General features: G+C 43.7%; 2 protein-coding genes across 3 annotated transcripts; one reads left to right on the top strand and one right to left on the bottom strand.

Moving 5' to 3' along the window:
* Positions 1-10,965: 10,965 nt before the first annotated feature.
* Positions 10,966-12,100, top strand: LOC309327370 (uncharacterized protein C11orf96 homolog). The gene has a single exon (XM_081836591.1). It carries the CDS (start codon positions 11,078-11,080, stop codon positions 11,459-11,461), a length of 384 nt encoding a protein of 127 aa, XP_081692717.1. The 5' UTR covers positions 10,966-11,077; the 3' UTR covers positions 11,462-12,100.
* A 30,677-nt stretch (positions 12,101-42,777) lies between these two features.
* Positions 42,778-69,423, bottom strand: LOC309327387 (uncharacterized protein). 2 transcript variants are annotated; one of them, XR_014150529.1, is made up of 4 exons: positions 69,315-69,423; positions 65,849-66,249; positions 55,950-56,154; positions 42,778-43,200 (listed from the first exon to the last, which is right to left on the bottom strand). XR_014150529.1 is itself a non-coding variant. In XM_081836633.1 (4 exons), the coding sequence occupies exons 1-4, from the start codon at positions 69,318-69,320 to the stop codon at positions 43,172-43,174; spliced, it is 363 nt and encodes a 120-aa protein (XP_081692759.1). In that variant the 5' UTR covers positions 69,321-69,423; the 3' UTR covers positions 42,778-43,171. The 2 variants fall into 2 exon arrangements, 1 of the variants encoding a protein (XP_081692759.1); XM_081836633.1 differs by having other exon boundaries at positions 65,849-65,971.
* Between the last annotated feature and the right edge of the window lie 2,666 nt (positions 69,424-72,089).

Genomic DNA, 72,089 nt, shown 5'->3' with positions numbered 1-72,089 from the left:
CTGAAATCCAGTATCAGAATGACTGCTACTGCTAATACCATCAAAGAGAGAGAGAGAGAGAGAGAGAGAGAGAAATGCTGTGCAGGTAAGGTGCACAGCACAGTCCTATGCAAAAAAAAAAAATGTTATTTTTTGACTAATTCTAAAATTGCCATAAAGTTAAATTTGGATTCTAACTTCAGTTATGAACAAGGATGAAACATTTCCCTATAACTCTAATGGGCTTGCATGTCAGTTTCTGCCTATTTCACACTGTTGACTAGAGGATTCTGCTACAATCAAGACCAGAATTTTGAGGGGAAAGACATCCCTGGTTGCTTCTGGAGTTCCTTTTCACCATTTCCCCCCTTCATACACTTTACTGGGGTAAAAGAAATGTCTTGCCATGCTTGACTGTTACAGAACAGTCTTGAAGCTAGTTGCATAGTAGGAAACTATGTGGACTAATAGAATGATTTGATTACAAATGGTGCTGTTCTGCTGAAATTAAGCACATTTGGTTCTGGGAGTTTCCTAGGTGGGAGTTTACTTGAAAACTATATGTTAAGCTCCTTCAAGCCTTTGGAAGTGGGTGGTGATTGTTAAGTGTTACAAATGAATGAGTAGTGCTGATCAGAATGAAAATGACTGCTTTGCTCCATGGCTGCAAGGGAATCCAGATTCAGCAGGCACAATTTTATGTAGCTGTTACCTTTTAATTTTTATTTTAAAATCATGTTCAGATACAACATGATTGGTTTTTTTTAAAAAAACGTTCCAATTGCTTCTGTTTGCTGGAAGTACACTTGTACCATGTGCCCTGAATTATTGAGAATGCAGCATGCCATTGATGGTTTAGCAGAAGAGCTGCTATTCACTCTGACATCTGTCAGCAAAATGAACTGAAATATATCAGTAATTTGCTGTGGCAGGGTCTGTACTGAAACATTTCATTTTCATTGTTCAGAAACAAACATCTCAGCTTTGTCTCTGTACAGGAAACATTCGTCCTATGATGCTGCCACTTGCATAATCATGTACTGCTTTTTAATACTGGTTTTAATAGGTGTTTTTTAAAAATATGAATAGAGTGTTTTTAAAAAATATGAATAGAGACTTCACTGCCATATATATTAAGCACACAAATGCCATTTAGTGCCCATCTTCTGCCTCCCCCCCCCTTTCAGTGGAAGGAGTTTCATATAGATTAGAATCATAGTTGGAAGGAAACTAAAGCCCTCTCCACTGTACCATATCTCACGACTGCCCCTCATTGAAGATTTCTATACAGATTATTCCAGTTTTGAAATTCACCCAAAATACAAATGGTGCTACAAGTGGCAGGCTACCATGAGTGAGAGTCAGCATTCCAGAAGTGTCCACAATGAAAGACATAGAATAGATCATGGGTAGGCAAACTAAGGCCTGGGGGCCGAATCCGGCCCAATTGCCTTCTAAATCAGGCCCGCGGACGGTCTGGGAATCAGCATGTTTTTACATGAGTAGAATGTGTCCTTTTATTTAAAATGCATCTCTGTGTTATTTGTGGGGCCTGCCTGGTGTTTTTACATGAGTCGAATGTGTCCTTTTATTTAAAATGCATCTCTGGGTTATTTGTAGGGCATAGGAATTAGTTCATTTCCCCCCAAAAAATATAGTCCGGCCCCCCACAGGGTGTGAGGGACAGTGGACTGGCCCCCTGCTGAAAATGTTTGCTGACCCCTGACATAGATTATTATTTATATGGTGCATTTGTTTCTCACCAATTTTTCAAAACACTCGAACATGCACAGTGATTTTATAGAATCATAGAATCATAGAGTTGGAAGAGACCACAAGGGCCATCGAGTCCAACCCCCTGCCAAGCAGGAAACACCATCAGAGCACTCCTGACATATGGTTGTCAAGCCTCTGCTTAAAGACCTCCAAAGAAGGAGACTCCACCACACTCCTTGGCAGCAAATTCCACTGTCGAACAGCTCTTACTGTCAGGAAGTTCTTCCTAATGTTTAGGTGGAATCTTCTTTCTTGTAGTTTGGATCCATTGCTCCGTGTCCGCTTCTTTGGAGCAGCAGAAAACAACCTTTCTCCCTCCTCTATGTGACATCCCTTTATATATTTGAACATGATTTCTTTTTCATTCTCATATATCAATTTTTTGTGGAGAGAAAGGTAGGCTCAAAACGTAACTATATAACCCTATATCCTAAGATGTTTTCTGAAAGGAGGACTATGAGTATGTTCCATCATATTGAACTTTGGGGGGTTTTTTTAGCTTCTCTCTTTGCCACTAGATTCAATTAATTTTCCCTAGGGACGATTGGTAAAATAGATGCAGTAGATAGTTTGACACAACTATCTCCCAACTGCCACAAAATATTTATTCCATAAAAGTGTGCCTGTTATTGAAACACGATTGATCTGGAGGTTTGAAGGAGACAACATTTTACTAGAGTGAAGTGTTTTGTAGCCTGGAAACACAACATTATTTCTGTCTGATGGAACATTTTTGAACGGCTTTGCTGCAGTATTAACAGTATTGGATGGAAAGCTTTCTGAACTGAGTGCATTTTAATGCCAACCTGTCAGAGTTGGGTTGTTGGCATTGATCAGTTTTTATGTAAAAATGAAAGAAGGCTGGAATAACTAAAAATGATGGAAAGGAGAGTGTACAAAAACCTGTTACCTCTGGGGCAGATTAACCTTGAATTTTTTTATTGCAAGCAGATAGCAACTGAAGTAAACAGGACACATTCTCCCCCAGAATAAATCCATTAATTGGTGCTGAAGTACGTAAAAGGATTGGACTGGCATGCTGAGATACTAAAATGGAATCACTGCTAATTATGCTCCATTTCAGAAAAAAATGATATATTAGCTTATGAAAAATAGAACTAATTAGAGGAGGCTGTTTGTGCTGCTGGAACCAAATTGAAATAGATCTGTATTACAACTAATTCACCCATCGACAGGGATAGAGAGAGTACACCTATCTCTGAATTTTTATGCTATGGACCACAGTATCCTCCTGGAATCGCTCTGTGAGTTGGGGTTACAGTGGTGCCTCGCAAGACAAAATTAATCCGTTCCGTGAGGCTCTTCGTATAGCGGTTTTTTCGTCTTGCGAAGCAAGCCCATTGACAGCGGATTAGCGCTATTAGCAGCTTTTAGCGGATCAGCTGATAAACAGCTTATCAACGGATCAGCTGATAAGCGGCTTAGCGGCTTAGGAAAAGGGGGGGGAGGGGGAAAAACCCGCAGGAACTCACAAGACATTTCGTCTTGCGAAGCAAGCCCATAGGGAAATTCGTTTTGCGAAGCGCCTCCAAAACGGAAAACCCTTTTGTCTAGCGGGTTTTCCGTCTTGCGAGGCGTTTGTCTTGCAGGGCACCACTGTACTGTGTCACAGTGGTTATGCTCCTACCTACTATGTTGCTACCAGAGTAGCATTAGGAGACTCATTTTGCACCCATGGCAATTTCCAAGTTCCATCTTAGTTCCCATACTATTTAATTTATATATGAAACAGATCATTGGAGTCACATACTGATTTGGAATACAATGTTATCAGCATGTTCTAGCTCTCCATTCTTTCTGAATCGTGAATCTCGTGTTTGGAGGCAATGGCAAACTGAATTAGGGTCAATAAACTGCAACTGAATCCAGCTGAAATTTGGATAGGCTTTGGATAGGCTGTTCGTATGAGCAGAAATCTGGGAGACAGCCTGTTCTGGATGGGATAGCATTCCCTCTGAAGGAACGTTCAGGTGTCCTTGATGGCAAGGCATGCCTATTTCCAGCTACAACAGCTATGGCCATTTCTGGAATGGGATATCATTAAACCATGGTGTAGTGACCTCATGTTTGGACTACTGCAGTTTGGGCTATTGATGTGGAACCATCCTTAAAAACAGCCCAGAAGTTTCAGCTCTTGCAGAATGCTGCTGCCCAGTTATTAACTGGGGCAGTGGGATGGGTCTACTGGCCTGATCCAAGGTTTTGATAGTGGCTTATAAAGCTCTAAACAGATTAGAATCCAAGTATCTGCAGGAGTGCCTCCTCCAATATCAGCTTATTCAAACCCTATGATCGATGGGAGTGGGGTTTTCCATATCTTCCCCACTAGGATTCATGGTTTTGGCATGCAAAGCAGGGTCTTATCTGTGGTGGCATCCTGACTATTTGATGCCCTTCCACTGGAATTTGTCCTTCCTGCTGTTTACAACATAGAAACATAGAGTTGGAAGGAACCCCAAGGGTCATTTAGTCCAACCCCCTGCAATGCAGGAATCTCAGCTAAAGCATCCATGACAGATGGCCATCCAACCTCTGTTTAAAAACCTCCAAGGAAGGAGAGTTGTCCACCTCTAATGAGAGTCTGTTCCACTGCTGAATGGCTCTTACTGTCAGAAAGTTTTTTTCCAAATGTTTAGTCTGAATATCCTTTCTTGCAACTTGAAGCCATTGGTTCGAGTCCTACCCTTCAGAGTAGGAGAAAACCAGCATGCTCCCTCCTCCATGTGACAGCCCTTAAGATATTTGAAGATGGCTATCATATCTCCTCTCAGTCTCCTCTTTTCCAAGCTAAACATACCCAGTTCCTTCAAGTGCTCCTCATAAGGCTTAGTTTCCAGACCCTTGATCATCCTGGTTGTCTTCCTCTACACACGTTCCAGTTTGTCAACATCCTTAAATTGTGGTGCTCAGAATTGGACACAGTATTCCAAGTGTGGTCTAAGGCAGAATAGAGTGGTACTATTGCTTCTCTTGATCTGGACATTATACTTCTGTTGATACAGCCTCATGGTCCACCAAGAGCCCTAGATCCTTTTCACATGTACTGCTAGTAAGCCAGGTGTCCCTCATCCTATATATGCATCTGGTTCTTCCAGCCTAAGTGCAGAACCTTACCTTTGTCCCTACTGAAATTAATTTTGTTAGCTTCCGCCCAGTTCTCCAATCTGTTAAGGTCATTTTGAATTCTGATTCTGTCTTCTGCGGCATTAACTACCCCTCCCAGTTTGGCGTCATCTGCAAATTTGATGAGCATCCCCTCAATTCCTTCATCCAAGTCATTTATAAAGACTTTGTTATTTTAGAGATACTTTTGGTACTTTGTATGTGTTTATCTATTGATGTGCATTGTTTGTGTTATCTTTTGTTGTACATCAGCCTAGGCTCCTTTTGGAGGAAGTGTGATGTAGAAATACAGCAAATAAATATTTTTTTAAAAAAACATGTTGCGCTAAAGCATTGCTCTCAATCTGACGAACAAAAAGAATTGAGAACATTTGACGCATCCCTAGTTACCTACCATTAACTGCTTCTCAATAGCCTCAAATAAAGTTCTCTGTTTGAATAAAATTGCTTTGCAGATGTGTTCTCTAGTGCCATTTCATTAAAATGTTGACAACTCTTCTGCATACAAAATTATGGAGTTTACTGTTAAGAATCTTAAACACACAAGGCAACAAGCCTTACAATTAAGATTGATAATATAGCTCTTCAGCCCAATAACACCATTGCAGACTCTTGGGAGAGTGCAGAATTCACAGAGATTATGTTTGCTCATTGAACCTGTCTTTCCGTACTTTTAAAAACTCCTTCAAAATCTGCATAGCTAAGCTAACAAACTAGACATTTGCTTAGCTCTAAACTGCAAAGCAGCCAGAAACCCTAACACCAGTTATCAATTTTATTTAACATGCAGCACTTCAGACATTACCAGATATAGACAAGGGGCGAATGCTTGTCTCCTGCAATCCTGGCCAGGCATGGTCTGTATGTATATGCTATATTGAATTTGTTCTATGCAAGGAATATACTTGCTTGGAGCAACCACATGGCATGAAATATCAGTCATCTATATGTCAGGTGTCACATTTCCAGATACCAGAATGGATCTAGATTAAAGCAATGACTTAAGCCACAGGAACAAATATAGACACTAGTGCACTTTGCAAGCTCAAGTTGGAAGATTGCATCATTGCATATTTCAACTGAATTGTCTCATCAAACATGTAGGCTTCCTTGGGCAAAACCCACTGGCCCCAACTGCTGTGTGCTTCTGTTGCAAAGGGGCCCGGAGGGGATTTCCACATGGGCAAAACTGACATAAATAGAGACTATGTAGTCCCATTGCTTGGTGAATTGCATCTCTCTTATTTTCACACAGGTGATGGTACCCTTACTCAACAGAAAATTATCCAAAGTCATTTATTATCACAATGGTAAGGGTCAACCCAGATGGAGGAAAACAGGGAAGGATAGAAGGGGAAGAATGAACATGATTAGTATTTAATTATGGGTTAGAAATTAAATGTGCTTTGTGCAGAGCATTTAATTCTTTTTTGATAAGTCTGTTGCTAAGGCAGGTCAAACATCTGTTTATATAAGAGGAAAATTGCTCTCGTCGAGCCCTTTCTCTGTAGCAGCTCCAGTCCAACATGACAGAAATGCTCAGCAGTGTTAAATAATAGGGTTTGCTCTAAGAAAGCAGACATTGGTAAATCTGTGCATTTGCTTAGTAATGCTTCATTCTTGTCTTCAAAGGAAAGGATGTAACTTTCATAAGCTTCAGAAAGCTACTAGCCGTGATTTAAAAAAAACCCATAAACTCTGTTCAAAGATGCTTTAAACTGCTAGATGCTGGAAGTAAACAACAGGAAATGGATAATGTTCATGAGCATCTTCTGCTGGTGAATTTGCTTGAGAAACCTGGCTAGTCACTTGACTAGTGCCATGTACCCAAAGTGGGGTTTGGCTGCTTATCTCTGAACAGCAGTTCCCCTTCTTTGCATAGCATATGTCTTCTGAAACTGAAAGGAGTTTCAAAGTACCGTAGTTTGTGATGTTCCTTGCGAAAGCCTGCAGTTAAAAGGGAAAGGTCAAAAAATCCCATTGGGCATTCCTATAATAGTTACTCGGATCAGTTCCTATATCTTGAATTCCAAAATGAATTAAGGCTTTCCATTAAAATCTAGAGTAAGGACCATTGTGGAATATTTATTTTCACGTGTATGAGCTGCAAATTTTCTTACATGTCAACAAAAGTGTATGCTGTATTTCAGATCAAAGCTGAAGATGTTTTTCTCATGGACTTTCATCTGAGGGATTAATAGTGCAATCACAATCATATAAAGTATATGTCTATTCAGAAGTAATCCCATTGAGCTCAATGGAACATACTCCCAATTAAGTATGTATAGGATTGCAGCCTAAGTTTCTGCATCTATATTCCTAAATCCCATGGACATTGACAGAATTTATTCATGAGGAAATGCATTTAAGCCATAAATAATTATTCCGTTTTGGGGAAAAACAATGCTATCATTGCTTCATTAACTTAAATGTATTTCCAACAAAAATAGCTTGCCATTGATCCTGAACCTAAGATGCTTTTAAAAGCCAAGGAGCTGAGAGGCTGCAGCAAAGAACTTTAATCATTAATTTCTTCTCCTGTTGGCAGCTAATATATCTTCCCACCCACCACCACAGAAGTTAATTGTAGCTCGACAGGCTGCCAAAAGGCCTTGTTGCTACTTTTGCAAGGCCATAATGATTCCAGTAGATGCCACCCCTTCTTGAATCTGAAAGTCTTTTCTTATCCTGCTTATTTCTTGTCTGCTCTCAGTCCAGGTATCTTCTAAGCAAACATTCACTTTGTCTTCCCAAACTCTGTGATTTTGCATAAGAAGGGACAAAATGGTGCCATTTGTTCCTGCTTTAATGGAACAATCTTTGGAATCCTTGAAGTTAACTTTGGACTCGAAGACTGTACATTCAAGTCTTCTATTTCATGCTGCCTCTTCCACTCTTGTCCCTGCCAGCCCACCCCCCTGCACCCTCAAAATTACCTCCAGAGAGTTAGGGTAGGAACAGATTTTTGGAACCATGAGAGTAGGAGAGATTAAAATCCCATTGTGCCAGTAGAAACCTGATGGCACAAGACTGGATAGAGCCCTTTGTTCTGAACATGCACGTTCAGAGCTTAAGGTGAGCAAATGAGCTCAAGCATACTTGCTCAAGTTCTCTGATGCCTGATTCACTTGAGTTTAAAGATTAATTGATTAAATAAATACATGCCACTGAACATTCCCTCGGGGTTCCAAGGTGATGGGGCTGGAGCCGCCAACAAAGCTTACAGCCCACAGCTTCTACTTTTCTTTTATACTGTATCAACTTCTGTGCAGCTTTTGAGACCTGCTGACCACAATATCCTTCTAAATGAGCTTCATGGCTGGACTGAGGTGGTTTTTATCTCCAGCTGCTGTTGGACTACAACTCCCATCATCCCTAGGTAGAAGGACCAGTGGTCAGAGATGATGGGAATTGTAGTCCAAAAACAGTTGGAGACCCAAGTTTGGAAAACCCTGCTAGAGTGATGATGTTGGTAGCCCTGCACATCTCACCATTCTACACTGAGACTAGTGCCTTGACAGGAATGTCAACCCTATCCATGAGAAAATTTCCTCAGACCATTCAGGAATAATTCTGATTCTATTGCTCTTGGAAAGGGGGGAGATCATCTTAATAGGTCCTCCACCCCTACAGGGGACACTGTCATGGCCAATCAAATCATACCAGAAAATGTGCATAATAACAAATTCACTTCAAGCTCCCCTATCAACAGAATCGAGCTGCCCCACACTGTTAAAGGGTATGTCCTACCTCACGGGCTGCAGGCTAATTGCTAATTTCAATATATTTTCAACTACACCGATACTTGTGTATATACACAAAAAAATCTAGAAAAATCAATGCTATTTTAGTGTTGTTCTAATATTCAAGGCTTCCCTGTCCCTATCTTAGTATATGCCATACCAGCCTCGCTCTTCGGAAACCAGGCAAGTCTCACTGATGTTAGTCAGTACAGATGTAACACAGACATCCAAAGGTTAGCCCTGTCAAGTTAGCATCCTTCTCCACCCCCACCCGCAATTTGATGCCATATACTGTGCTCACAAAGGAGCCAGGAATTAAGTCTGGTGATGCAATAGCTTCAGTCACAGTTTAATGCAGTCTTTGGGTTGCGGTAAAGCTTTCCAGGGGAGAGGTGCCTGGAGCAAGTTTTTGAAGGTTGTGGACAAGATATGTGATCCTTTCCTATGTTGTTGTGTGTGTTTTTTGTAGCTGATTAAAACAACAATTTAAGTTTTAGAAGATATCATTGAGGATGTCAAATATAGTGTTTTTAAAAATCCAATCTTTTTGACATGATTTTTAAAAAATGTCGTCTTGATGTTACATGTTTAGCCAAAAAATATTTCTTCGGCTACTGTTATTCTCAAGTAGCTTTCCTATTACATTGGGTGGCGGGGTTTGAATACATAGCAAATAAGGTGCCAGTGTGATTTTGAGAGGCAAGCATAGCCTGAAGTCTGAAAACATGTTTGCTTGATCATGTTATGTGCCCCTCTCACATCATTTGCAAATGTGGGATGGAAAGATGCAGCAACTCTCTTTTACAGGTGATGTATGTTATATGAACATGTCAAACTGTCTTATAATGAGCCAGACCCCTGTCAGAGGCTGTCCAAAATCTCAAACAGAAGTCTTTCCCAACTCTATGTCTATTTTACCACTGCAGGCAACTGAAATTCCATGACTGTTTTATGTAATTGTAAGAGATCTGTATATTGTATAGGAGTATATTATATTATGTCCTGGATGAAGGACAGATTAGCAATATTCTTACTAAAAACCAATAAAGTACGTTGTCAGAAGCCAAACAACTTGGGAGAGAGCTGTGGCCCCAAACTCCCCGCCCCCCATAGAAATTTGCCTTCTTTGGAATTGCCCTATTGATACCAACCCGTGTCTTAGAGTAACACGTGTTATCCATACATACACGGCAGTCCGTCCAAATGCGACCCTTCGTCATTTGTGGGGATCCGTTTTGCAGCACAAGGCAAGGGTTGGGGGGGCTGAAGCGACGGAGCCCCAGACCAACCATCCCAAAGCCCTCTTCCTTCCAAATCGGGTTGACAAAACCAAGCGTTGCTTTGCAAGCGACACGATGTATGTCTGCGCTGATCTTTTTGGCCGTCTTAAGTCGTGTTTGTGTGTGAAAATCGTCCCCAGTGCAAGTGGGGTAACAGCAGCCAGAATTGGGGGCTGCAAAGAGGAAGGAAACGGACCATGTGGGGAGCGGGATTTAAATCCACACTCACGCGCTTAAACCTTCCCCCCCCCTAAACGCTGCTAATAAAATCCCCTAGCATTGCAGTGGGTTGGACTAGATGACCCTTGGGACCCCTTCCAACTCCACAATTCTATGATCCAAGTCGGACTTCTCTGATTCTATGCAGCTGCTTCAAAGTTAAAAAAAAGAAAGTCGGAAGATCCCATCGCGCCTATTCCGCGTCTGCTTTCCCGGCTGCCTCCGCCGCCTCCCCCTGCTCCAAAGGGGCCGCTTCTTCTCCAGGAACACCCCCCTCCCCCAGCAGGCGGGGGCGACGTGTTTTGGCGCGTCCCTCGTCCTCTCCCCCTCCCCTCCGCCTCGCCTTCCGGGTTCCCTCGCTCCCTCCCCGTTTCTGCGGTGGGTGCTGGCGGGGCTTTCCGCCGCTCCTTGGAAGAGCAATCCCCCCACGGCGGCGAGGGAGAGGGGCGGTGGGAGCGCGCGTCGACGTCGTCGCCGTCAGGCGGAAGGGAAGCGGCCTCCGCGCCTTTAAATGGCATTGCTTGTCCTCTGAGCATGCTCCTGTGTGGGCAGGCGAGGGGTATATATATATCGGCGGGGAGCGCGGGGAGATCCAGCCAGGCGCGGAAGCAGCGTGGCGAGGGCACGCCAGCGGAGCGCGCGCTTCTTTCTGCCAGTCGCCGCCACCAGCAGGATTTACTCTCCTCCCCAGCGCGCTTTTTCGGTAGCGAAGGGGCAGAAGCCACCCTCTCGCCCCACCTCCGGCGCCTTTCCCGCCTTTTTCGCCCGGGTCTCCCTCGCCTTAGAGAGAGAGAGAGAGAGAGAGAAACGCCTCAAGGCAGCGAAGAATAAGGAGAAGCACCAAGCGCGACCCAAGCGCGGGGCGCTGGTTTTCTGGCGCGCGCGCTCGCTTTCTCGGCGTTCCCTTTTCTGCCGCTTTTCTCTTTCCCCCGCCCGATGGCTGCCGCCGCCGCCGCCAAGCCCGCGGAGCTGATGGGCATCTGCTCGAGCTACCAGGCGGTGATGCCGCACTTCGTCTGCATCGCCGAGGAGTTCCCTCAGCCCACCCGGCCGGCCAAGCTGCCTCGGGGCAAGCTGCGCAGACCCCGCCAGTCGCGCTTCAAGACGCAGCCAGTGACCTTCGACGAGATCCAGGAGGTGGAGGAGGAAGGGGTCTCCCCCATGGAGGAGGAGAAAGCCAAAAAGTCCTTCCTGCAGTCCCTCGAGTGCCTCCGGAGGAGCACCCAGAACCTCAGCCTGCAGCAGAGGGAGAAGAAGCTCAGCAGCTGCAGCCGCCTGAGGAACAGCCTGGACTCCAGCGACTCCGACTCCCCGCTCTGAGGGACCCGGGACGGGGGCATGAGGAGCGGGCAGGACAGGGCGGGACACCCGCCGCCCCTCTCTGGCCCCGCGCTCCCTAAGGAAGTGAAACCGAGAGGAACTCCGCAGAGTCTATTTTCTAAAGCCGAAAGGGACGGTTTCTGGTTGTTTGGCTTTTCCCTCGCCGGGAAGGGACGCCCCCTCCTTGTTTTGCCTCCTACAGTCCATCCAAACAAGACAAGAGACTTTGGGAAGAGCGTGCGAGTCGCCACCTCCTCGTTTCCTTTCCCTTCTTTTCTTTAAAACTCTGATAAAGATCCGGTGTGAATGTAGTAGATGCCCAGGGCAGTTCGCAAGTGAGGTCAAAATCTTTTTAAAGAAAGTGCTTGTATGTATGCTTCTACCTTGACTGAGTTTTTCTCTCTCTCCTCCCCCCACCCCCTTTTTTTTTAGAAAACGAAGGGGAAATAAATAAAAAATTGCACATCTTTTTCTAACTGTTAAAAAAAAAATGAGATGCTTTATGGATGCAATCCGCTGCTGGACTTTATATTTATTTTTGCATTTAAACTCTGGACTGCATTAACTTAAAATGTTTATACCTGAATGTCTGTAATTATTTCCACAGAAGAGAAATAAAACTGATATATTTGCACAATGCACCTGGGACTGATTGATCTTTATGCATCGTAATAATATTTATAGACATGCCCCTCATAAATTATCATGGTTGTATACACCACAATATGTAAGTACATACTGTTTTTTATCTTCTGAAGAAGCAACACACAGAAAGCTGTGTATTTACTACAGTGCTTTAAAATGAAGGAATGATTAATATACTGTAGATATAATAAGTTGAGAGTTGGAATGCAGTTAAAAAAAAACAACATCCTGCAATGTAATGTTGCAGAGTGACTCTGATAACAACTTAAAGTGGTGAGTTCTTGATGTTGAGATTAGTTTATTGACCGATGCCTGATAGCAGTTTTCTCTTCTGGGAACCCAAACTCACTGGTTGTGAAGTTTTGAAACTCGATACAGTGCTGCAGTTCTTGTTATGCAAGACAGGAGGTTTGGGGAGGGATGCCTGCACTCTAGGAAGAGGCATTAATTTGCTTCCCATCCTAGTAAAAACTAAGAAATTGCCTATATTTCTCTTTTCCTCTGCTCCCTTCAATCATGCATGTGCAGTTTTTCTCCCTTTCATTTTAAACTACTGCATCTGTGCAGGGAAGTGTGCTTCTAAAAGTGCTGAGACCCGTAAGAACTGCTGTTCCCAGTTTCTTAAGCATCAGAATACTAATGTCTGTTCTCCCTTCAACACATACTTCTAACCATCTGTCAGCAAAGCGCTGCACTATGTCAGCCTTTCATTTCGTCAGATATGCTCCTGGAGTCCTGACACTATATTTTGGAATTTTTCTAATAGCCCAAGGGAACGTTCATGTAAAGGCCTCTCTCTTTCTCCAGAAGTCCGTTGTTATGAATGAGACTGGTCCTTAACTCTGCTTGTTTGGATTTGGGGAGGGGGCCGAGAGGCGGGGGGGGGGGATCCTCAAAACACAAGTTTCTGAGAAAAGATAAAAGTGGGAGCTGGTGCCAGAAATCCCCCAGGAATAAGAGGCACTAGCAGAGATGAAGAGTGTAGTGTCAGCTAAGAGGTGATGCTGCAGAACAGAATGCACTTAGAGCCTAGATGTGAATAGCACTAAATACCGCAGAATAGGACAAAAGCAAGATATATAGGAAGCCAAGAGTTTCTGGGTTATAGGACAAATGTTTCTAGTCTGGATTACAGCGTGTCAGCAGAGCAGCATTTTTCACTTTACCAAAAAAACAAACAAACAAACAAAATGAAATGAAATGCAAGAAACTTTTTAGAGTTCATCATGCAGAAAAATCCATTAATAATCAGACAGGCAAGGAAGTGAGATATATTCCCCATCAGTTTCTGTAATAAAAACCCTCTGAAATCACCATCAGTATTTTGTTTCAAAAGCTGGTTTAAGAGTCTTCTGTTTAGAAGGCCTGGCTGATATGTACTGTATAGCTTACGCATGGGTTATTATGTATCGTTGTCCAGAGGTTGACTAGGTATTTTATGCTGTTTTATGAATGCGTTAGGTTTACCACCTAGATACTGTGCTTATTCTACAGCAAAAGCCTATAAAAAAGCCAGAAAAGGAAATGTGTAAGCGAGCCAGATGTTCCTCTTACCATAGAAGACAAACTAAACTATCTTCTTAATATGCACATATGTACACACTCATAATCTGTACATCCTGAATGCAGAAATATCACGGTAACTTGGAAGCTAACCATCCTAAATGCAAGCATGCTCCACTTCCAAGTTAATTTAAAAAGAAATAATTGTTTAAAAGTCATCTGCATTTCTTCTGAGATATTTCCAGCATTACTTGTGATCTGGAAATCCCACTGTGAGGCCGTTTGGAGACTCAAAACTGCCCCTTTGTCCATAGCTTTTAAGTAACCCTACAGCAGGGCAATGCTCACTTAAAGCATTTTGTGACTCTAGTAGGATTCAAGCTACTGCATCCTTGGATGACTCAAGCAATGTGGCTCTGCAGGTTTGTGTTAAGGGTTTAGGTAAAAAAAAATCTGTTAAAAGGTAGAGTCAGTGAGAAAGAATCTCAGGCTGCCGATAAAACTTCTCCTCTTGGAGCTCTCTATTCTACACAAGCGGGCATTAAGGAGGCTGTTTACCTGTATGCTTCCCATGGCTGTGTTTGTATGTAGCTGGGATGCCATCAGAAATGGGCAGGCGATGCTGCACTGCCAGACTGCAGACAGCAACACAGCGGTAGGCAGCAACAGCATCTGCAGGAAAAGGATTTGCATTGGCTTTATACTTCCAAGAACTCCATTTGGAAATCTAGTCAGGAGCAGATCAGCGGGGGAGAGAAGGAGGGAGGGAGAGAATATTATAAAGGCTTCATTATTCCGATTAGAATATTTCAGAATAAAAACAAGGTTGTTGTTTAGTGGCAAATGCTAACTTTTTTAATTGCATGCAGATGTAATTGCTTTATTTATTTATTTTTAAAGAAGAGGTGTCCTGGTATTAAAAGCAACACAGCCAGCTGGTTTAAGATGGGGAAGGAGTTGTCTCCCTTAAAATGATGGTCTAACAAGTTTGTCCTGTGTCCCCTTCTGAAAGATGCTGTGTTTATGAGTATCTGCATGGGGGGGGGGGGGAGTTTTGGTAGGCACAACATCTCCCATTAACACAGCCTTAAGATGAAAGAGATTTCAGCAGCTTAACTTTCCCTTGGAATGAAGCTACAGTAGTTAAGATGTAGAGAGCCTGCTAGGCTAAGAAGTCCGTGATCCCTTGAAGTGGGAAAGCAGGGCAACTTTTTAAGGTAGCCCCCCCCCCCCAATAAATCTCCTTTATTTAGAAAGATTTATAGACTGCTTAATCACAAAGCTGTGAGCAGTGCACATTCCAAAATTCTAGATAAAGCACAGGTAAAAGCCACAAGTTAAACCCAGAGACTAATACCAAAACAGTCGCCATGGTGTGAGCATGGAGGGGTTATGTAGCTTTCATCAGAGATGACATAAGAATTACCCAGATGGGCTTCCTAGTGGGAATTGCATTTTACCAGTGATCATATTTTTCTAAAAACTCACAAACAGAAGAGCATCTTTGGGGAGAAGCCATTTAAAATCTGTGCAAACAAACAAGGAAGAGCTGGGCATTCAGCTCAACAAACTTTCTGGATATGGCCTGTCTAGACAGTTTATTGAACACCGTTCATTGCTTGGCAGGCAGTTTGACATTCCTACGACAGGAATGCAATCGCCCATCTTAATCCCAAAAATTCTATTATGCCTTAATATACAAAGGATTCTAGCAGGTATGTGGGGAAGTAATATCATTCCTGTTAATTTGCAAAGAAAAGAAAGAAACCGATGAATAAATGCACTGTGTATTATGAGTTAGATCAATTGTTCAGCATAGTTCTTTAGTATCAGTTCTGATTGTTGCTCTCTGGGTGGCATTCATGAACACCAAAGCAGGCAGTTCATCACATTGTTATGGTATTTACTGAAGTACAGAGGGAAAATCCTCCCTCCTCAGCAGTAGGAATCTGCCTTGGTCTTTCTAGCTGAGGCAGCACATATAGCTCAGTTGGTAGCGCATGAGACTCTTAATATCAGGGTCATGGGTTTGAGCACCATGCTGGGGAAAAGATTCCTGCATTGCAGGGGGTTGGACTAGATAATCCTAGTGGTCCCTTCCAACTCTTAATGGAGGGTAACTGGTCAGCTCGCATCGCGCGAATGTTATTTTTGCAGCATGCGACGCCGTGTACTGCGACGGGCAAGTCGCCAGCTGGCTGCTCTTGGGTAGAAGATTGGTAACGGTGCTGGATTATGTCCACCCGGATAAAATGCCAAACCGTAATTCAAGAGCAAACCCCCAGGCTGAGACTGATACAACAAGGTATTTCGCCCCTGAAGATCTGGTGTGGGTGAGGAACTATTCACGAGGTTCGCGGTGGGTGGCTGGTGTGGTCACCCGGGCTAGTGGACCTGTGTCCTATTATGTGACCTTGGAAAATGGGCAAGTTTGGAAGAGACATATAGATCAGCTGAGGCGCCGGGCGCTCAGCAGGGAGGAGTCTGATAATTCATCCCTGGCTAACGACGCAGAGCTGCAAGACCAGAGTGAAAATGGCCCAGAGGTGCAATCACCAGGGGCTTCAGCAAATGAACTAGGGTCTGCTAGTCCTCAGGATGGCGAGGTACAGGTAGGGGACCCTGAGATGTCTGGGACTCCATCTGTTCCTGACGAAACCCCTATAGCAACCCCCCTACCACAGGTGACACCCAATCCAGAACCGGCAACACCTGTTGTCAGGAGATCAAGTAGAAGTTGTAGGATCCCACAGTACCTGAGAGATTACGTCTGCTGTGCTCACTAGGGGGGGAGGGGTGTTGTGTATTGAGTCTTGTTGCTTTTAATAAAGAAGTGTTACTAGAGAACTGTCTCCAGCATATTATGTCAAGAGAGCTGAAATCACAAACCCCACGTCACAACAGCGCTCATCTCGCTTTATTGGCCGAGGGAGCCGGCATACAGCTTCCGGGTCATGTGGCCAGCATGACTAAGCCGCTTCTGGCGAACCAGAGCAGCGCACAGAAATGTCGTTTACCTTCCCACTGGAGCGGTACCTATTTATCTACTTGCACTTTGATGTGCTTTCAAACTGCTAGGTTGGCAGGAGCTGGGACCGAACAACGGGAGCTCACTCCGTCGCAGGGATTCGAACCGCCGACCTTCTGATCTGCAAGTCCTAGGCTCTGTGGTTTAACCCACAGCGCCACCCGCGTCCCCTACAGTTCAGTAGTAAATAGTAAAATCCATGGCTGATGAAAGCTAGCTGCCAGGGGCATGACTGAATGAGTTCAGGCTGTGGTGATGCAGCTGCAGGCATTCCTGGGGGAAACTGATACAGTAATTAAGATCCATTTCAGTATGGGTTCGGACCCTGCTTCAGTTGCTGTGTATTGACCACTAGAGGAAGGCTTTTTTCACATTACAGCAGCTTCCTTATGAAGGTTACTAGGGCTGGAGGTTGGGGCAACTCAGGTGAAACAATCATCCTCTAATGGCAACTGCAGAGTCTCTCACCCCTCACCCACACTGGATTCAAAGAAAATTAAGATCTTCCTAGATAATGCATTATTTTCAGTTGGGTGGTTATCATCTCTCCCCCCCCCCCCCAATATTTGTATTTTGGAGGCTTAGGTTATTTGTTCGTACTTAAAACCTGTGTAGAAAGGTTCCTTTCTTGAGAGGGAAGTGAAAAAGGAGAGAGTGGAGGAGGAAAGGGAGGTGATAGCACGACATGCTTGCAAAATGATTCTTGGGTTACTGAAAATGGCTCAGAGGATGTTATTTATTTGCCTATTACTGTTGATACTGGGTCCTGGCAATTGTGCTCCTGAAAACTTTACGAGGTCCTAACTCAACTGCTCATAATCCTCCAGGAGGGCTGCACAGGAACAAGCAGCATGATTATGTTCCTTGGCACAATTCTAGAGACATTCAATAATAAGAGAACACAATTTCTTCATACTTAAAGAAAAAGAAAGAAAAGAAGCAGCCACTGCTGAGTGATTTTGCTGCTCAATTTTTAAAGCTGCTGCACTCTGAAGTATGCCAAGTCATTGGCAGCCTCTACCTCATCCTGTCCTTTTTAACTGTTCCTGTGTGGCATTGGTGTCATTATATTAACTATACACACATAGAACTGAGGGCAGAAATATCTGTATAACATTGTGGGACCAATTCGGATGGTCCGCCCCCGCCACTTAATGGATCCAAATGGTTTCCAGAGAGTGGTAGGGGATGCCTTATCCCATGTTGATGGCCTTTCAGCTGATTCCCTGGTGGCCCGCTGGAATGCGGAGTTAACCAGGGCTATCGACTGTCTGGCTCCGAAGCGCCCTCTCCGATTGCATGGAGCCCGGACAGCTCCGTGGTTTTCTTCGGAGCTGAGGGCGATGAAACAATCGCTGAGACGGCTAGAGCGTCGGTGGCAAAAAACTCACTCCGAATCTGACCGGACACAGGTTAGAGCTCAACGTCGAGCCTACCAAGTGGCGATAGCGACGGCGAAGAAGACTTTCTTCACCGCCTCTATTGCATCTGCAGAAAATAGTAGCAGGAGACTTTTTCAGGTGGTTCGTAATTTAACGGAACCACCTTTACCACCGGGGCTTTGTAAAGACCCCAAGATCTCCTGCAACGATTTTGCAAAGTTTTTTGCAGATAAAATCACTCATATTCGGAAGGAGCTAGACACCACCGTGGGAGCAGGGCTGGGGCGGGAGAGTGCTAGAGCTCTGTCTGGTCAAGTTGCATGGAATCGATTTCAATCCATTACCCCCGAGGATGTGGACAGGCTGCTTGGACGCGTGAAACCAACCACCTGTCTCCTGGATCCTTGCCCATCCTGGCTAATAAAAGCAAGCCGGGAAGGGCTGGGCGATGGGCTCTGCGGGGTGGTGAATGCTTCCCTCTGTGAGGGAGCATTCCCAGATCTGCTGAAAGAGGCGGTCATCAAACCGCTTCTTAAAAAACCATCTTTAGACCCGGCCAGTATGGCCAACTATCGCCCAGTCTCAAATCTTCCATTCTTGGGCAAGGTGATTGAGCGGGTGGTTGCTGAACAACTCCAAGCACGCCTGGAGGAAACGGACCATTTGGATCCCTTCCAATCGGGATTCAGGCCTCATCATGGGACTGAAACTGCCTTGGTCGCGCTGGTTGATGATCTCCGGCGAGCTAGGGACAAAGGTGAGAGCTGTTTCCTAGTTCTGCTGGATCTCTCAGCGGCCTTTGATACAATCGACCATAACATCCTTCTGGACCGTCTAGAGGGGCTGGGAGCTGGGGGCACTGTTATACAGTGGTTTCGCTCCTTCCTCCTGGGCCGTGTTCAGAAAGTGGTGGTGGGGGATGAGTGTTCAGACCCCTGGGCCCTCACTTGTGGGGTGCCTCAGGGTTCCGTCCTCTCCCCCATGCTTTTTAACATCTATATGAAGCCGCTGGGAGAGATCATCAGGGGGTTTGGACTGGGTGTCCATCAATATGCAGATGATACCCAGCTCTACCTCTCTTTCAAATCAGAACCAGTGAAGGCGGTGAAGGTCCTGTGTGAGTGCCTGGAGGCGGTTGGAGGATGGATGGCGGCTAATGGATTGAGGTTGAATCCTGACAAGACAGAAGTACTGTTTTTGGGGGACAGGGGGCGGGCTGGTGTGGAGGACTCCCTGGTCCTGAATGGGGTAACTGTGCCCCTGAAGGACCAGGTGCGCAGCCTGGGAGTCATTTTGGACTCACAGCTGTCCATGGAGGCGCAGGTCAATTCTGTATCCAGGGCAGCTGTCTACCAACTCCACCTGGTACGCAGGCTGAGACCCTACCTGCCCGCGGACTGTCTCGCCAGAGTGGTGCATGCTCTAGTTATCTCCCGCTTGGACTACTGCAATGCGCTCTACGTGGGGCTACCTTTGAAGGTGACTCGGAAACTACAACTAATCCAGAATGCGGCAGCTAGACTGGTGACTGGGGGCAGCCGCCGAGACCACATAACACCGGTCTTGAAAGACCTACATTGGCTCCCAGTACGTTTCCGAGCACAATTCAAAGTGCTGGTGTTGACCTTTAAAGCCCTAAACGGCCTCGGCCCAGTATACCTGAAGGAGCGTCTCCACCCCCATCGTTCTGCCCGGACGCTGAGGTCCAGCGCCGAGGGCCTTCTGGCGGTTCCCTCATTACGAGAAGCAAAGCTACAGGGAACCAGGCAGAGGGCCTTCTCGGTAGTGGCACCCGCCTTGTGGAACGCCCTCCCATCAGATGTCAAAGCGATAAATAACTACCTGACATTCAGAAGACATCTTAAGGCAGCCCTGTTCAGGGAAGTTTTTAATCTGTGATATTTTAGTGTATCTCTGGTTTTTATGGAAGCCACCCAGAGTGGCTGGGGAAACCCAGCCAGATGGGCGGGGTACAAATAATAAATTATTATTATTATTATTATTATTGTTACACCAGCATATAAACTTGCCATCAAAGAGGGAACTACAGAGGCTAGATGAAATGTTTGCAAACCTAGGCTATAACATTTGAGACCAATTAGGCAGGTATTTGTTATAGTTAACAGGAAATCAATAAGACTTTTATCTTTTGGTAAATAAAATCAGTAAGGTAAAGGTAAAGGTACCCCTGCCCGTACGGGCCAGTCGTCACCGACTCTAGGGTTGCGTGCTCATCTCGCTCAAGAGGCCGGGAGCCGGCGCCATCCGAAGATACTTCCGGGTCATGTGGCCAGCGTGACAAAGCTGCTCTGGCGAGCCTGCACCAGCACAGCACACGGAAACGCCGTTTACCTTCCCGCTATAAAGCGGTACCTATTTATCTATTTGCACTTTGACATGCTTTCGAACTGCTAGGTGGGCAGGAGCTGGGACCGAACGACGGGAGCTCACCCCGCCGCGGGGATTCGAACCACTGACCTTACGATCATCAAGTCCTAGGCACTGAAGTTTCACCCACAGCGCCACCCACGTCCCTTCAGTACTGGCAAGCTATTCAGTACTGGCAAGCTATTCTTTAAAACCACATAAGTTCAAGGAACCAAACTGGGAACCAAAGCTATAAACTGACCTGTGTTTAGTAAAGGTCTTGTGAATCAAGAGTCCTGCCAGAACAGTATTGCTGGGTCAGATTTTTTTTTAAGTGGATGGTGAAAAGTTAAGGTTGAGAAGAAAAATTGGCATTTGAATAATAAAAGAGCCATTCTGTGAATACAGCTGCAAATTATATAGTGTTGTGTCATTTAAAAAATGTGGCCTAAACCTTAGAGAGAACTTAAAACCTGTTGTAACGTGGGGTTTGTGATTTCTGCTCTCTTGACATAATATGCTGGAGACAGTTCTCTAGTAACACTTCTTTATTAAAGCAAACAAGACTGGGGCCTGAGGAGGGGAGAGCTACATTTATAGGGACAGGGAACTAGCTAGAAGGATACATTTTGGAGGGAACAATATCAGGCAATCACAGTCCTGCCTTTTGGAGGAAACCAATAAGACAGAGGATCCAAATACAGCAGCTTAAATGAACCAATAGTAGCTGTACCCTCTGGAACCAAAAGGCAGTTACTTTACCCTACTACAAATACAGACAATAATAATACAGATATAAAATCCTTTGACTCAATACACAACAAAACCAATGTACTCTTAGTGGTGGCTTATTTACAAGGGTACAAATAAGGATGTATGATTAAGGCACAGAATACAGTACTGCTTAAATAGCCATGATTGAGTTGCTGCCCTTCTGCATCTTTCAGCTTCGCAAACCTTTCATTCAGAGAGGAAAAGAATACCCACTCTTTCTCTCTTACCTCATAGGTGAATTTTCCCAACCTTCCCTTGGTTTTAAAGTCTTCCACTGAGGTGTTGAGTGGCCACTGATTTGACAGGGCCTGAAAGGACACCCTAGCCTTTCACTGAGAGTTTTTTTGCCCCCCTCTCTCTCAGTTGATAGCAGGTGATTGTTAGGTGTCTTCTAGATAGGAACTGTCGCAGCTTGGGTGAAATGGCATTGGGCAGGATCCAAATGTAAGGGGAACCCTCTTGAAAGGCCTTGTAGAGGTGCCTGGGCTCCTGCCCTGAACTTGGAGTGGCCTGGGCCTGGTGCAACTCATCTCAGGTTAGCAACAGGATTTCAGTCACATGGTTTGCACCACGTTGGGTCATTGTGCCCTGGTCAACTCCCATGGCTTTCCCCAGTTGGTATGGCATATCAGGCTTCAGACAGGAAGTACTGGAGGTTAATGGACCCTGACTCAATGCCATGGCAACCCTGCTTTCCTCACTGTAGCCAGTAAAAGGTTGTGACCTATTTTCACTCACACCCATGTCCCGAGTATTGTGTTATCTCTTTACTTGGCCTGGGGAATACAACCACAATGTGCCTGCCTTGCTGATCAGAATACAGAGAGTTGACGGGGAAAAACGGAATCGGTTCCATTTCCAAATGTGAAGGCCTTGTGAACGTAGAAGTGGGCACAATTTCAGACATGCACTCAGTTCTGCTCCCAGTTTCAGTTCTTGGCATCTCTAGTTAAAAGGGGTCAGGGAGCAGGTGATGGGAAAGGCTCTGGAAAACTAGTGGCCGAGTAGAGCATACTGGAGTAGATGGAACAACTAGTCTTATCTTGTAGAAGGAAGCTTCCGATAGTCCTATAAGGTCCAGTCACCCTGTTTACATGTATAATGCACCGAAATCTATGTAGCTAGACAGCTATTTACAATTTATGTGCAGCCTGTGTATTTTGCCATTGAAACACAGGTATACATATTTTTAATCCAGGGTAATGTTGGCTCTGAGGACACAGCTTGTCTTTAATTTCTGAAAACTAGCATTCTTGGCAATGCTAATAAGAAGCTATTGTGCAACCCTATAAAACACAGGATCCTGAAATTGCACAAGCACAAAAGGAAAAGGTAAGAGAGCTTGTGATGGTATGTGCACTGAATGAATAACCCTTCCCCAGTTAATTGAAAGGTGTGTTGTTCAAAATAGAGACCTTGAATAAGCTGCTCTGCAATCAAACCAAGTTTGTTTAACAGGTGCATTGCAAAAAACACCTGCTGCCCTGAATAGTGCACTACATGGGGAATCTGTGGACTGAAACTTTTTTTAAAAAAATCATGCTTAGGTTTCATCGGTATGGGATATGGGGGCAAGGCCAAGAGTAAGATGTTCCAGCAGCATCAGACCCAAGATAAAAGGCAGTTATGTAGTGGCTAGATTAATATTTTTAAGCTTCTTTACCTAATATTTTGTGTTTAAACTAACATTACAGTATTTGAAACTAAACCACACACACTAAACATTTGTTTCTTAACTGGCTTGATCTTCTCTACAAAAATTATCACGAAATATGCTACCAGGAGTTAAGATTAACTATGCTCAGTTGGTACAGAATGCAGACTGTTGTGAGGGGAGCAGAAAACTGAGGGGAATGTGATGGAGTATCTTAGGGAAGGGCATGGCTGGCTGACTTTCTGAAGTACTGCACACTGCAACATTTTGCAGCAGGGAACCCCCACAACCTAGCACAGTAAAAGGTAAAGGTAAAGGGATTCCTGACCGTTAGGTCCAGTCGCGGATGACTCTGGGGTTGCAGCAGTAAACTGGCCAAGGGAGCAGGCGTTTGTCCGTAGACAGTTTTTCTAGGTCATGTGGCCAGCATGACTAAGCCGCTTCTGGTGAACCAGAGCAGCGCACGGAAACGCCGTTTACCTTCCCGCCAGAGTGGTACCTATTTATCTACTTGCACTTGTTGTGCTTTCGAACTGCTAGGTTGGCAGACGCAGGGACCGAGCAACGGGAGCTCACCCCATTGTAGGATTTTGAACCACTGATCTTCTGATTGGCAAGCCATAGGCTCTGTGGTTTAGACCACACCGCCACCGGCGTCCCAGTGGGAAAGCTAAAAATAAAGCAAAACACAGTTCCCATGAGAGAAGTTCCTTCACAGCTTTTGGGAGGAGGCTTTTAACTGCCAATTGTTAAAAAAAGCAGGCATATAAATATTGATGGCTATCGGGCAATGCCCAATATGCTCTGAGCACAGATTACTCATCCCCTGGCTCTTTGCTATGCTCTCTGACTTGCCAGAAGTCTGCACCAGATGTGCCTGCCTGTTTGTCAGAAGATGACGAAGAAAGAGCTTGATCATAACGTACGGTCAGAAGTGCTGTCAGAAGCATTTTTTTTAAAAAAAAAAATCACATTTGTGACAGAAAGAATACACTACTGTGTTGTGTGAATTTAAGCTGAGATTTCAGAGATGACAGATGCTGGTTTCTTAACTAATTTTTGGTTTGGGGGCATGATTTTAAAGGCAACCACAAGGTAGTTGAGGCAGAATCAAGAGATGTGCATTAGCAGTGCATACCATCCTTTCCTAAAAGACATGGGCATAGTCAAGGGGAGGCAGGGGGGACAACTGCCCCCCCATCAAGTAAAACAATAGAAATAACTAACTGGCCAATGACATCAGTTCTGCCCCCAAACAAAAGTCCTGCACCCCCTAACAAAGTACTGCACCCCCTAACAAAGTCCTGCTCCCCTAACAAAAATCCTGGCTATGGCTGGTGGGCTGCACTGTTTCGTTGCCTCAGCCCAGCTCCGTTTTACTGTTCTTTAGCAAACGCAACCTTTTTGTTCTACACAAAGAAGTTGTTCCATGATGCCAGTGCCTTTCCAGATTAACAAGTAGGCTTTAAAAATACGTAAATAAAGGTTAAGGTGTGAACTGATGGTTGATCCTGTAGTTTGCATAGCATCTATCCACCTGGTGGGCACAATCATAATTAATACTAATCCTGATATACCTAACAGGCTTGCCATTACTGAGCTCTCCTGGAGAGAATGCTACATTCATAGAATTGTTGTTCAGCTAAATGAGAAACAGGACTGAAAAGAACATCCCACAGGAAAAGGTGAAATTCTTATTAATGCTGCTATTTAGTGTTCAGTTACTTAACACGAATGTGTGTGTGTTTACTAAAGTGTTTATTGAAAAGCAAGTCACGGTGCAATCGAAAACATACTGCACTGCCTAAGAACTTGTTTTGCATAGTATTGTATTCTTTTGCCAGCCTTTGCCAACCTGATGCCCTCCAGGTGTTTTGGACTAAAATTCCATTCAGCCCCTGCACCAGATCGGTAAAGGCTGGTTTTGCACTCCCCATTTCATGGAGTAATTGGGAGTGTCATAGGCTGCCTTTGATGGGTTCTGTTTCCTTGCAAGGAGACAGTTCTGGCGCCTTACAGTGTTTTCGTAACATCTGTGTATTTCCAAATCCATAAATTGAACAGAAGGGATTAAGCAGGCACCGTCACAGGCAGTGCTAGTCTTTAAAGCAGCATCAAGCCTCATAAAGCAACAGCACACTTTTGGTGCCCCTCCACCAACCCCAAGTCACCTCAACGCCAGCTGGCTCCAAAAACCTAGACATCTGACTGCTTTGCTGGCTACATGCAAAGACACTTTCCGTGGTTTATAGTAACCCATATCCACACTTACCTTTGCTCTGCACTTTCCAGGCAGAGTTCCACACTTCGATGTTCCATGTCCGAGCATTTTACTTTATTTTGTCCCAAGCTTTGCCCATGAAAACCCACTCTTTAAAGCTGAATTGGAGCAAACATTAATTGGAGTTTTCCACTGATTGAAGTTTGTTCTGACTGAGCTTTAAAGAGCGGGTTTTCATGGGGAAAGCTCAAAAGTAAAAAGAGGAAAATAAAGGCACTTGGACACAGAGCTTTAAATTGCAGACTGTGCCTGGAAAGAGGGGAGGAAATGTAAGTGTGTGGATAAGCCCCTAGTCAATCTATATTGAAGTATAATGGGGTGAGCATTGTTGATGGCGTTGGAAAAAGATAACAGTACCACTGATCTACTGAGAATTGATCTGTTTGAGCTCCAGTTTCATTCAAAGGATGCGGCTTGGACAGTTGCTTCAAATCCTGCTTTTGGTGACAACCGCTAAGTTGGTCTCAGTTTAGTCATACCCAGGTATGAATGACACAAATGGTAGGCAGGATCAGTTGGAAGTATACGCCTGCAGGTCAGGACTGAAGTATGGTACATCATCAAGGATGAGTCAGGGTGAGGGTCATGGATGAGATTACTTGGTGTGGGAGTTAGATATTCATATAGCCATAATCACTTCATCCTGAACCACTTTCCCAAATACTAAATACATCATAGGTCTTATATTCAGGTATTGTCTTTTTTCACTCTTGAATTTTAAAGGTGTAGCTTATATTCAGGTGCAGCTTATATTCGGGCCAATTTGGTATATCTGAATTTGCAAAATTACAGAATATCCAAGTCCTGAATGTCTGGTCCTGAATTCCAGGTGACAGGAGAAAAACAATGTTGGGCCTACTGTCAATCTGGAAAATCAGTTGAGGGCTGTAGGTGGAAAAGTGCATATTCCAGTGACAAACCTGAAATTAAGCACCAATATCTCAGGTAAGTTTGGATAAGTTTCTGAAATACCCATTCAAAACAGCATTATAACATTTTTTGTATTCTGATTAAAGAACATTCAGTTGAGGTTTCTCCCAAGTTTTCACAGTCATTGATTTGCTACTGAAAGTATTCTATATATTTTACTATGCAAAAAGGTGAATCTTTATTTTCTGCTGTGTTGTTTTTGAGCTGATAGCTTACTCAGCTGGGGGGGGGGGGGCGGTGGTGGAAAACCACATTCCACGTGAAGCATTTGGTTTTCTTCCCATTACATTTTTTTTGGTGTCCATCACTGAACATTATCCAGGCGTAACCCAGCATTAAGCTCTCAAGTGAGCACCACTGAAAGCTGTAACTCTGCCTGATGATGGTTCCAGTGGCCTGCTTCCCCCTCCACTCTGTGCATTGCCTGATTTATAGTTTAGAAACAAAATAATCCTTGCTTTCACAATCCCAGAAGACTCACATTTTCCATTTGGCTGCTACGCTTTTTACTTGATGCACTCAAGAGCAGGATGCTGGGTTTGTTGGGTTCAAGTATTTCACATTTGAAAGCAGACATTGCTATTTCATCCCTCCTGCTCTGGTGAAAAACATTAGAAATAAGCTCTCTAAGGTGGGCACTGGAGCTCTGGGGCACCATTACTGCAATTCAGCAGATGGTTGTGCTAAATGTTGTAACCACAGGAACCAGTCTGCCTAAATCAAAATATATGGGAAACACACTTTAAGCTCCCTATCTGGATCCCCCACTCTGCCCAATTTTCACTGTAATGCTTCTGGGTCCAACAACAGGCACCAAGAATGAGTAGTTTTATAAAAGGTGCTTTATTAAAAGGAGCCTCTAAGACCCTTTGCTAGAAGTGAAACTCAAGGCCTTAGGAACTGACCAGGCCATGTGACTCCAGGGCAAGTCCTCAAATTGCGAAGTCAACAAATTACAAGCTATATCATTCACATTCACTATATTCCATAACAGCAGATGTGGGAAACCTTTGGCCATCCGGACATTGCTACACTACAGTTCCCACCATCCTCAGCAAACATAGTTAACGCCAAGGGATTATAGGAGTTGTGGTTCAGTAACTTCTGAAGCCAAAGTTTCCCTCCTGCTGTGTTAGAGCATAGGCCGTTTTCACCTAGTACATTCCATAAATTATGAACCTTGAACTGAGAGAAATGGGGAAGTTGCTTGCTTCCATTTCTGGGGTGTATAATAAGCCCTAGAACTAATTTGGGAAAGTGTATTATATGGGGAGGTCATTGAGAGTCCATTTCCTTTTCTTAATGATTACATATCCATAAGTAAATATTATCAACTTCCAACAAAAAACATGATCCTATATTGTAACGGATTCGCTCCCCTGCATTTCCCCAACAATCCATACAGCCATTATACTGTTGCAAAAACAGCCAGGTGAGCCAAAGAATAGAAAGAACTGTCAATAAGTGGATTCAGGTTACTCTATTGCCACATTCTTCTCTATATCTTGCCCTAAGTTTCAAGTATGTAAAAAAAAAAAAATAGTGAACATGACCTGGCTTGCAAGATTGTTATAAGAGTAAAGATTTTAAAGCACTTTGCCAATGTTTAAAAGTTCTATATAATATATGTCTTCTTAGAAGTGATCCATAGTTAAATGAAAATGCTAAGAAATACACCAAGATGCAATACCAGCCCCCACCATAAGGTGGTGGATAATTCTTAAAATTACTTATATCATCCACTGGATGGAGTCCAACGAAGTAAATCAAAGTTATAGGCTACTGTTTTATAAAAGGGACAAACATTAAAACAGATACCAAAAAAAAAAGGAACAAAGGGACATTGGTTACAGGCAATTAACAGTGTGACGCGGCAGCTAAAAAAGCCAATGCAATTCTGGGCTGCATCAATAGGAGTATAGCATCTAGATCAAGGGAAGTAATAGTGCCACTGTATTCTGCTCTGGTCAGACCTCACCTGGAGTACTGTGTCCAGTTCTGGGCACCACAGTTCAAGAGGGACACTGACAAACTGGAACGTGTCCAGAGGAGGGCAACCAAAATGGTCAAAGGCCTGGAAACAATGCCTTATGAGGAACGGCTAAGGGAGCTGGGCATGTTTAGCCTGGAGAAGAGGAGGTTAAGGGGTGATATGATAGCCATGTTCAAATATATAAAAGGATGTCACATAGAGGAGGGAGAAAGGTTGTTTTCTGCTGCTCCAGAGAAGCGGACACGGAGCAATGGTTCCAAACTACAAGAAAAAAGATTCCACCTAAACATTAGGAAGAACTTCCTGACAGTAAGAGCTGTTCGACAGTGGAATTTGCTGCCAAGGAGTGTGGTGGAGTCTCCTTCTTTGGAGGTCTTTAAGCAGAGGCTTGTCAACCATATGTCAGGAGTGCTCTGATGGTGTTTCCTGCTTGGCAGGGAGTTGGACTCGATGGCCCTTGTGGTCTCTTCCAACTCTATGATTCTATGATTCTAATTACAAAGAGCTATAGGAAACATACAATTCCTTTTGCTGAAATAAAAAGATTGGGGCAGTAGTAGCCTGGATTTGCAGAAGAAGCCTGTTTTGAAGAAGGATGAAAAACGATAGGGGAGTGAGATGGTGGCATTGCAATATGAGTTACAAGAGCAGGAGCTCCTGGGTCAAAAGGTAGGGTTATAACCTGTTGGGGCAAAGGATACAGGATGGACATGCAGCATGAAATACATTCTGAAAGAGTGGTTGAGCCAAGCCAAGAAGAATCTGGTGCATAAGAAGTTTACAAAAGAGATATTTGCTTTTGATGCAAAGCAGAAGGAGGACGCAAACTAAGAGCAGGCCTGGTTAAAAAAGAAGTAAATATGCATGTAGTCCTTACCCACCCCCGGCAAAAAACAACAACCTGTATTTGACATTAGAAGCAGCATGTTAAGATACTATATCTCTAAGATTTCAAGGGGAAAAACGAATTCACTTGCAGTGGATAGCACATATTGATAACTTAAAAACAAATAAACGAACACTTAAACATAATGACAAACAACATTCAGATAATTGTAGAAGTTATATTATTGTTAAAGTTATATCTTTTTATTTTTATTGGCAATGATTCACTTGTGAGATTATCCAATGGCATTTCTGTCACAAGATTTTGTTTTAGAAAGAAAACAGAGAAAGATGACAGTCTTTTGACGGCAGCATCGTTGATATTCTATCTAGTTCCATTGGAAGTTTATCCAAAATACTGTAGTATTTTTCCAGTCTGACTTTGTCCTTCCCTGTTGGCTTGCTGTCACTTTTTCCACTTGGGAAAACAGATTTGTGTCCCTATGCTCTTTATCTTTCATCGGAATATGTGGCTTCCACTTGATGACTCATTCTTATTTATTGTTTTTTTCTGTTCTTCCATTTCTTCAGAGTTGTTCCACATGTCAAGGACAAAAAAAGTGACTTTTTCCTTGACATAACATCAAGGTCTGCTTTTTTGCAGGACTTTGTTGACAAAGTAAAATCTGTGAAGGACTTTATGCCAGAATATTGCCATAAAATATACTTCAAATGTTTTCAGGGCTTTGTTCGGTTTTTAACCAAAGGGTTTGCTTCTAAAGGCCATTTCTAAAGGCACCTCGCAAGCTGCCCTCAATTCCAGGGCCATGAGGAGTTGGTAGATTTCCCAGCTGGCCACTTCACAGGCAGTTTAGCTCACCAATAATCTAAATTTGAATGGCCCAATTATTATTATTTTTAATGTATTTTTATTAAAGATTTTCTTGGTTTACAAAAGTATGTGCAATGTCTCTCTCCCCCCCCCCCCAGTAACATTTTTTACAGGTCAGTTTCATTTGTTGAGACATTAGGGTCAGTGGGGGCAGAGCCTGGTCAGCAGACCTGAGAGTGAACGTTATCACTCCAGTCTGTCAGGCAAGTTTAAATGCCGGCTGTGCCTAACGCTCACATTGCAGTCAGTCGAAGTACAAAGAAAGTTTGCTTCTAACTTCCTTTGTATTCATTGACAATATTTATTAAGATTTCCAAAATACAGTCGTAGTAGACAATGGTTTGTGTAGCAACTTCTCTGCAGGACCATCTTGTTTGTGACAAATTTTTCAATGTTATCTTTGGCATATTATTATTATTATTATTATTATTATTATTATACCAGTGATCAACAGCTGGGGTTGTTTTCTGCAGCTACTAGCTGGGGTGTGAAATTCAGGAGGCAAGTGGTATGTGCAAGGAAACTCCTTGTGTCTTAGAATGAGAGCTTACTGCCTGTGACTTTATTTAAGAGCTGACAGCTGTCTGTACAGTTTGTCTTAAGAGACCTGCTCATAAACCATCAGTTCAGCATCAGATTCCTGCTAAAAGACAACCAAAAAAGGATAAAAGACATAAATCTTCTGCTGTATGGTTATAAATATGGTGGAGAACAGAAAGAAAAGAAGGAAAAGAAGTGGCATTCTTCATGTATGCAGAAGGTAGGTTCAGTCCCTGGCATCTTCAGGTAAAGCTAGAAATGTACCCTGGAGAGCCCTTACCAGTCAGTGTGGACAGCAGAAAGCTAGATGGACCAATGGTCTCAGTATAAGACTGCTTCCTATATCTAACCTTTCCTCCTAGGAACTCAAGGTAGTGTATATACTTCCTCCTCCTCCATTTTAGTCTTGCAACAACCCTATGAGGTAGGTTAGGCTAGAAAAGACCGCACCTGATCAACTGCAGGCAGATGGTGCAGGCCATTTTGAGTTATATCACATAAATAGACTTGGTTGAAGACAGCTTCCCATGTTGCAATGAACAATTTTTAAAGGTAAATGTTAAAGTGTAGGTGGGTTCCCACGAGGCAAGACACAGTGATAACAGCAAGAACCTTTATTGAACTAACATAACTGGACAACAGGGGCAAAGCAACTGCTGATATACATTTCTAGAGGCCTGGGCCACTCCCACTCCCAACATGATTGGATGTCTAAACTTCCAAGCTGCGAATAATGACTCAGAGTTTAAGGGCCAATAGAGTTTAAGTGCCAAATCCTGAAATGTTCTGTGATTGGATATCATGTATCGAATCAGAACACAGGGGCTCAGAATCCTTAGCCCAGACTCAAGCTCAGGCAAACACAGATCACTGAATACATAACATCTCCCTCTAAGTCAGTTTAAAGAAAATGATAAGCAATGTTAAATTGACATACAACTACACAGATTGAAAGCTCACCTTTCCAATGGTTGTAGGCTATTTTCACCACTTGGGTGCACATTTATAAGCATGCGTAAGTATGGAAGAGCTACAAGGTAATATCATGGTGGTTTCCCTATGAAAAAATATTGTACCAAGTTACTCATATTCAAATTACTAGCATCACTCAATTTTGTGATGAGTCACTCACCATTGACCACCTGAGGCAAATAACCCAAAATGGGAGCCAAGGCAACATTAGCAGAAGGAACGCATATACCATCACTGGTGACTCACCACACGGTGACTGATGTGAGCAGTGTGTGTGTGCAAACTCACCATTAGGTTATTCACTTGTGTTTATATTCATGAGTCATTATGTTGTGGCTGAGGCCTCATTCACACAGTCAAGTTTTGTGACATGAAGTCAGTACAAAGTGCTTATCGTTTCAAGTTATTTCATTCATGTTGACACCTTATGTCTGTGTGTGAGGCACATACTCCAATGCAATTCTAGACCACAATGCACCTTGCCATATGCTGAAATATCTTCAGAAAGTTGGATGAACCAACATGTGTATCTGGAGGGCCAGTTCAACAGGTTAAAAACACCACTGGAACAAAAGGGGGCATTTAATAAATGCCACATGCGTTTCCTGGCAGATATCTACCTTTGGCAACAATCTTGAGGAGCCAGTTGGTGGAGCAAAGGCATTTCCAACACAGAGGCAGAGAAGAGTGGCAGCATATGGGTCAGGGAGGTGTGGGGACTATCATGGATCAGTATGTGGCCACGGATGTTATCCCGATCTGTGGTGTGTATTCTTCATAATCTCAGTGACTGAGGTCAACTGATCTGTGGACTGAGGCAAGGGCTGGAGATAGAAGTGCAATAGGCAGACTTCTTCTATATGATTGTTCTACCAGAAATCCAAGTCCTTATTTGTCAATGCATGCCCCAGGGGCAAAGAGAGACGTACGTATGATAGAAGTGGTTTCAACACACTCTTTCTAGCCCTTTTCAGAGATTGGGGGGAGTTAATTTAACATACAAGGATGGAGGTGGGGATATTGGGATGGCAGGTGTCTCCTTCCTATTTCTGTTCTTTACAAGATGCATAGGGAGCCCCCACATATACAGTGGGGGAGGCACTGCTGGCCATTGAAGCTGGGGGAGGGGGCTGCACTTGGCCCTCCCCCAACTCCTCACAGCATCTTGAAGATACAAGTGCAATGTCGGGATGTCAACGTCATGTTCCCCTCACAAGCTGGCACCTCTGACCAGATGCAAATGAGGACTGGCCTCTAGAACCTTTAAAAACTACACAGAATAAATTAGTGGTTAGGACAGGTTTTCATGCACCGATGAGAAAAACTGCATCACCTGAAATTCTCTCTTGCTCTCTAGCATCTCAACTAGTGATAATGGCCTCACAGACCTTTGGCCATGCCTGTGCCATGTTAGTGGGCCACGACTTCTTCCGCCACCATAAAAAACAGGACCCAACTTTATTTTTTTCCTGTTGATTCCGGCTAGTTTACGATTGCTAAAGATACAGCAGCTGGAGCAAAAGAAACATCCCTTTGCCAGAGTCTTGCTTGCTGAGTGCATAATAAGTTTTTCCTGCTCTGCTCCAAGCAATTTGTTTCTCAGTCACGACTGTAATAAAGACTCATGCTCTAGTTCTGGACAAACAGGAACACAAGAACATCGGGGAGGGGTGTGGGAGTTGATTTCCCTGTTTACTGTGTATTTTCCAAAAGTCAAGGCATGTTTGAACCATTTTGCAGCAGAGTCTGTGCGTCACCAGCTGTTACTTAAGCCCTGTAATAAAGGGGACAGGCAGGTGGCTTCCCCAAAGAAAAGGAGACAAGCGAGAGAAGATTTATAGGGACAAAGGAAGAGGGACAAGAAGCAGAGCCGGGAGAAAAGTAAGCTACAAAGGGAAACCAAAGTAAATGAGTCTGACGGGAAGAACTACATTATTGGGGAACAAAATGATTTCATCTTTGTCGTCAACAGAGGCCTTTTTGGGGTGAAGGGGACAGAATGCAAGGCCTTTAAAAAGTCTAAAGCAGGGCTGGCAGTCCTTTGACAGCTGTTTTTCTTTTGGGGGTAACACCTTCCTTCTGAAAAAAAAAAAAAAAACCCAAAACACTTTACTATGAGAAACGTCTTGCTCTGGGGTGATTAGGTCATGATGCCACAGTTGCCATTGCAACAGCTCTAGATGCAACCTTCTATCTGATTAAATTACTGAGTAAATTACTTGCTGCCCAGGGAACAAATTGTTCCTAAGCACCCTTATCAAACAGAGAGATACCCCAATGAACTCAGAAAACCATTGCTGAGGAACTATGGCACTGCACTGCACTTGCCTCACTGCAAAGACACAAAGAGATGGTTTAGTCACCCCAAGAACTGGTCATGGCAAGGGTAGCCGCAGGGAGAGTAATACTTAAGGCATGCCAGCCTTATTGCATGCTCAATTCCAGCATGCCAGGCTGACAACAGAGGGGTTCAGGGGGTACACATGTGCCAGGCCCCATGACAGCAGCCCCCACCCCGGACTCTTAGCTTTCATTGCATCCTGGAGGCTGTGACTATATTTCTCTATATACGTGCAGCGTTGCTATCAGGAAGGACTCTCCTATTGCCTACATGTGGAAGAAGTAATATGTAAACTGAGCCTAATCGATAGGCACACCTGGGGACTATGTGGTTTAATCGCCACTCCAGGAAAGCACTCAATAAGACTTAAATTAAAAAGTTCTTAACTGAAAAGGCAAAGCAGAAAAACAGTTCTATCTCTGAGGATGAGCCCCCACCCTCTCCTTGAACTTCTTCATCTGCCCTTCTCAGGCGTAAAAGGAAGGTGCCCATAAATCACATATCCAACTATTATGCTAACACAGAATACCCAAGATCTCAAAGTAGCTGTTCTATTACAAAGGAATTTCAGAAATAGACTGGAAAGAGAAGCTGCTGAATTGCAACTTATCACCAAACTTAAAACTATAGAGAGACCTGGTTTGAACAAAGACATTGGATTCTTATCTCATTATACATGACAAAGCCATTTTTCACCTTCTCACCCCTTGCTTTTTCCTGTTAGACCTATTGCAGTCGTTAAGAGTCGTCAACAGGCTCATCGCAGCTATTTGCCAATCACCCATTCCCACCACCCTTCTGAGTAATACCCCTCCCCACCTTCTCACTATATAGAAGGGTCTGGAAACTTCTGTTTCAGTGTATCTGAAGAAGTGTGCATGCACACGAAAGCTCATACCTAGAACTAACTCAGTTGGTCTTTAAGGTGCTACTGGAAGGAATTTTTTTATTTTGTTTTGACAGAATACCCAAAACATTTTGATTCCTATGGCTTCCTTTATTGCTGTTTAGTCGTGTCCGACTCTTTGTGACCCCATGGACCAGAGCATGCCAGGCACTCCTGTCTTCCACTGCCTTCCTTAGTACCTGCAAAACTTTCTCTTCTTCTTCTTCTTCTTCTTCTTCTTCTTCTTCTTCTTCTTCTTCTTCTTCCCCTCCAGGTGGCAATAATGCAATAACATCGGGGAAGCGTCCAAGATCAACTGTTAAAGCAGAATGATGTGTGGATGGTCCAGAATAAATCTACCACTAATGCAATACTCTTGTGTCAAAGGAAAGTATTTGACACATGCTCTCAGCCTGTAATCAAACCTAATCGCATGTTCCTTTCCCCTGTTGTTTCTCTTAGGTCAAATTATATGTTCCTAGCTCTTCAGAGCAGGGACCCCAACCTGCATGGTGACGGCTGATGATGGTGGTGATGGTTCTGCAATTAGATTGTTCAGCTTCAACTAACTTGGTTTTTACCAAGCTGGAACATCTTGATGATATGATAATACTATAAGTAGTGCGGTATATATAAGTGCAGCAAATTACCTCTCAATTTGTCTCTGATTACTTCCAGGGCTCCTTCTCCACAGGTGCTAAGGTTTCTGGGGGAGGAAGGATCGTTAGAGATTATGTAATATGCTGATATGATGGGAAATAATCCCACTGCATGGCTAAAAGATGAAAATAACTCCAAATAAGGCAAAGGATGGGGCATTTTAATGTTTTCGGTTAGTAGGAAGCACAAGACAGCAGACATAACTTGTGCATTCTTGCTCAAGGAATTGATTTTTCGGTTGTCCTAACTGTATACTTTGAATTCTGCAGAAAAAGAAATGTGGCCAATGCTTTTTGTGTGCGTGTGCATGTTTGGTTTGTCTGATGCTACATAAGTGCTCACTGCAGTCAACTATTTCATCTCACCTTGAAAGCTGGTGAAGCATAGCAGATAAGAATGGAAAGTTCCTGGTTCAAATGTTACTGCAGCCTTGAACTTCCCTTGGTCTGAAAACATGGCATAGCTGTCATCCGAGAAGTGTCTCACTTATTCAGCTGGTTCAGTTTCCGCTAAACAAAGCAATGCATTTCACTTTTTTATTCTCGCCTCCTGATGTCCTTTTAAAATGTTCCACATGGTTTTCTTTGCCCACCATTACCCCATTAATAGAACTTCTGAAGAAAAGAAAAAACTATTTATTCCATTTCAGGCATACTGCTAGCAGTTATTTTAATCCAGTTTCGTGTCCAAGGTCATTTTCCAGAAGAGGCCTGAATTGCTCTCCAGTTCTTTTTAGAACTGAGAGCCCAGAGAGTAGATGCCTCTCAGAAACAACAGGCCTCAGCTGTGTTGTGCTCCATGTTCCCTCAGGAACATGAGAAGCAGAAAAAGGAGATGCAAGAGTAGGAAACGCTGAACCCAGGGATCAAAATCCAGGAATTGGGGTTTGCTTGGAGCCACATATTTTTCTCCTCATATATTTGTTTCCAGTCATTCCTGTCATCATTAGCTTCACAAATAATCAAAGTGCATGTTTGCTGTTGTGTTTTTTGTGTGAATAGAACTATCATTGTGACTTTCCTTGAGGCAATAACTGGACAGAGCTTGTAACCTGACAAGTTCCAATCCAGCCATCCGTTTTTATTATTCATTTATTCATTGCATTTATACCCCACCTTTCCTCCAAGGTGGTGTGCATAGTTCTCTTCCTCTCCATTTTCTCCTCACAACAACCCTGTGAGGTAGGTTGTCCTGAGAATGAGTGACTGGCCCAAGGTCATCCATTGAGTTTCCTGGCTGAGCAGGGATTTTGAACCCTGGTTTGCCAGCTCCTAGTCCAAAATTGTAGCTACTACACCAGTGTTTCCCAACCTTGGATCTCCAGCTGTTTTTGGACTACAACTCCCATGATCCCTAGCTAGCAAGATCAATGGTCAGGGATGATGGGAATTGTAGTCTGAAAACAGCTGGAGACCAAAGGTTGGGAAACACTGTACTACACCATATTGGCTCTCTCAACAAATATAAATACAGTGGTACCTCAGGTTACATATGCTTCAGGTTACATACGCTTCAGGTTACAGACTGCGCTAACCCAGAAATAGTACCTCAGGTTAAGAAATTTGCTACAGGATAAGAACAGAAATCGTGCCCCGGGGGCGCCGCGGCAATGGGAGGCCCCATTAGCTAAAGTGGTGCTTCAGGTTAAGAACGGACCTCCAGAACGAATTAAGTATGTAACCAGAGGTACCACTGTATTTGTTTGTACATACGGAACATAGGAAACTGCCTTATACTGAATTAGATCAGTTGGCCTATCTAGATCCATATTGTCCCACACGGACTGACAGAAAGTATTTCCCAGCCCTCCCTGGAGACTGAACCTGGGATCTTCTGTATGCAAAGCAGGTGCTCTGCCACTGAGGTACCACCCCTATGTGCATTCATGGTTATTGTGGAAGCATCATAGAACAAGGGGGATGATGTGTGAGTGGTCCACTATAAATCTACCACTAATGCACTGTCATTTGTGTCAGTTGCATGTTGCAGAATAAACCAGGTTGAACAGTCACCAGGGTTGCCATATTTTAAAAATGAAAAATCCAGACCAGGGGTGATGGTGGAGGAGGTGTCATTGTCTGGTGGGGTGATCGGCAGGGGGGCTAGTGATCCAGCAATTGGCGATGGATAAGCGGTGGCAGGAGGACTGGCAGCTGTGGGCTGCAGTTTTGGTGTGTGGTGGGCAGAAGGCAGTGAAGGGGGTGAGTGGGCGATTGGTCAGACGGCGATTTCAGCAAAATCTACAAAAAAAGACGTTTTTCTTTAATTCTGAAGGAAAAACTTACTTCCCAAAGGGGGTTGCCATATGTCCGGGTTTTCCTGGACATTTGTCTGGGCTGTGAAAATCCCCCCTGGATGCCATTTTAGGCCCCCGATTCTGTCCCAGCCCTACCTGGAGACGCCAAGGGTTGAACCAGGGACCTTCTGCATGCCCAGACAGTAGAAGCTCTACCACTGAGCTACAGCCCTTCCGCAAGGTTCCTAAAAACACCCCAAAACACCTGTATGGAGGCATCCTAGGATGTGCTAGTATCTTGGGATGTGTCTCCATTGGAGCTGTTAGAAGATTGCTCCTTGATACAGGACCTCTCAAGGAGGTTGTGAAGGGTCTCTGTGTGTCTGTGAAACAGAGCAAAGAAGACTGTGGAGTTTGAGCATGACTAAGTTCACATTACTGCTTCTTCCACATCCATTGTGCTCCACTGCCAATTTTTAAAGCCATATTTGCATAGCTATTAGCCACAATCCATATGATCCTGTAATTTCCTAACACATACTGCTATTTGATGAGTCTTTTTCACAAACAAGCCACATTTGCTTCAGTCTTAAGAATAGCATGTACATTCAGGGCAGTCATCAAATGGGCACAGATGGCAACTTTATGAACAGGGGTTGTGGGGGGAATAAAAAAAACCACCCCTGCCCTCACCTTGGCTTTTTCTATCACACCAACCTTAGAGGAAATGAGTTCCAGCTGGAAAAAAAGCCCTGGTTATTACGTATATATATTTGAGTGAGAATGACAGACGTGCATTAGCACATCCTTGATATTTCAGTGTGTTCTTAAGTCAGCCTATCAAGGAGTGCAAGCAAACGACTTTGGATAGTTTGTTCGCAACATCCCGCAGTTAAGAATTATAATTTATTATCCCGTTCCCAGTTAACGTATAAATGTTACAGGCTTCCATTTTCTGAACAACCAGTTCTTTCATTCATGCTAATCAGCTGGAAGTTAGTTCTTTATCTGAAGTCCACACTATGCTCCAAAAAGATAAAAATGTCTCTTCCCATAATTCATCATTGGTCTTTATCAGTGCCAAGGAATGAAAACGATCCAGCCATTTTGTGTTTTTTCTGTGTTGTAAAATGGTTGCTTTCTGAGGCTGTTCTTCCCTAGAACCTCAAAGGCTTACAGGAGGTTCAAAAGTTCAGCCCAGAAAAACAGAACCTTAAGAAGGAAATGAAACCTAAAGTATTAAGGGAGAATGACCTAAGGAGTTAAAGGAGTGTTTCTCAAACAGTGTGAGAGGTAAGTTATAGTTCCCAGGATCCATGTTTTTGAAATGTATGGTGTATAAGGAATGGTACAGAAGAGGCTATTTTATTTGTACCCAGCTGTCTCTTCTGTTAAAATATCCTGAAATATAAGCATTCGTGGCTAGAGTTGCAATACAATGGAACCTTGGTTTTCAAGCGTCTTGGAAGCTGAACATTTTGGTTTTCAAAGGCCGAAAACCCAGAATTGCTTCCATTTCTGAACGCTCCTCGGAAGTCGAATGACTTCCTCTGTGTGTTTTTCAATTTTCTCCATTGAACTTGCTGGCAGTTCTTTGTGCCTCGGTTTTCGAACGTTTTGGAAGTTGAACAGTTTTCTGGAACGGATTACATTCGAAAACAGAGGTTCCACTGTATCCGGTTAGAAGAACTATTGACTCACTGCACTAATGCCTTCCTTGTTTTATCTTAACACACTTTGAAGATTCGGGACGTTTTGGAACTGTTTTGGGTTTTCCCCTAATTGTTTGGCTCTACTGCAATGGGGGAAAAAACCCAGGCTCCTTGTAAGTTCATATCTGTTGCGAGTCTTGTGAGCAGATATGGGAAATTCCAAAGCAATTTCCCCAGAAAACTCTTGACTCTTGTTTTCCACTCCCAGTTGGAAGTTCTGGAATCAAAGAGAACAACTGCAACAGCAGCACTTATAATTCCCTGTGGTTTTGCATACTAGATTTACCTCAAGTGATGACCCGTCCATGACCACTGTATGTCCCGTCCCCCCCCCATATTTTGGTATTTAATACAGATGCTATTTTAGGCCTCGCACAAGCCATACAAATAAATATACCCTTGGGGAGTAGCCTGGGGGAAAGGAAGGCATAGACTTGCAATATGTTTGTACATGTGAGTGGGTCTAATTCAGTAGTTTTTAACCTTTTCAGACCTTCTGAGTCTTACTGTTATCCCCTACCATGTTGCAGCCTGGGACTTGTAGTACATGGGTGAGGGTTAATACATTTTGCCATATGCTAAGGCTGGCAAACCTGACAGATAAAGGCGAGCAAGCTGGGACTTGGTGAATAGGAACATAAGAGCCCTGTTGGATCAGACTAAAGGCCTATTTAGTCCAGTATTCTGTTCCTAGAAGAGGCAGAGCAGATGCCTATAGGAAGCCCACAAGCATATCCCACTCTAACCTGTGTAACAGATATTCAGAGGCATACTGGCTCTGATCCAGGAGGTAATATATGTCCATCGTGACTAGTAGACATTGAGAGTCTTAATCTTCATCTATCTATCATCTATCTATCTATCTATCTATCTATCTATCTATCTATCATCTATCATCTATCTATCATCTATCTATCATCTATCTATCTATATCTATCTATCATCTATCATCTATCATCTATCTATCTATCTATCTATCTATCTATCTATCTATCTATCTAATCTATCTATCTATCATCTATCATCTATCTATCTATCTATCTATCTATCTATCTATCATCTATCATCTATCTAATAAAATGTATATAATGCTTGATTGTAGGGGGGAAACCACAAGGTGGTTCAGTTTGCTTGATCCTCCTTGAAACCTGTCCTAATTTGTAGCCATCACTACATCTTGGGAGTATCAAATTCCGTAGCTTAACTTTGTGTGAATAAGTACATCCTTTTGTCTGCCCTGAATCTTCTATGATTCAGCTTCATTGGACAACCCCAGTTTTTTTGCTATTAAAAGAGGAACCTCCCTATCATCTTTCTCTGCATATTTTGATATACCTCTTTCATGTCCCGTGTGTATTTGGACTCCCATGTGCACCGCCAGCACTCATGTGTTCGAAAAGGCCTACAGAAGCAGGGCATGACACTTTTGCCAGAAGCCTACACACTAGAAGGGGGGAGGGGGGAAAGTATACCTGTCCTTAAACTGAAGTGGTGTCCAAACTTTTTTCAAAGATTTGATGAAGTGAAGGGCCGACCAAAGGGCCGACCAAAGTTGTTGAGCTTTTTTTAGGGTTGAAGAGTTCTGTCCTGTTGGAGCTGTGGCATCTAATGGCTTTTATACATTTTGCCTAGGCATACCAGTAGAGGGGAGGAGACTTTGAAATGAGTGATTCCTACAATTTCTATAATTGCTTCTGGAATTTCCTGTTTAATTCTCACCTTGCCAATCTTTTGTCATCCTGTTTGTTTAACAAAAGGTGAAAGACTTGTGATAGTGAGCAATTACCTGAACCTGCCATCTCTGTCTGTGTTTGTCTTTACATGACCTTACCATTGTGTGGGTGGATCCCATTGAGAGGCTGAGTATCCTGTACTTGACAACTACACTTGCATGTGTTCGTCTTTTAGGGCAGATGTGGGTGAACTCAGGATATATCCCAGCAGGGGGCTGGGATCTGGGTGGTTCCATAGTCACCAAAGCTAATCATGGAGGGTCTCGTGTCATGTTAGAGTTATGTCAATCTTAAACTCATGCCATGATCTACAGAGATAAACCATATCATAAATTCAGATCCACACACCCCTCCTTACACACTGACCACCTTTAGCCTAAGTAAAAAAATATTGTTACCATTTTCACATGGAAATGGCTCCATCTGTGGATCATTTTGGTTGCCCTTTTTTGACCCTGTCAGAACAGATGGGGTGTTTGGGTTTTGGGGGGCTCCCGTGTGCATCCTTCACACTTGGCACAGTTTTGCAAAAGCAGTTTTCAGAGAGAAACAACTCTTGAGTATTTGCTTCCAGCGACCAAATGTTCAGTTAAAAGTTTCATCAACAGTTAACATGTAAACACTTCAGTTACCGGTAATCATTATTTGTACACACAAGTTTACATAATACGGGTCTCCTGGAAGGGCAATTAACCGTAAAAAAACAAAACAAACCACCACATTCTGCTTCTAGTTGTTGTTTTTTAAGCGGAAAGAAACACCTACAATACAAGCGGTTTGACTCCTCTTGTAGAAAGCAGTGGCGCTCTGCCAGGATATAAATATGGATCCTTTGCTGCTGTATCTTTACATCTTCTTACTACATTTAGACCCCACCTTTCCTGCAAGTAGCATACATGGTTCTCCTTCTCCCCAATTTGTCCTCACAGCAACCCTGTGAGGTAGGTGAGGCTGAGAGACTGCAACCAGACTCAGATCCCTCAGGGAACTGAGTGGAGATTTGGACTCTGGTCTCCCAGGTCCTAGTCTGGTGTTTGCAGCCTCCCCACTTCAGAAGTTCAGCCTACAACTCATAAGGAGGGATGTGTATCTAGTCCCACATCTTGCCCTCACAGCAGCCAGAGATGCCTATGGGAACCCAGAGGAGCACAAGAGCTCTCTCCCATCCTATTGCAGGACATAGGAACCCTCTTTCATCCACTTGTTTCTACCTTGCCTGTTCATCTATCCAAATTCCATTCTTGAGCTTACAGCTGACCAGCTTAATCCCTCCATCAGATTCTGGGGCAGATTGTGAAGAATGTGATACCTCTATGCACTTAAGTACATACATGCAACCCCATGTGCTCGCTGCCTCTCTCTCATTCCCTCCCTCTCTTTTAATTTTCTTTAATGGCAAATGGAAACCACAGAGTCTCAGAGGAAATAAATTGGCCAATTGAGTTGGTTTGTAACTACCTGACACACCGGGGGCCTTTGCTGAGTTGGTGAAAGGAACAAAAGCAGCTCCTGTGCCTCAAAGGATTCCTCTTTTGGGGCAGCAGGGAGTGTAGTACAGTATTATTTTTTCTTAGGATTTAATCCACTTTCTATTAGCACATCCCGCTGTTCATGTCACTTAGAGCTCACCTGGCAAGCCAGGTTTTGATGCATTTTTATGGAACAGAGATGCCTTGGCAGTCAGGTGCTCAGGAAGAGGAAAGTGGACATGCTCTCTTCGTGCCTGTAATACTTGAAATGCTTTGGGGTACAGAGAAAGGCACAACAGGGCATTCTAACCATTACTATCCCCATAATGGTTATTTCCAAAGCATTTCCCAAACAAGATGTCCGGCAACCATTAAAATGCAATGCAATTGTTTTGTCAGATTTACAATCTAGCGGACAAGGACAGGAAAGAAGAAACGATGTAACAGGAAAGGAATGAAGGAGAATTTACTAAAAAATCAGGGGAAACAAGTGTACCTTCAAATGCTGCTTTATTAAAAATGTGCTTTGAAATGTGTGTTCACATTGAGACTGTTCCTCCCGCAGGGTAAACATCAGCTCCTACTTTTCCCCAATATGAACATGAGCAAAACGTCAGTACTTTGTGCATTAATAGTGTCATATAGGCAATTAATACTGAAAACTTGAATCTTGCTACAACTTTAACAGGCTCCTTCTGACTTATATTAATGATTAATATACAAGACTTGTTTATAAAGTCATGCTGATCTCAGCTTCTTGCCTCTGCTATAGACACAGATATTTGAACTGGGGAGGCAAAGGCTGAAGCCCTGTTACTTCAACAAGTTTAATTCAGTCTATTTAGTTTGCTCCCCCCCTTTTCTGTATAGTTTTCTTCTTCAAGGCATCATAGCTCTAAATATTTGGTTTGTTTCTCTGAAAAAAGGGAAAGACAATACTTAAGCTCTAAACAATTTATGCAGAAATGTACTTCAAGGCTTTACCAAAAGTCCTTTATTCCACGTTTCTGAAATATGTTATTATTATTATTATTTAAATGCTTTTAATGCTTAACTCCAAGCTACCAGTTGACTAGGGAGAAAAATCCCCAAACACCTGGGTCTGATTTGATCCTGAAATGTCCCACTTTTCCTTAGGATGTCCCTATTTTTATTGGAGAAAGGTTGGAGGATTTGGAGTTATTCAGCCCCTGAGAATCTGCATGTTTAGGGTGGTATCCAACCAATGTGCCCCTTCAGTGCAAGGATTTCCACTGTTGCAACAGGAGTTTCCCCCTCTTCTTCCCCTGCACATATTGCTAGAACAGTTTTAGGCAGCGGCGTAGCTAGCCGGTCAGGTGCCTGGTGCAGCACGGGCATCCTGCAGCTGGGGGCAGGGCAAGCCGGCAATGGGGCTGGGGTGCACTGCATGGAGCCTCTCCACTGCCTCCCCCTCAGCTGTAGGGCAGCTGAGGGAGAGGTGGTGGGCAGGTGCAAGCCCCATGCTGCCAGGAGAGAAACATGGCTCGGGCACTCTGCAGGCCCTGCTGTGCCAGCCCCCGCGGTGTGGCGCCCAGTGCCAGCCACGTTTTGTTATGTTTGTTGACTGAACTAAAAAGTTTTGTGAATCCCATTTAAAAAAAAAAAAACACACACACACAACTCATATTTTTGTCATTTTGTCACACACACCCCAGTGATGACACCCGGGAGGGGGGACTGCACCCCCCGCGCACCCCCTTCCTCCATCACTGGTTTTAGGGGGCACAGGGAGGAAGAAGAGGAAAGTCCCATTGCACAAGTGGAAATACTTGTGGTGACAGGATGGTTACTCAGTGCTCCTTTGGATGCAACTCTTTGCCTCAAATCTCAGGCTGTGCAAGAGCTAGGGACTTTTTTAAAAAGGGAGAAAACTGGGAATCAGAGGCTTATGGCTCATCCAGGGGTGATAAATATCTCCTTGCACTTATAAGCAACAATGGGAGATCCATTTACAGATCCCACATGTAACATGTCATTTGACCCTTAATACTCTTACCTCCCAGGTGCTTCCAGTTCCTGATTTCATTATTGAAGTTCACAATTAAGCACCAAAATTTAAGACAACAATTCATTGTGGTTGAGCCAGTGGCGTAGTGTGGGTTGTCAGCACCCGGGGCAAGGCAAGTAATTTGCGCCCCCTAACCCGTGGATTTGTGCCCCCTAACCCTAACCCCCAGATGTTGCGCCCGGTGCGGCCGGCCCCCCTGCACCCCCCACGCTATGCCACTGGGTTGAGCACTTTCCCCCATTGTCAAGAACTGGTTCGCTGAAATTACTTCTGATCAAGCTCATTAAAGTAAGGGAACAATTTTTCATTGCTTCTTGGCCTAAGGTAGAACTGCAGAGAGGCGTATCAAAACATACCCATGTGTTGCCATCCCCATTGCTGTTTCTGCTTGTCAGTTAAGAATGGGTTTGAAAGAACCAAAACTTAAAAGAGTTCAGGATCTGTTTTTCGAGTGAAATAATTTGCTTGCATAAAGATCCGGTTGTAATAACGCTGCCCACAATATGTGAATTTGTTTGCTTGTTCCTTCTCAACGCCCACATCGTTTGCAGGCAGAAACTGTGATATCTGCAGGCTTTTCGTTTTCTTCTGTGCAGAGAAAGGGTGGAATACATAATTGCTTGATTTCAGCTGTGATGGGAGACATGACGAGGGAACACTCTGGATACTTCCCTTCAGCCCTTCATCATTCAAAGCACTGGTATCATAGAAGGCACATCAGTGAGCAGAGCCTCAGCTGGGAAATGACTCAGCTTCTCTCCCAGAGACAAAAGCAAACAGGTTGGGAGGAGGAGAAAATTGAAGGTGGGAGGGAAATAAAAGGAAACAACATACACTGTGTTCTTTCATAACATGTTATGTACATTGTACGCTACACTTCACAGCATCTGAGTCATCCTTTCCATCATTGTCATGATGCCCCAGTTGGGTGTAATGTGAAAAGGTCAAGATATCCATGCATAAAAAGCCAAACTCCTGATAGGACAGTTGTGGTCAGGCCATCCTGCTCCTATAGTTAGCAAGGCTTCTGAAAAGTGATTTTTAAAATCTACCAGGTACTGAGAGAGAAGGGACGCGGGTGGCGCTGTGGGTAAAACCTCAGCGCCTAGGACTTGCCGATCGTATGGTCAGCGGTTCGAATCCCCGCGGTGGGGTGAGCTCCCATCGTTCATTTTTTTTTTAAAATAGTTTTTATTGGGTTTTTACATTTTATAACAACAGACACACACACAAAGACAAAGACAAACACACACACAAATACAATTACATACCCTAAGTTTCTTTACCCACTTTCATTGACTTCCCCCCACCCCCTCCTCTTACATCCCAATTCCAAAATTAATTCAGCAAGTTCTTACCTAACCTCTTAAAGATATTCACATTGCTTTTAAAAATTAAAATCTTTTGTTTATCTATATTCAACTATCCAATTCTCTTATAATCATTAATTTCTTTTTTTTTTAAGGTCGATCTAACTTCCCCTTCACAAATTTTCCCTTTATTATATTAATTATAGGTCACATTGACCAAGTAAAACAAAACATAACATTTTATAATTCTATTCTCTCCCCCCCCTGCCCCGGTTTCTGTCCCTTCCTAGACAAATGTCCAGAAAACAAACAAAAAATATTTCTAGCCCGGATTCCTCACGTCCGAGGCGTCTGATTCTCTGTCAGTCCCTCTCTGCCAGCTATATTGGTAGTCCTCTTTGATGGTCCTAAGACCCCGAAGGAGTTCAGTCAGAGTCAGATCATATTTTCTTTCATTCAGAATGTTGAAGAGTGTTTGCTGCGAAAGACCATCTAGTTTTCCATACTCAAGAGAAAAGTCCCAATCATATTGCTTTGTTCTTTCTAGTTTTAATATTCCAAGTACTCCAGGGGCTTCTCTCTTCTTCTTTCTCATCTTTCGCAGGTCTGTAATCCAGAGGTCTTCTTGTTCATACTCTAACGCTGCAGATTTCTGGTTGATATTTTCCACTTGTAGTGTCTGAACTCCTTCTTTTTTCTCTATCAATTCCAAAGGCATCTCTTCCTGCTCAGCTGCAGAATTTTTATCGTACATCTCCTTTGTGCATTCAGCAGAGTTGTTTGTTTCAGGATTCAAGGTCATAAAAACTTTACTCAGAGCCATACTCTGCTCCTGCAGGATTCCCACGAGAAAAAACATTTTTTCTATCTCCGCCAGTAATTTTCCCTCTGCAGCCATTGTAATGTCACTAATTCCCCCTAGGGGGCTTTCAGTTATTTAGTAGTCCTTTTCCAATAATCTGTTACTTTGTTATTATCAATACTTTATTTCCAATCGCCTCAGTCCAAATGTATCAGCTTTAATTCCAAGAGTTGTTAAATAACAAAATTCTTTACTTTGTCCGCCCGTTTGACAGCTTCTTTGACAGCTGTCAAACTCCTTTCACTTCTTCCTCCGGGACCCAAATAGGACACTCCCGGGTTTTTTGGGGGGGATACACACAAAGTTCCAAATTCCCTTTCTCTCCAGCACAAAAATCTTGTTCTATCAAATTTGTGAGAAACTTTTAAATCCTCAAAACAGTATTCATTCCACCTTAATTCTCCGTTCCTTGCTTTGAAACGTCTATAAGTAGAGGGGGTGCGGACTTCCCTTTAACACATCCCCCGATCGTGCCGAATTCACAGGATAAAATTTTTAAAGTCCAAATTCCACTACTCACGGGTCCTTTGTTATCCAGTCCAAATTTTGGGAAGAAAGTCAGCGCTCTCCGGCCATGGCTTGCGGCTTCGCTCTACTGAGGTAGCGGTCTACTCTCAGCACCACGCCACTCTCCGTACCCTCTCCGCAGCCTTTAAAAAGGCTCTTCGTGGGTCGGGGAGGGCGCTTAAGGTGCCCACCGAGTCACCAAGTCCGCAGGCTTCCGCGCCTGCGGTTTCTGAGGGTCCCCGTGTCGCCGGCACGGCAAGACCCGTCCTCAGCAGAGCCGATTCCCTCCGGAGCTCGGAGGGAATCCGCCATTAGCCGTTCGCGCTAACCCGGAAGTCCGAGCTCCCATCGTTCAGTCCCAGCTCCTCACCTAGCAGTTCGAAAGCACTCTTAAGTGCAAGTAGATAAATAGGTACCGCTTTATAGTGGGAAGGTAAATGGCGTTTCCGTGTGCTGCGCTGGTGCTGACTCACCAGAGCAGCTTCGTCACGCTGGCCACGTGACCCGGAAGTGTCTGCACAGCGCACTGGCCCCCGGCCTCTTAAGTGAGATGGGCGCACAACCCTAGAGTCGGACACGACTGGCCCGTATGGGCAGGGGTACCTTTACCTTTACCTTTCGGTACTGAGAGAGAAAGAGGAAAGGAAAGACAGCAAGCTCATTTGGAACCTAAGTATATACACCATACCTGTAAAGCATGTTTGAAGCACAATTCCTGCATCAAAGAATTATGAGCACTCTGTAGTTTGTTGCTGGGAACTGTAACTCTGTGAGGGGTGAACTACAGTGCCCAGAATTCTTTGAGGGGGCGGAAATGTGTTTTGTATGCACTTTAAAGGTGTAGTGTGTCTGCACCCTGAAAGAGGCAACTGTACCCCCAATACTCTACAGACACACTCTGTAGCAAACATCAGGGAATGGGAGAACCCAAAATTCAAGATGGTGTTTTGGAACGAGAGAACAACATGTTAATAGCATGGCTCGCACTAGCAAGTGCCAAAGGCAGCCGTTGCAAAGATCTAGACTAATTTGGGGGCCATTGAGCCAAGAACTTGCACTGCCACATTTACCTCTGTTCCTCCATTCAGAGAGAGCTTAACCTGAGCAAAGACAGCAACACATACATTGCCTTTGACCAAATTGGCTCCAGGACCCCAGAATAGCGGGGGGGGGGGGCAGCTAAGAAGGAGCTTAAGGAGCTGACTTCCCATCCCACAAATGTCCTGCAACTTGTTTATTTATAGGTTTCTATGGATTTCTGAGGAGAAATAATGAAAAGGGGAATACAGGTAAGTAAAACATAAGAAAACAAAGAAGTATTTTCAGTGCATGCATTTATTTGGAATGGCTGATGCAGCTGGTGGTCCAGACCAACTGAGTGTTCATTTATTTATGCAAATAGATCTGTATATGGAGTATATGTATTGGAAAAGTTCCCATTTTTCTTGTGCTTGTAGAAGGTCACCTTCTCCTAGGCTGCTAGTTGAGTCATTACTTCTGCCCACTGTATGATTTGGGGCTGGGGCTGGTAGACCTAGTACTGAAGTGTTAGATGTGTAGCCACCATGAGTGCCCTTAGCAGCCAGTAATATTGCCCCTGTGACAAGTTCCAAAGGACCAGGACATCATTTGATAGTACTTTGGCATCTGTAAATCTCAAGGAGGTGTCCAGGACCAAATCATATGGCATGCAAGGCATTACCATGCCAACACCTGTCATTACTGGTTAATTTGTCCTGGGAGAGAAGTTGTGGCTGGAGAAACCCAGCCAGATGAGCAGGGTAGAAAATAATAATAATAATAATAATAATAATAATAATAATAATAATATATACCCTAAAGGTATTCTTTTGTTGTATCAGGCAAAATCTAATATCTGTGGAAATCAGCCTATTTTCTATTGTCTACTGTTTATTATTCCTTTATTTATTAAATAGACTGTGTAGTTCTAAGGGAACTTTCCCCCTGTATGGTTAGTTTAACAGCTCCCTGCTATGTACAAGACCCGACTTAAGCAAAACCAAACCTGTGTACATTTCTCCTCAAATTAGACACCTTTTGTTCAGGTTTGCTCAGTAAAGGGACTTTGCTAACATTAACCACCTCATACAATAAATTATTGAGGAAAATTCTAACACCCTGAACATTTTCCCCAAATTCTCTTCCCTCCTCCTGCCCCCAATTCTTTGGGTTCCATTTATTTTCACACCTCCACACAGCCTAGGGCAGAAAAAACCATCAGCTAAAATTACCTGAAAAGGATTATAACAAAGTATTTATTTTGTCCACTTCCAGCATTTTCTTCAGCTTCTCACTATATTGCTTTCGTTAAATTTGAGCCTATGCTTCACCATTATGTTGCAATAAAGTGTGTGTGTGTGTGTGTGTGTGTGTGTGTGAACAAATAAAAGAGAAGTCATTCGCCCCCCTTACCATTATGCATTCCTCCACACACCCATCCATTTACAATGGGGAACTCTACATCAGAAACTGAATGCCTCCTAATTTACACCAGCACAGCTGAGAGCAGAATCGAATCGTCTGCACATGCCAAGAGCAGCTACATGGCTCTGTCATAGGGGTTGTGTGCCTTGTGCGATGCTAGATTGCCCACTGTGAAAAGGATGCCTCTCACAACTTAATTTCTTGTCCAATCTTTTGACATTTTGTTTCTCAGTTTGAAGTATCATCAGCCTTGCTATGTTGTTCTGCACTGTGTGTACAAGCAGTGGTTATCGGGAATATGCTGAAGGCAGTTAATTAAAATGTGTTCTCTCTTTATCACTCTGGTGCTGTTACAGAACGTGCAAGTGATGTTTCCATAACAATCCCTTTCTTGCACATCCATTCCCATCAAGGGGCCAGCTGCTCTCCTGCCTCAGGAGTGACCTGACTGTCTTTTTTTCAAATGTTTTCAAGTTGGCCTGCAGCACAGAGCTTTGCTTAAAATATCCAGTGTGACTCAGCTAGAAGGAAATGTAATATGGGACAATAACTAGAAATGAACTGCCTGGTGTGTATGCTGCCATGTCTGTAGAAAAGAAGTACAGGGTCGTCTCTGTGCATGATCAGTTTAAAAGCTATATATTTTTCTTTAGCTCAAGTGGTTAGAGAAAGATCATGTTAATTCTGTTTGTTGCACAGACCAAGAGTTCAACACCGAAAAAGTAATTCTTGTTAAATACAGTGGTATTATTCCAGTGGTTATGTGCATAGGTCTGTAGCCTTATTCTGAGATGAAAATCATGCTCACCTTTGAAACCCATAATATGCCTAGACCCAGTTGTAGTTTATACAGACTGCTGCTATTCTGAGGTGGGATTCAATCACATACCAGCAAATTCAGGACCTGCAATTATAGTTGCAGTCTTGCAAAACAAATCCACTTCTCTTTTTGAAATACGGGAAGTAAAGGAAGCATGTATTGGGAAGTGTAAGAGAATACCTGCTCTGATGCAATGTTGCATAGGTGTCACCTTCAGAAGAAGAATGGAAGGGCAGCAATGTGCAGGGTGTGGCGTCATGCGTTTGACGTCAGGACGTTGGAGAAGAAGAAGAAGAGTTTGGATTTGATATCCCGCTTTATCACTACCCTAAGGAGACTCGAAACAGCTAACATTCTCCTTTCCCTTCCTCCCCCACAACAAACACTCTGTGAGGTGAGTGAGGCTGAGAGACCTCAGAGAAGTGTGACTAGCCCAAGGTCACCCAGCAGCTGCATGTGGAGGAGCAGGGAAGCAAACCCGGTTCACCAGATTACGAGACTACCTCTCTTAACCACTGCACCACACTGGCAGAGGAGCCGGGGGTGGAGCCAAGCGCGGTTGCTCGGCCCTTGAAGCCATGCTGCTGCTGCCGCCACCACTGGCCTAGGGTTGCTTCCTGCCACCTTTGGACTTGGGGGCCCCCCCAACTCCCTCCCCAAAATATTGGGGGGCCCAAAGGGGCTCAGCCCCTAGGAGATTGCGCCCCTACTTTGTTGTCTAACCTCCCTGCAGATAAATACAAGTGAATGCTCAATAAATAGCTGGCATTGTGTATTCTCCCTAGAACCAAATCAGGATGAATGGTCAGGAAGCAGGTTGCCTAGAAGCACCCATAGTCAGTAGAATCAAGCAGTAAGTCTCCTGGGGAAAGTCCTCATGAAATTGGTGGTATGGAGAATTTGAACCTCTGGAAAAAAATAGTGAGTTTGGTGAAAGCTAGGCTAGGCTAGAAAACTGCGGGAGGCAGTGGAAGACAGGAGTACCTGGCGTGCTCTGGTCCATGGGGTCACGAAGAGTTGGACACGACTAAACGACTAAACAACAACAACAACAGGCTAGGAAATGTCAGTCCTCAGTTTAGAACTTGTCACATTTCCTGTTCCAAGTTCCAGGTATAGGAACTTGTTTGGCTATTTTGCTGTATTTGTTCATCAAACCGTTGTGAATCAGAGCAGGAAATAAATCTGAATGCCCCGCCTCCCATATTGATCCCACGATGTACTGTACTTTTGTACTTTTCTGTTCAATGTTGCAAAAAATAGGAACATTCTGTGAAAATAATTTTCACAGTAGAATGGGTGACTTGTACTTTGTGGGTAATGCTCATAAATTAATTTCTCCTTGAAGTCTTAAGAAACATCTGTGCTCTTGCATGCTTAAGTGAACATCTTATACAAAAGCAGACTATTTATCTCTCCAGCCCAGTATTGCCCATTTTGACTGGCGGCTCGTCCACATATTTATTGCAAGTGAACTTTTTTTTTAGGGGGTGGGGACAATGACGTATTGTCAGACTCCATGTCTAATGGTGGTGAAAGGCTATATCTTTAGGCAGTGTAATCTGTACATCATGAGTGACATTGGATGTCTCAAGAAAAGAGAATCTGTGCATATTGAAGAAAATGAATACAAAGAAATCTATTGCAAACCATGCCCCCTGAGATCTGCTAAGAGGCTCCAGGAGATGGCAAAATAGATCTTCTGGAGCATCTTTTAAGATGGTGGCACATAGTGTTCCAACAGTGCAGCAGGAGTATGCAAAATCCTATGGTATCTTCAGTATAGGATTATGCCTTAAAACTACTTCACATACACACACATAGAGACAACCTGCACACAAACACGAATCAATAAACTACTAAAACATTGAAGAGATACAAGTGCTGCCAACAAGAGAGCAGTTGAGTGAAAACTCTTCACACTGGCAGGTGAAAAGCTTGCTGGGAAGGGAATGCCTTAAATTAGAAAAAGTCTGGGGAGAGGGCAAATTGACCTCCCCTGGCAAGGAGTTCCACAGATCCAGACCAATGAAGAGAACTGGCAAGATTCCAACCTGTGTGCCATGTGTGTTCTCAGGGATGTGGCTCAACCGAGTGCAAGGGGAGAATCAGACTCAGAAATTGAGCCAAGTGAGAGAGAGGCCAGCGCTGCAGACAAAAGCTGGCTGACAGAGCCAGGAAGGGGGAGCTCGATCCCCCTTCATGAAGAAGTCACAGACACAGATAGCTCTCAAGCAGGGGAAGAGTTATGAGGCAGTCAGAGTGTTGCTAGGCAACCAGCAGAGGACAGAGAGTGTGTCAGTGGAAGTGGGGAGAGGGAAGTCCAACCTCTCAGTCCTCATTCACAGAGATTAGACAAGGTCAGAGTGCAATGGAATTTGGTGTCCTTCCTGCTGTGAGGGGGTGGAGATTGAGACTGACCAACTCCTTCACTGAAAGCAGGCTAGAAGCTGAGCTCTGGATGTGTTTTTGTAAATAAAAGTACCATAAAACTGTTGGAGAGTCATTAATTCTTATTGAGGCTTGCTTGCCTGTCTGAGATCATTACATTTGCGATGTATAATGTTATACACTGGCACCAACTATAGGGGACCCTGGGGGCCCAAGCACCCACAAAAAAATGCTGTGGGTGCTTGGCACCCACACCACAGGGCATCCAATGTGACTTCTGGTGGCATCGGAAGTCACGTCAGAGGGCTTGTGAGGCCTCGGAAACCACCTCTGAGGCCTTGCGAGGCCTCCAATGCAACTTCCAGTGCCTTGTGAAGCACTCAAGGTTGCATGGAGGTGGCGTCTGAGGCCTCACAAGCCCTCTGACGTGACTTCCGATGCCACCAGAAGTCATGTTGGATGCCCTATGAGGTGTCTGAGGTCTCGTGGGGGCTCAGATGTGACTTCCGGGGTTCTCAGGCACCACTGTGGCGCACACGATGTGATGTCATGTCATCACGGTGCAACGTGATGTCATGCCGTCACATTCCATCATGCACCGCTGGGCACCCACAATCTGGCCCAAGTTGGCACCCCTGATGCTATAGGTGGATGTTGTTTCATAATGTGGATGTATGTGGATGCCTTTGCAATGGAGTGCACTTTTAGCATACATAACTATTAAGGCACCAGCCAAAAGTGTCCTTTTGTACTCAATTCCACCTGTAGGTGATAACAGTGCCTTTAGCCAGACCAGAATGAAGTGCTTGGCCACCAAGTTGTTCAGTGATTAGAGAAGGTAGATAGAAAAATTCAATTTTGCTCATCTGCAGGCGCTCTCATAGTTAAATGAAAAATTCCCCTCTTATTCGTCTTTTTTTCTTCTGTGCTTGCCAGAAGTATTTTCTGAGCTGCTTTTTCATAGGGAAAAAACATGTTGGTGTGTGCTTTTCAAGTCAGCTGAGTAAATCTTCCCATGACCCTACATATTTGGGAAATATTTTTAAAAAACAAACTCCAAAACACAACACCACAAAGATTGGCCTTGTAGCAAACGCCTTTTCAATAACTGTGTTCCAAGCATTTGCGTCAAGCAAATGGATTTCCAGGCAGAAGCTTTTTCTACCAATTGCTTCATTAAGAGTACTTGTGTGAGGTGATTTGCGAAGTTCTGGGGCCTGATACAAAAGATCTTTGATGCTGTGTCTCTATGTTCCGTACTTTGCCTTTCCTGATATTTATAGAATCTTTCCTACTGACAATATATCACCTCTTCCCTTTCCCTCCATGTTCCCTTGCCATTAAGAGTCTTGGGTCACTATGTCTCCGTCTGGTTTCCAGGGAGCTTGCACATTATTTTTCTGTATATTTGTTTTATTTTTTTGCCTGCTTATTCCAGTAACCCTTGCACAGATTCCAGGCAAAGCAAAGTTTATTGGATCAACAAGCTGAGCAGAATGATAATAATCAGAGCACGCCTCAGAAAGCAGAAAGCTGCAGAAAGCACAAGATTCCTCTTTCTCTTTTATTTGTATTTTGTCATCTCTTGAGGGAACTGATAGCAACTGAGTCTAGTATGAAGATTTTGTTTCATGCAACCCTCTTCTCTGAGCAGCAAGAAGTCCCCAAGGGTGCAGGCTTTGTTGAGAAGATTGATTGGACATTGATGATGCTCTGTGTAATATTTGACTTTATTTCTAAATATACAGCTTGCATACATGTAGAGGCACAGCTTAGACACTCGAACAAGCAGGCAGATCTACTATTCTACATTATATCTCCAGAACCCCTGATGTTCTTAACTCACAGAGCCTTCAAAACAAAGGCCTCACTCTCACTGTCTCACAGGTCACAAAGGATGTTATCAACTAGTCTTCCCAAAGATGGTACTGTTGTTTTCCACTTGTGGCTAGCTTGCTAGAAAGTGGAATAAGACTGATCCATCTTCTCCAACCATCATGAAACTTGACTACCCAGTGTTAAAGTGCTAGTCAAGGAGTCACATAAAGCCAACCTGTATTGATATTAAGTGCCTATAAACAACAATCCAGGTCAGATTAAATTGCAATACATCACCTTAATTGGAACAACTCCCTGGGAATAAACTCACGTATGAATTGCTCACTTGTTTGTAAATACAGTTCCTCCTTGTGTATTTCTGATGGGCTCTCTCACCCTGGAGATAGTTTTGGTTCCATTTTGAGCAATGGCCTCAATACGGAGATGAGACAAGACTTGGTTAGTACCCTGGACAGCTCCATTCAGGACTCAAATTAGAATTTACATAAAAGCAGAGCTCAAATGTTGTTTCAGCAAGAGGCATTCTCAGACTGAACCTTAAGTAGCAGCTGCAGCGCTGAGACACCAGCTCCGTCTTCCAAAAATAAAACATCTTCATTTAAAGGGGCCTTGCTTACTTTAGGCATTGTTGACGCTGACTGAGGGTGGGGGAGACTGTGGTTCCAGTAGGGCTTCTGAGATGGATCCTTTGAAGTCAGAGGAAGGTAGCACAACCTCCTCAGCCTGCAGAGGTTCTGGCACAATGGGCTCCTCTTGCCCACATGCTTCCCATTTAGTACCCCTGGAGCTGGCTCCGGGAGCAATTACTTCTCCAACTCCAAATCCCAGTCTCATCCAGAGAATATGGGGACTCCAACCCAAGTATCGTGACCCTGTTCCAAGTGAAGCTGAGCTTTCAGGCCAGACATTGGAACAACAACTTCAAAGGGGCAAAAAGGAAACTGGATTTTAAAAGAACAAGCAAAAACCAAAACTCTCTGTTATTCTATAGTACAAGAATTCCTGCGGGTCTGAGCAAGAGAATATTCACCTGAATACCACTTGAATGCTAACCCGCTGTTCGCCCCACAACCTTTATCTTCTTGTAATATTTGGATTTATTATCTTATTCTCTGAAAAGAAATCCAGATCGTGGTTCCCTTCCTCAAATATGCCCCCCTATATGAAGATAATGAAAGAGATAACAAACTGTATCTTCCTTGCTAAGAAGGAACACTATCCTTGAGCTGTGATCTATTTATTTTTTTATAACCAAAGCCATCAATTCCTTCCCATTTGATATCCATCATCCAAGATGTTACCACAATTAAACTGTGCTGGCAAGTGGCCCATTTGGAGACATCTGTGCTGTGCAGCACATACTAACAGGGGTGCAGGGTGGAGAAAATTATATCTCTTCGCACTGCAATTACAGCACTATTTTGTCATTTTTTTGCAGATGTACTCTGCAATGTATACTTACCCCCCTCTATGTTATTTCTTTCCCTGTCCCTTCCTTGGCCTGCAGAAAGATTATTCTTGCTTCTCCCTATCCCTGTATGCAGAAGAAGGACTGCGTGACCAGCTGCCTTGTGCAGAGTGACGCAGATCCATTTCCTGCTGCTTTCTGAGCCAAGGGCAGTTGTGCGTAGTCCTAGCATCAAATAGATGTATGTGTTCTTTGGCACCTGGGAAGCAAAAAGTCAAGTTTGGTAGTTTTTAATTCCTCACTTGAGACAGATACGCAGTTCGGTGAAGTTATATGGATGGTGTGAGCTATGTGGAATCTGACTATTCTATCTAGATGTAAAAAAAAACCCAATCACATTGAATGTTTAACTATGAAGTATGTAGTTGAGAATAAGGTCTTTCTCTGATGACCAACTCAAGCTGTGGCAGCTACAGGAAGAAATCACTCAAGGTCCAAGGACATGCAGATGCATCAGCTACACCATAAGAACCCACAGGCATGTAAAGAAGTCAGATCAAGTTGGGTCAAGGTTTTGTTTTCTTCAGTGTGAGCGCCAGCTGGCCTGAATCCTGCACAGGCTGCCATGTGATAATGTCAGCATGAGCTGGCTTTTCCACATGGCTGCCACCAGCTGAGATTATCCTTGGATCAAGTTTGTTTAACCTGTGCTTACTTGAATCAACAACTTTATCTCAAGATTTGTTTACGATAACGTCCAGGGAACCCTCATGTCTTTGCAGTCATGTCTGTTGGCTAACTATTGCAGACCATTAATGGTGACTCCCAATGTTATAAATATTCTCTTTGATAACTTCTTGGCCTTGGGGTGGCCTGGTCTGTAATGAGCCATCAAACTGCACTTTGTAATTAAAAAAAGAAGCCACTACAGGTCCTTTGAAGTAGTGGAGGCAGTTGCCCCAAGCCTCACACACAGAAGGGCCCATCGCAGCACCGACAGTACAGGACAGTCCCACCAAGAAGCAAAGGAAGGGAGGCCACAAATAAGCATTCAGACCCTGGGTTTCTCAGGGTCTTGAAAAAGTCTAGGGCAAGCTACTAGGGGTGTTGAGTTTGCCTGCTTGTATGGGAGCAAAAGAACCCCAAGGATCATATTTGATCAGCCGGAGAAAGGGAACCGTTTTAATTTGTCCAAAAAGTGTGAGTTTCTGGAGCTTGCTAGCAAGAAAGTCTGGTGCTGCTGCTGGTGCTGCCGCCAGGGGTTGCTGTGGCTTTGGCTAATTGGTGGTGGCGGGTGTGTTAGGTCTAGCATTTCCACTCTGCGTTCCTGCTTACTTTACTTGTATGCTTGTTCATACACTGATATTGCAAAAGTACTACATTCTGGAAATATTCTGTTCTCACAATGGAATTGCCTCTCAAGAGCTGCCCTGGACTTTCTTCTGCTGAGGGAATGAGCAAAACTATTTTTTTGTGGGATGTGCACAGGGTCATCCCTAAGCCAAATGAGCCATTTGCTCTGGTGGGGGATACTGGAAGTGCCAAAAAACCTGACGCAGCTTCTGAGTATCACCATGAGCAAAAGAATAGTCTTGAGCCCCAGTCATCGAATGTGGCACTGGGAATGTACACTGGATGCCCTTCTGAGGCTACTCAGTGTTGTACTTTTTGCACAACTGTAGCAGAAAGAAAGAGTCCTTGTTTGTTTACTCCTTGTTTGCTTCGTTCTTTTATTTTCATTTTGAAAGCATAAGCTGTTACAGGCTTGAAACACAGCGAAAGAGTCCTTTTCATGGATTTGTAAACAGGGCTGTAATAATAACTTGCCCTTCTTCAGTGACATTTTTCATCTTCACATAACAATAATATTTACCAAGCTGAGCATCACAAGTCCTTCTGACCTGAATCATGCCCTGATGTGACATGTTACTCTTTTCATGCTGAAAAAGATGCCATGCCTCTGTTTAAATAATGAGTCATTCCAGGTGTTCTGGCAAAGCCCACGCTCCCTCTTAATGTAACAGGCTCGGAGGAGAAGTGTTTTGTGTAAACCGTGTAAAGAAGGCTTGCAGATAGTTACAAAAAGCAACTTCCCCCATTGCCCCCCTCTTCATTGGTTGTTCTTAACATCTTAGTTTTGATGTTCATCCTCCAATAGTCCTGAAGGATGGTCTAAGTTGAATAAAAATCTTCATTTAGTAGTAACTGTAGTGACTTGTTACAAACCTATTCTGTCTCTTTGTCTCTCTGTCTCTCTCTCCATAAGCTAGCGAGTGGAATACTTTTGCAACTCTGAGTTGACTAGGGTGGAAAAATAAACAGGGAGGATATAGAAGACTCTTCTTCTGCTTTGAGTCTTCTGACCCAATGGCCAAAGTCTCCAGGGACTGTGGCACTCAGGGACCAGCTGCCTTCTTGGACTTCTTCTTTGGCTATTTGTGGACATGCATCTGGAAAGATCTCACGCCCTGATTTGGCCCCATCTCTTTATGCTGTGAGATGCTCCACCTGACCCGGGTCATGGTAGGTCATCCATTGAGCTTCTGCTATGAAATGAATTGCCATGTGGGTTAGAGAATGCAATTTTGTGTGGGACTACAACAATCCTTTGAAGAGTGTACCCACTGAATCAGAGACAGGTGGTATGTGGGAATCAATATGACCAACCCGGAAGGTTTGCCTTGCTTAAGACCTGTAACAAAAATAGAAAATGGATCAAATCTTCTCTAATGCTTATGCTCCCCCCCCCTTTTTTTGCAATAGTCTGAAGCTTTTCTGCAGAATTGCTGTCCAAAGCCAATTGATAGTGACAATAAAAATAATAGGAGGCTTTCTACACCATCACTTTCTAGTGCCACAAATGTGCACTTGCTGCTTGCTTGGTGCAGTGGCAGTATGTATGCATTTCCTTGAGGGTATACTTTTGTTGCAACCATTCACATATTATTCGAGAATATTTTCTATATTTTGCATGTAGTAAAAGCACTGCTTCCTCCAGACCCATTGCTATTGCAATTGTAGGATGGAACACTGTTGTCTGAAGGATGGCCATAGACACTTACTGTATATTATCTGTGGCATTACTAGTGATGTCACAAATAGTCATGACTGTACCATTTTGTGAACACCTGTGTTTCATAGGGACGCGGGTGGCACTGTGGTCTAAACCACAGAGCCTAGGGCTTGCCGATCAGAAGGCTGGCGGTTTGAATCCCCGTGGCAGGGTGAGCTCCCGTTGCTCGGTCCCTGCTCCTGCCAACCTAGCAGTTTGAAAGCACACCAAAAAGTGCAAGTAGATAAATAGGTACTGCTCCGGCGGGAAGGTAAACAGCGTTTCCGTGCGCTGCTCTGGTTTGCCAGAAGCAGCTTAGTCATGCTGGCCACATGACCCAGAAAAACTGTCTGTGGACAAACCTCAGCTCCCTCGGCCAGTAAAGCGAGATGAGCGCCGCAACCCCAGTGTCGTTCACGACTGGACTTAACTGTCAGGGGTTCTTTACTTTTTTTATCCATGAGGTTAGACTGTATTCAGTCTTTATTGAGTGACTCTGCTGATTTGTTTGCTGGTTATTGTTTTTTAAAAAAGGTATGTGCACACACCTACAAACAAATACCTACATGCATACCTAAAAGGACCTCAAATTTCTGGAGCTCATGGTGTGTGAGGAAGTAATCATTGAGGGATGGGGACAACTACAGACAACACGAAACATCCCATCAAGTGCCAGTCACTAGTGTGGATGGGAAGCACTGAGATAGATTCTGGAGACATAAAACTGAAAGTGTTCATGTGCAAGTGAAAGTGTACAAATGTGCTCACAGAAATAGTGACCTATGAGCAAATTAATGCCCTGGTGTGTCATTCTAGACAATCAACAACCTGCTCTGCCTGAAACAAGCAAATTATAGATGTGTGCTCCTGCCTTCTTCTCTTGCCTTCCCAAAGAGAGTACAGTGGTACCTCTGGTTAAGTACTTAATTCATTCTGGAGGTCCGTTCTTAACATGAAACTGTTCTTAACCTGAAGCACCACTTTAGCTAATGGGGCCTCCCGCTGCTGCTGCGCCGCCGAAGCACGATTTCTGTTCTTATCCTGAAGCAAAGTTCTTAACCCGAGGTACTATTTCTGGGTTAGCGGAGTCTGTAACCTAAAGCGTCTGAAACCTGAAGCATATGTAGCCTGAGGTACCACTGTATAGGTCTTCCATCCAGTGTCTCAACGTCTGACTTTTGTTAATTTATATATTTGACTGTTATTTTTTAGAACTGGGGAAAAAAATGTTCTGAAGAGGGATTTTACAAACTGGTTGATATGTGTGAAAGGGCCAATAGAAGAATCCCACTGACGTCAGTTCTCTGGTGTCTTTTTCAGAACCTCCTCCAGTTTTTATTCTCTTCTTCTTTAACATACTTTACATCTGGCTTGTGCTTTTGTTACTGCAGCTGGGCCAACAATTTTAGTGATTTCTTCATCTCCATCATAACTCACTAGCCGTACTCTCTGTCAGCAACATATTTATTCTGTTCTCTGGAGGCATACGCAGGCTGATGGTTTTCATTAGTACATAATCTCTAGTTTGCGTGGACAGGCGGAGTCCCCAGATCCCGAGTGGTCCCCCCGTCATGTGGAATAACGACTCTAGACAACGTGCTATGGGATTAAATTGGCCACAACTTTATTAAATTTCAAATGTGGGTAGACCTTGGCTCAGGCATTGGGCGTTCTCCCTCCCTAGTCCCCAGCCGGGGACCTAGGGAGCATCAGGGTTATCCAGTGTGTGTGGGGGGGATGGGCCGGCTCTGGAGAACATATGTTCAAGCAGAGATAGCCGCCCCCGTTACGCCGCCGCAGGGGAGAGCAATGACGACCTTTCGGCGTACGGCCAAAGCCTCCCTTCAAAAACCCCTTTAACGGGGAACCCTGGTATCGCCGCCGCAAAGAGGAAGATGGACTAAAGGATTCCGCCCAAGGCCTGATACCGCCAAAGTTGTGACGTTTTGCTACGGGAAAGGCGAAACCTGCCAATGCAGGGAAATTCCTTTCCGGCCCTTTAACAGCGACCTTATCGTAGCAGCGCCCGCATACCTGTGGAGACAGGTTAACCTGCAAAACCTATGAAAAAAAAAAAAAAGTTAACCTGCAAAAGAAGACATTAACTGAGGGTGGGTAGGGTGGGAGAAGCTCTGGAGCCAAGTGAGGATTAACAATTAAGATCCACCCTCTATTGTGTGGGCAGGTAATCCCTCCCCTTACCTGGCCTGGTTTCCCTGGCAACACTTCCCCCAGGTGGGATTGGACAACTCGCTGGGGTAGGCGGGGACCTCCAGGTATCCCACCTGGGGGAAGGCAAAGCCTATGCTGATGGGGCCACTCCAGATCCAGGGCTGCACGCGTCCACGCAAAAGGCGCCCCCCGTTTTAAGTGGGGAGCGGTCATTGCTCCCAGACTAATTTATCTGACTAGTAATCTCAGCATTCTGATCAATGACCTAGAGTCCTAAACAAACTCCACAGTTTGACTTTCTTTAGTACAAAAGTATTGAACCTTCATTGCAGCAACTCAGGAGAGCCTTGCTCTTTTGAACACTGATGCAAATAGAAGGGCAGGAGCAGGAAGAATGTATGAATGTCTCAGAAGCAACATGTGATGCATGGGGTATTTGATCTTTGCCATTGTGATATGAAACCTCTCCATTTCACTATTACGGCTGGATGAGAGGAGAACCCTGCCCCTCTGAAGTCCTCTTAAGAGTCGATGTGGTATTTCTCTGAAATATACTCGGAGTCGAGAGTGGATTTCATGCTCTTTATTCAGCTCATAATGGTGAGGAGGAATGGAAGTTCCCCCAGAATGTCTGCTTTATATACATTATTTACACAATGGGTCCCACGTGATTGGCTAATTCTGGGATTCTCCTGCAGGCAAATCAGGTCGTGGATTCACTTCCACCTGGAGCTGGATTGGGTGGCTCCTGTGGACCAATCAGACTGCTGCATTCTGGAGCCTATTGTTCTAGGACCAATCAGGCTGCTGCATTCTGAATCCTATTGTTCTAGGACCAATCAGACTGCTGCATTTTGGATCCTATTCAACTCAGTACATAACATTCTCCCAGGCCTGATGCAGGTGGTGGGACACCAGAAATGTCTGCCCCAAAGAGGACAACACCAAAGGGAGGGGTGCCCTTCTGCATAATGCCGTTTTGAGTGAACCCTGTTTATTTCTGAGGTGCCACCCTTAAGTGGGTAAGACTGGAACAACAAGCAAAGCTCTCAGACCGAGTGGAATTAATCGATACATAATACCATCAAAATATGGGTCAATTGGATGAGCTCTAATAGGGCATTGCATTTCCACAGCTGACAAACTGCTTGAGTGAATGATAACAGTGTTATTTTCCATTGTCCAGTATTTAAACCGATGACTCAGAGTCATCCAGTCTCCGATAAACAACAACAACAACCCGAACAACAACCCAAATCTCTTTAGAGCTACTACTTTCAGCCTGAAAACTGAGCACTAAAAGCATGAGCTAGGGTGATTTCAAACAGAACTGAAAGTTACCAAGGCAATTTTTTTCTTCAGTTTTTCTTGTTATTTTTTTTAATCTAAAGAAAATCCCAGCACTACTATGAAAGCCTTCACCATACATTACTGTGGTTTTGGTCGAAGACGGAAACGCAAAGCTATGGTAATTTGCAACTAGAGACCTTTCCACCAGCTCACTAACAATGGGGCAAAGGCCTAATATGAGTTGTTGTTCTTTTCTTTTCTTTTTTAAAAAATCATTTCAACAAGGCCAACCACAGCAAAATTTTCTTCCATAAAAGGTAGCATGTTTCTACTTGGTGATTCACATTCATCTTTCTGGCGGATCCGAGCTTGTGTTGGAGCTTGCAGGCTTCTTGTGTATTGTTTCATTTTTATTTTAAATCCTCTCTATAATTCGGAGTTTTAAACTAAACTGGGTATAGCAGATGACAGATGTGGCTCCCTTTCCCAATTCTCTAATATTTATGTCTGCAAATGTTTTATTTGGAAGTAATCTGCCAGAAGAAGAAGGGGGGAAAAATGCTGGGCCCAGCTCCATATCCCTCTTCCATCTCAGAACATTCCTGGATCCAACAGCACGAACTCTTGCAGATAAATATTTAGGAGAAAGCAGAGAGGCTGTTTTACTGAGACACACAAAATGCAGTTGGGATTAAACTGAGAGCCACCTCACCTGCCAGACTGTGGGGCAGTGAGACAAAGGCTTTATGACATGCGTGCCAGTGGTGGCTAGGGCCAGTGCTTTTTTTCTGAAAAAAATGTTTAGGAGTACTCTCATTTTCCTGCTCAGTATTGAAATACTGCCTCTCAATGAGGTCAAACTTAGATTCACAAAATGTTTAGAGGTATGCTTCCGCCTGGGTCCCCCCAGAAAAAAGCACTGGCTGGGGCTAATGAAAAATGTGGGATGAAGCTCCCCCCCCCCCACAGTTGTTTGTACACAAACACACACATTCCTACATATCTACATTTTTTAAAGCACATGCATTCTTGAGGGGAGGATTAACACTTCCCTTCTCAGCTGCAAAAATGTCCCCTGCCCTGCATGGCAATTTAGACAACAACAGCAATCTCCTCTTCTTAAGACATTTTCATTATATTGTTTTAGTATTGATATGCTTACCGCCCTGGGCTCCTTTGGAGGAAGGGTGGGATACAAATTCAGTAATAATAACATGAAACTAATTTAGCTTGAAAATGTTCTCTCATTGGAACCAAGTGGAAGCTTTCTTCAAGCTTTAACACTTTCCTTTCCAAATAGCATTGCTTCTATACCCTCCCCATTGTAGAAAGGGACGACCATGATCGGGAATGCTGTGAAGAGCAGGGAGTATTTAACCCTTTCCTCACTATACACAACAGTCCCAATGAAAACCACTCCCTCCTACAATGGGGGCGGAGGAAAGGGGACTTGCCCACTTGGCTACAGAGTGTTAGAAGTCTTGGAGCAGAGCTGCTATTCCACTTCCTGCATAAAGAAAAAACAGTAATGATTGAGTGCTGCCAAATTGTTCATATCCTAAATCAACCCAAACTATGATCAGTCCCAGTAGCAATGCTTGAGATTTTCACCCATAAACTCTTGTCAATTACAGAACTAATAAATGAAACTCTGGCAGGTGGCTGCAGGCTCATAGCTCCCCTGCCATCAGAAGCCTTTCTGTGTGGCAAGAATAGATGACTTTATGAGCTGCGGTCTAGGTTGCATCTCAACCACTAATTCAATTTTAAGGTGTCTGTTGTTTTCAAACTACATTCTGGGAAGCTCTGGTGTTGCTTGGAAGCTTATCAAAGGAGATTAGTAACAGCAGGTAAATTTCCCTGAAACACAGTTCATGCATAGCTACCAAATACTAATTCAGTTTGCTGTGGGTCTCCTATCAGTTTCTGTAAGTAGGGCTATTGGTATGAGGCAATACTGGGCTTGACCGAGGAGTGTTGATAGCCTATGCTGCCCCAGTGTTCTGTCTCCATGGAAGCTAAAAAGGCTAGGTGATGGTCAGAAAAGATAACTAATCTGCAGAGACACCCCCAAGAAAACCCCCCGCATACACAATCTAGCCAGGCAGAGGTCTTAGGTGCCTTAGGTGTATGAATTGAACAACAAACTATAGTTTGAGTGAGACAGAGGGAAACAAACAGAGAATTGAGTTTGGATGCTGGAAGCATCTTAGGGTGTTGGAGATCTAATGTGGGAAACACTGGACTTGGGCTGCCTGTTGTTTAGGCTGTGCCTCCATCTATGCTCAACTTGTATATTTAGAAATAAATGCAGATATTACAAAACACCAAGAAGCCTCCAGTGGCCTCCTTCCAAAGGAAATCAAGGTGGGGTTAATGCTGCATCCATAGAACATATCAGCACTCAAGAGAACTTGGATGAGCATAACCAACATGCCCCACCAGTCCATGTTCACCAGAGATAGTTCCTATTTTCTGACCCTGCTCCTAGTAGACCACTCTGCTTATTTTATCTCTCTTGTCCCTTGCAGCGGGGGAGCAATATTTTTGGAATGCCTTTAGAAAATATTGCCAGTGTACACAAGTGTTCATCAGATTTTAGTTTCCTACCTTAGGTCTCTAGCAGTTAAATATCTGAGCAAGAGGGAAGATGCAGCTACGCTGCACATACACTTGTTTATTGATTCCATTTATCCTGACCTTCCTCCATGGGGGTTCAGGTGTGGCCCACATGGTCCTTCCCATTCCCATTTTATCCTCACAACAGTGGCTGCAAGATGGTGACTGGCACAAGTGTGGAGAGGTGGGTCTCATTGGCCTTAAACTGGCACTCTAGCCATTACAACACAACAGTTCTCCACATGCACCCAGATGGACAAGACTATGTGACGGATAACTTACCCCATGGTGGTTTACCAGTGGCCCTTCAAATACTATTGGACTCTAATTCCCATCAGTCCCATTCAGCATGGCCAGTGGCAAGGAATGCGGGGAGTTTCAATTCAGCAAATATCTGGAGGGCCACACATTCCTTACCTTGGCACCTTGTGTAGGACAAGGTTCCTGTAAAGAAAATTGTACATGCATACATAGCAGCAGCCAACCTCCTTTACAACACCAGGGGTGGTAGTTTCTGTGGTTTACACACAAGAGGTAGAGGTGACCAGGATTTTTAAACCTAGCCGGTATAGGTCCTTTCAACCACAAATAAACATATAGTTCTTCCTTTTTCAGTATTTTTTTAAAAGTTGAAGTGTATACTGCATTGGGAAACAAGGGATAACTGCTACCCCCCCCCCCATAACAAACCACAAATAGTTCAAATAGTATTATAATCTGCAAATAGTATAAAGCCACTGGTATATACTGCAAGAGCAGTTCTTGTGATATATGATGGCAGCTATGTCACACTAGGCTAAAGAAAGATAGATCCTTGAACCTTTAATCGCAGCTCTAATCCTCTTTGCCTCTTCATTGCTTTCCTCTGGATCTTCTTCAGGTGGCCCATATCTTTAGCAAACACAGGACCCAACTTGAAAGGACAAAGTTCTCCTGCGGTGGTCTGAACAATGCAAAGCAAAGAAGCACCATCACTTCTTGTTTCACTAAGATGCTGCGGGCCGATTCTATGATTGCAGCCTCAAGATGGCATTTGATTGTTTTGCAATAGCATCGCATTCCTGGCATAAGTCCTTTTGTGTGTGTAATCCACTAGAAGTTCTTGTCAGATAGATACACACCAGAACTATGAAAAGCCATGTAGAATAGGTCTTTGTTGCTCTTCCACACTGATTATAGCTCTTGAGCAGCTGCCTTCTCTGGATTTTCCTTTTTTGGCTTCTAGGTTGGAATAATAATAATATATAATAATTTGTTATTTATACCCTGCCCATCTGGCTGGGTTTCCCCAGCCACTCTGGACGGCTTCCAACAAAATATTAAAATACGATAGTACTTAAGATATTAACAGCTTCCCTAAACAGGGCTGCCTTCAGATGTCTTCTAAAAGTCTGGTATTTTTTTCCTTTGACATCTGGTGGGAGGGCGTTCCACAGGGCAGGTGCCACTACTGAGAAGGTCCTCTGCCTGGTTCCCTGTAACTTCGCTTCTCGCAGTGAGGGAACCGCCAGAAGGCCCTTGGCACTGAACCTCAGTGTCTGGGCAGAATGATGGGGATTGGAGAAGCTCCTTCAGGTATACTGGATAATCCCTCACTTACCAGTAACATTCACTGGTGCAGTTAGTTTTCAACTCTCAACTTAATTTTCAGGGTTGGGGGGGATAAGCAGTGTTTCACACCGAGGAAGGGTCATAGCTTTTGTGTTGCATGCAGAAGGCCTCTGTTTCAAAACTCAACAAAGGTAGGACCAGGAATCTACCTAAGGTTCCAAACCTTGAACAGCTGCTATGAGTCAGGGTTAGATAGGCCAATGACCTGGCTCCATAAAAACTTCCTAGAATCCTACTTTCCTAAAATAAAGTTAAGCTACAAAGTGGGAAACACTGCCCAGAGTTACTTGTAGTGGTCTAGTTCCACACTTGGATGTAAAATTTCCAGGCCTACTACACAGGTTGTGAATTGAGATTTCTGCAAATAAAGATGGTGGGTGTCCCACCAGCACTGTGATTTGCAGTGCACTCAGTTGTCCTGTAAACAAGTTTATAGAAGTTTTGTGTTTCTTTTAAGGTAGGAGGAAGACATAGGATATTCAGAGTCCAGTGGTGAAAAACCTGAGGCAAGGGCCCTCTGAAGTACCTCTAATAATGGCCATGGCCATTCACTTCACTATGCTTGATGGGGCTCATTGGAGTAGGGCTTCTGAAGAAAATATTACAATTTGGCTGGTTTTTGTGGTAGAAGATGGTCTTACCCTCTTTAGTACTTTTAAGGACAAGTTTTTAAAATGGGTCCAGAAGTGGACTTGGAGCCATAACATTTGACTAAGCACTGGTGTAATATGACTGAAATGCTCACTCTGAGGTAGCAATCTTGCAGCCATTTTCAAAGATAACCTTACATGTAACTCATTGCAAATGTCCAAACAGGTTGTTATCAGAGCATGGGTAACTATGGCCTAGCCATTCCCAAATGGTCGCAGTTGGTTTATCAGGCAAAGCCGATTTGGGAATGGCCAGGCCAAAAGGTACTTCAAGCCACAGAGGCTACCTGATCTTCTGGTGACAACCCCGGCTCAATAAGCATCTCCAGGTTTCAGATCTGATCCCTGGGTTGAACACCACTCACCTACACTTCTGAGTAAAAATCAGAGGAATGAAGACTCTTCGGCACAGATAGACATGCTGCTTCTCACATAAATATGCATGGAAGGAAACGAAGCTGAGTCTACATAACCACGCAAGCTTTTAATGTCTCAACCTCCTGTGTTTGTTTTCTTTATATAATTTCTGATTATTTAAGGCTAGCAATGTGCCCTTGATAATTTAATCAGTTGAACACCTGATATTTTCCCATGTTTACACTTGGACACACCTGGCAGTGTTCTCCGTATACTGTCAATAATTGAGTTTGGCTAGCATTTAGTAAGGTGCATCACTGGTGCATTTCCATCAGTGAGTTGAATTTTCGGGATGATGAACAGTGAGACAACAAGGCAAAAAGATGAGGCAAAAGTACCATCGGCATTACCTAGTCCAGTGCTTCCATAATCCAGGTGCCAAGTAAGTGATGAAATTACCATTATCTGTGTTGAATCCAAGCAACCCAAGCCATTTTCTTGATCTCCCTTTCTAGAGACCAGCAAGGCAGAAGATAATTAAGTTTAAAGCTGACCACGGAATAATCTCAAACACATCACCACTAGCAATAGCAGTCTTCTGTCTTTTCAAAGGTCAGTCAGATGTTCTGCATCACATTCCTTGTAAATTGACGAGACTGTATTCTTGAATTATTGTTTGGAAATGAATGGCTTGATATTAGATGTTGTTGGACATAAGCTTTCATGGACTGGAAGTATACTCAAAATCCACAATGGCAAGTCCATAAGCCATTGGCTGCTGGTCCACAGTGGCTCCACTGCAGTCCAGGTTGGATGGGACACTTCAGGGACCAAGTAAGGCGCCAGTCCCTGGCACACTGGGGGGCAGGAATTGCCAGTTGAACACATCAGATAGCTTGAGTAGCACTCGGCAAGAGTTCTGCATCTGATGAGGGGAACTCTTGTCCATGAAAACCTGTTCTGCAAAATTGGGCACATATACACTTCCATTGTCCAATGAGAGTTTTTTCTTTTTTCTGACCATCTTCCCTGGGAGAACCTGCTGCTTACTGCTGAACTGGAACAAACGTCAATTGGGTTTTCTGCAGATTGACATTTATTCTGATTCAGCAGTAAGCAGCGGGTTTTCCTGGGAAAGTGGTGGGACAAAATAAACCCCTTTTGGACCCATGTCTAGAAATCACAGAAAAAATGGAAGCAATTCCAGGACAAAGGGAAGTGTGGATGAGCCTGTAGTTAGATTCTGAAGTGCCACACAATTCTTTGCTACTTTTGCTGCTATCACTCTGGAAACGGTTGTCTATGAGTAAACCCCACTGAACTTCTGAGTAGACATATATAGGGTTGCATTGCTAATGTAGAGATCAAGTTACTTGAAGACTAAGTGATATTTATGATGACATGATTTAATTAGGAGAAAAAATCAAGTGAACCTTAAATCCCCTTCACGTGTGGCTAATTATGCATGGTGTAGAGAAAGTGGATTGGGAGAAGTTTTTCTCTCCCTCTTCATAACAAAATAAAGTACTTCTTCACACAACCCATATTACCTTTCAGAGTTAATTCCCACAATATGTATTGATTGCCACAAATTTAGATGGTCTTAAAAGAGGATAAGGCTAAGGGAGTACAGGTATAGGCTATCAAGCCACGATAGCTATGTCATACCTCCATTGGCTGTAAGCCTCCAAATACCAGCTGCTGAGGATCAAAAGTGGGGCGAGTATACAGATTGTAGATGAATTTCAAATTTCAGAGTGAAACTACTATGTCTTTCATTCCGGAACTAAGAAACTAAGACCGTGGCAGTTGAAATGCATTCCAATTCATCTTTAAAAGCTGGATCATTCCCAATAATCATAAGGAGTAAAACATTCTTTTTTGACACAATTTGGTCACTGGTTTGCTAATGGAATAAAAACTACTGTTGCAGTGCAATCTAATGCATGTCAGAAATAAGTCCCATTTAATTCCATGGAATGTACTCCCAGGGGAGTGTTTGTATAGACTGAGGCTTCAGATGGTCTTTAAGATGGTCTTTCTTTCCAAGAAGCAGTATTTATTTTCCTTTATTAATTTCTTAAATTATCTCACATTCAAAAAGCGGTGCCTATTAGTTTCAATTATTATTTTTAGTGAATTGTATCTATAACTGGCCCTTCAATTCGAAGGTTTTCATGGTGATATATTAATAGTTGTGGCAGGAAGCTGAGGCGATTTCTCACACCATGGCTTTCTGATGACTAACGATAACAATTGTATCAAAGAAAACTGCCATAGGAACCGGGAAGAGTCATCATTTACCAAGAGGAATCAGAAGCACTTGCTTCAAGTTACAGCAGAGGACCAGATGAAGCACTTCTTATTTTTAAGAACAATTGCACAGTGGAACATGTCGTGTCTTCTCAGAAAGCTAAGTGTTAGGTTACGCTTAAGAGTAAACAGCAAAGACATTGGGAGAACAGGTGCCACTTGGTAGGAAGATGTATTCATTTCCCCCAAATTTGGGAAGTATCCAGATATTTGGTCAACAGGGACAGGTGAGACAAATTGGTTTGCTTCTGATTCTTCCATATAATTTGCTTGGCATGTCAGGCACTGCCTCTGGCCTACATGAATTATGTGGGATGGAAGAGGCAGCTAATTGGTTTTAAGGGATTGGCTGAGGTACAAAGACAAGTAGTACATTTCTGATGTTATGATTTTTTCTATAGGAACTGTATTTCAGGATTAAAAAAATCTTTGGAATCCAATACTGGTGATTCTGTGGAGGTTCTTACAGGTCACCAGAATTTATACTTGACTGTAGCTGAGAACTGGTAATATTATAGCCAGGATGCACCCTTGCTGTGCTATTAAACTTGAGGGAGGAAAGTTAGTAAGTAAGAAGTGTGCTTGGGAGTGCTACATAAAGGAACACTGGGTGAGCATCTATGTTTGCAATAGTAGGATTACTAGATTGCAGCAGAATATATGTTTTCAGAGGTCTATCTTTCAAAACCTGCTTCTTCTCCCCTGTTTTTCTTTTCACTCCACCATCGTCATTAGGTTGGTCCCTTATCTCTTCTCGATTTATTTTACCTTCTGTTCATCTTTTTTTAAAAAAGTGCTGATAATTCTAGCTCTGTGAGGGGCAAACTACAGTTCCCAGGATTCCTTGGGGGAAGCAGTGTGCTTTAAATGTATGTGTACACAGCCTAAAGGAAGCCTATTTTTATTTTGCTGTCCTTTGTTGTGGGGAAGGGCCTTAGTGATAAGAGTGCATGCTTTGCCTGCATAAAGTACCAGGCTTGGTTCCTGGCATTTTCCTGGCTTATTATTAAAGTTTATAATTCCCCTGATTTGAAAGATTACTTTCCCATATGGAAAAAATCTTTGTGGTCTTTCTAAGTCTGATCCTCTTCTTTAGACTGCTGTGCATGTTGTAAGCAAGCTGTCTTATCAGCCAACAACAGGCTTCTTTGGCCTTCCAAGAGAGACTTATTGTGCAGCAATCATCACATCTGATCCCACATTCCAATTAATTTAGCTAGAACACTTGAGCTAGTTATTGATCTCTTTCCCAGATAAATGTGTACATGGTGCATTTTCAGTTACAAAAGAGATTCTCCCTCTTTGGGTCGTGCGAGCAAATTTGTGGTTGGACTTTGCAGTGATCTTTTTAATACTGCACTTTTCAAACTTTTTGTTAGTTTGCAAAGAAACAGCAAATGCTACCCTTCTGAAAGAGTAAACGCAAGGAGTGTGCATAAAGCCTTCATACACAACTGTGACATCTGACTATCAATGCATTCCTATTATAGCACAGGACCTCCATATCCATTGCAATTGTGGGACCCTAATTTGCAAGTATGTGATTGAAACCCACCCGCAAAATAGTAAGTCTAGAAGCGCCCTCTCTTTACTTTGAGGGAGAGGAAAGTGAAATCCTAAATGCAGCATTCTTGCAAAGCAGCCATAATTTCAACATGCAGAAGCAGGAGGCCTGAGACACTATCCATTGCCTCTTAGACACAGTGGCGTAGCGTGGGTTGTCAGCACCCGGGGCAAGGCAAGTAATTTGCGCCACCTAACCCATGGATTTGTGCCCCCTAACCCGTGGATTTGCGCCCCCTAACCCTAACCCCCAAATGTTGCGCCCGGTGCGGCCAGCCCCCCCTGCACCCCTCACGCTACGCCACTGCTTAGACAATATTCCTGCTCTCTGTGTTAAGGGTCCAGTGCATGTTCTTCCTCTTTTTCGGTCTAGAAGCATGGAACTCACAAATGCATGCCCAATGCATTTCAGATGTACGCAGATTGTCTATTGCCTAATATTAAAAGTGGGCCAAAATGCATATTAATAAGTTAGCCAAGAATGCGCAACATGCTGGTTTGCAACCTGTCTGTGGCTGTGTCTTTCTTACGTCACTCACAGTTTCATATTTGCTTCAGACTATTGTC

Source organism: Podarcis erhardii (assembly GCF_964252035.2).
Source record: "Podarcis erhardii genome assembly, chromosome: 1".
Lineage (NCBI taxonomy): Eukaryota > Metazoa > Chordata > Lepidosauria > Squamata > Lacertidae > Podarcis > Podarcis erhardii.
Note: the sequence above shows the minus strand (reverse complement) of the source record. Positions and strands in the feature narration are given on the sequence as shown.

Bases quoted from the DNA above. Each gene is read 5' to 3' on its own strand.
- LOC309327387 (XM_081836633.1), bottom strand. The intron at 56,155-65,848 runs GTTCAAGGATCT...TTTGCTTCCCAG, and splicing joins GATTAGAGCTGCGATTAAAG to GTGCCAAAGAACACATACAT. The intron at 43,201-55,949 runs GTAAGTATACAT...CCCTTTTTTCAG, and splicing joins AAGAAATAACATAGAGGGGG to AGAAACAAACCAAATATTTA.
- LOC309327370 (XM_081836591.1), top strand. From the start codon at position 11,078: ATGGCTGCCGCCGCCGCCGCCAAGCCCGCGGAGCTGATGGGCATCTGC.